The sequence below is a fragment of the Panicum virgatum genome, chromosome 3N (genome assembly GCF_016808335.1).
Source record: "Panicum virgatum strain AP13 chromosome 3N, P.virgatum_v5, whole genome shotgun sequence".
Lineage (NCBI taxonomy): Eukaryota > Viridiplantae > Streptophyta > Magnoliopsida > Poales > Poaceae > Panicum > Panicum virgatum.
The window spans coordinates 34794226-34866314 of NC_053147.1; the positions used below are offsets into that span (position 1 = coordinate 34794226).

At 47.9% G+C, this 72089-nt stretch overlaps 2 protein-coding genes across 2 annotated transcripts; both read left to right on the plus strand.

Annotated features, from left to right (window-relative positions):
* Positions 1–12877: 12877 nt before the first annotated feature.
* LOC120667767 lies at positions 12878–13413 on the plus strand. The gene is made up of 2 exons (XM_039947771.1): positions 12878–12896; positions 12995–13413. Exons 1-2 carry the CDS (start codon positions 12878–12880, stop codon positions 13411–13413), a joined length of 438 nt encoding a protein of 145 aa, XP_039803705.1.
* A 32849-nt stretch (positions 13414–46262) lies between these two features.
* Positions 46263–49125, plus strand: LOC120667768. The gene is made up of 5 exons (XM_039947773.1): positions 46263–46427; positions 47142–47438; positions 47544–47700; positions 48229–48290; positions 48814–49125. Exons 1-5 carry the CDS (start codon positions 46263–46265, stop codon positions 48931–48933), a joined length of 801 nt encoding a protein of 266 aa, XP_039803707.1. The 3' UTR covers positions 48934–49125.
* Positions 49126–72089: the final 22964 nt, after the last annotated feature.

Genomic DNA, 72089 nt, shown 5'->3' on the forward strand with positions numbered 1-72089 from the left:
GTTGACGGTCATTAATGACTAATTTTGACCATCAACTCTTGCACAAAAGGGAACCACAAAGTGGAATAAATGCTAGCATATGGTTTATTTATTAACAAATTCCACATATGGTGCTTGAGAATGTGTGCAGGTGGTTTTGAACGAATTTCGCAGGTTTCAAGTACACTTTGGCCTAACATAAATCGCAGAAATTATCAGAGCACCGATTCAGGCTCAAATGGACCAAGTGTAGCCCAAGAACCCAGTTCAGACCACTCAAGACAGGCCAAGCCCAATTGGGTTAAGACAAGGAGGCCCAGGACAGCCTGCTGGACGAAACTGGGGGCGGTTGGCCCCACCTGGCAGGACGACCGACCAGGCCCATGGGCCCCACCACCTCAGCTTCGACATGTGGCATCTCCCTGCTGGTTGCTTAAGTCGGTTCCAAGTGCTTCAGCCTGTGGCTCCCTCCTATAAATACAAGGGGAGGGGGTAGAGGAATGGACACACACACACACACACATCACACCCTCTCAACTCACGTTTCTCCCTTGGAGCTTGAGGCCTTCATCCTAGATGCTTAGGTAGACAAGGAGGTGTAGAAGAAGAGGAGGAGAGTGAGGAGGAGTCGGGGGAAGTGCCGGGTGTGTCGGCACTCTTCTCCGCTTGTACCTCGACGGATGCTTATTCGGTTGTAAGTGTTCGAGATTTTCTTTGTTTGTTTATTTGGAATTAGAGTTTAGATCGCAAGTTATCATCTCTGCCTTATAGTTGATGTGTATGCTAGTGAGTAGCGTTTGATCTTAGCTTAAGACCCCGGATAGAAAAGGGTAGTCTTGGCCAGGGCTAAGGTTAGTAGGGAAAGGCGTAGACATGGTGTCTAGGCTGGACTATACCACTCAGTTGTCTGATAGTCCCACGGTTTGTAGAGGTAGCCGGCAGGTGGTGACAGCCCTATTCGAGCCTTTTAGTAATCCTCCACATTCGGATATCAGATAGAGCACATATTGGAACTACCGGTTTGCATAAGTCGGTCGATACCTTTAGCTCGAAGTATAACGGCGACGTGATCTCTTCTTCTAGGCATAGATTCTAGATATAGAAAGTCCTCTCTTCTGTCTTCTCCACACCGGCGCGTGTGTCCTTCGATGAGCCTGAACCTGGAATACTCTTGGGTGAAAGCTACAGCGGTATCCGTGCGCTTGCAAATTTTATTCGTGATGTTGCAAAATACCAACAAGCTTTCTGGCGCCGTTGCCGGGGAAACAGTAGCAACATTATCTACGGACTCAGTCGTCCTCGTATCTTTTTTTTCTTTTTCCTTGATTCTACCTCAACCCCCGCTACCCATGAAGCAGCTATCCCTTTTACAGCTCTCTTCACCCAAGAGCGAGTTCTACGAGCCAGCACCCTCTGCTGACCCAATTCTTTCTACTAGCTATGAACTCGACTCAGGCTACATAGCCTTTGTTCAGGAAAATTCCTTTTCAGGAAGGGATTATGAAAATCCCTACCATCATCTGCGCGAGTTCGAGCAAGTATGTTCGTGCAAGAAAATTTCGGGCGTGACACACGAAACTCTTAAATGAAAATTGTTTCCTTTTTCCCTTTCGGGAGAAGCGAAGCAATGGTACATTCGTGTCGTAGGCGGTGTGAATGGAAGTTGGATTGAACTTCGGGACAGGTTCTGTTCTGCATTCTTTTCGCTTTCACGAATATGCGCCTTACGAACGGAAATTTTAACTTTCCGTCATTATGATAAGGAATCAATCGGTATAGCTTGGGCTAGATTTACCTTATTGGTAAAATCAGGCCCAAACTTGTCATTACCCGAGCATTTATTGCTCCAGCATTTTTATGCTGGTCTTGACAAGGAGTCAGCACACCATCTCGATCTTACCTCATGAGGATCTTTCTCTCATCTTACCCCAACCGAAAGTAGGGAAGTCCTCGACAAAATCTTAGACAGAACCTCTTTCGTTTGTATCCACGAGCCAGTCCCCATAGAGCCCGAGATGCGTCAAGCGGAGCCTTCAGAAATCGAATCGAAATCCCCTGAAAGCCAATCAGTAGATTCGATCTATGAGACCGCCCCTGAACATAAATCCGAAACATCGGAGGAAGAAGACCCTCTACCTCTGGAATTTCTCCGAAGTATCGAGCCAGATGTCCTTGAAGATTTCGGCAACACCTCAAGATACTTCTGCTAGAAGCGACCACCAAGCCCTGTCACTCCTACGGATCCCTTAGAGGAGAATTTTCTTCGGGAGACAGTTCAAGAGTTGACAGCATTGATCAGCAACGAATGGCTGCAGGATGGAGAGTCATCCGTATCTCCAATTTATCTAAACTCTCCCTCCACATCATTCCATTGCCGTCTCCAAAATCAAAATATGGACGCTCTCTATAGTCCCACTGTCGGAGCTAATCTCATGTCAGATGAGTTTGCCTTAGCTTTTCTAGGCAATTACAAACTCACTCCGACAGACAGACAGCTCAAGAGACCTTCAGGTTCTCTTACAAGCAGCTACGGGATAATTACTGATGTGCCATTATGGCACAATGATGTTAAAATCTGTTTGAACTTCCATATCTTCGAAGATCTCAACTTCGACTTCTTGATAGGACATCCCCTTAAAGCTCTCTTTTCAGATGTTCCTAAGGACAGATGTTTAAACATCAAGTTAGGGAAGGACACATTCCACATCCCCGTGGATCGACCATTGACATGCTCAGTGCATGATCTCCCTATTCCAGAGAAGATCGAGGAAATAATGGCCACTTCCACCTTCGAGTTTTCCGACTTGGGCCTTGAGGAAATGCCAGAAGAAGTCAGCGATGCAGAAGAAGAATTCGGTGAAACTTCTGAACTGCTCGTGACTGAGAAGCCATCACGACCACCGATTGAGCTAAAGCCTTAACCTTCAGGGCTTAGATACGCCTTTCTGAATAGCGATGTAGAGTCTCCCGTGATCATCAGCGACAAACTCTCAGAAGAGGAGACGAATAAGCTCATCGCTGTTTTAGAGAAGCATCGATCGGTATTAGGCTATACCCTACAAGACCTCAGGGGCATCAGTCCTGCCCTCTGCACCCACCAAATCCCATTGGATCCCGCAATAGCACCTTCTAGGGAACCCCAAAGAAGGTTGAACAATGCTATGAGGGAGGTGGTAAAGAAAGAGGTTCTTAAACTCCTAGATGCCGGAATTATCTATCCTGTTCCGCATAGTGAGTGGGTAAGCCCATTCCAAGTTGTGCCCAAGAAAGGAGGCATGACGGTGGTGGAAAATAGCAAGAACGAGCTAATTCCCCAACGAACCATCACGTGATGGAGGATGTGTATAGATTACAGGAAACTCAACAAGACCACTAAGAAGGATCACTTCCCACTACCTTTCATCGATGAGATGTTAGAGTGGTTGGCGAAGCACTCCTACTTCTGTTTCTTTGATGGTTATTCCGGTTACCATCAAATACCCATCCATCCCGAAGATCAGAGCAAGACCACGTTCACATGCCTCTATGGAACATATGCCTACCGACGAATGTCGTTTGGGTTATGTAACACACCCGTGTCATTCCAAAGATGCATGATGTCCATTTTCTCCGACATGATCGAAGAAATTATGGAAGTTTTCATGGACGACTTCTCGGTCTATGGGACGACCTTCGATCATTGTCTAGAAAATTTAGACATAGTCTTGCAGAGATGCCAAGAGAAGGACCTGATCCTCAACTGGGAGAAATGTCAGTTCAAGGTCTGTGAAGGCATCATTTTAGGACACTTAGTGTCCGAAAGAGGGATAGAGGTGGATAAGGCGAAGATTGAAGTCATTGAACAACTTCCGCATCCCATCAATGTGAAAGGAATCAGAAGCTTCCTTGGCCATGCCGGATTCTATCGAAGGTTCGTTGCAAACTTCTCCCAGATTGCTAGACCCCTCACAAGTCTCCTAGCCAAGGATGCTCCTTTCCAATTCACAGATGAGTGCCATAAAGCCTTTGACACGCTCAAAAAGGCACTCATCTCAGCTCCAATCATTCAACCCCCAGATTGGAAGCTCCCGTTTGAGATCATGTGTGATGATAGTGATTATGCGATGGGGGCCTTACTTGGTCAAACCAAGGATAAGAAGCATCACATGATCGCATACGCAAGCAAGACACTTACTGGAGCTCAGCTCAATTATGCCACAACAGAAAAAGAGCTCCTAGCAGTTGTCTTCTCTATCGACAAGTTTAGATCCTATTTAGTGGGTACCAAGGTCATTGTCTATACAGACCATGCCGCACTCAAGTACCTCTTCACTAAAAAGGATGCTAAACCGAGGTTGATCAGATGGATTCTTCTACTCCAAGAGTTTGATTTGGAACTTAAAGATAAGAAAGGAGTAGAGAATTCAGTGGCGGATCATTTATCGCGTATGACCAATACGAATACCCAAGACCCGCCGATAAATGACTTCCTACGGGATGATATGCTTCTCAAGGTAACAGCTTTGTACCCCTGGTATGCGAAAATCGTAAACTTCATGGTTTCGGGGTATATACCCCCAGGGGAAAGCAAAAAGAAGTTAGTGCACGAGAGCAGACGCCACCTATGGGATGCACCATATCTGTACCGAGTCTGTGCAGATGGATTACTTAGACATTGTGTACCCATGGCAGAAGGACAAAAGATCATAGAGAAATGCCATGCGGCACCATATGGAGGTCACTATGGTGTATTTCGCACTCAAGCGAAAATCTGGCAGAGTGGTTTCTATTGGCCATCTATGTATGAAGATACAAAGAACTTCATCTGCAGATATCCAAACTGCCAGAGGCATGGAGGGATCACAGCTCGTGATTCAATGCCCCTGAACTACAATCTTTGGGTCGAACTTTTTGATGTCTGGGGTATTGATTACATGGGACCTTTTGTAAGATCCCAAGGATGCGAGTATATTCTGGTCGCTGTAGATTACATCTCCAAATGGGTCGAAGACATGCCATGCAGAGCCGCTGATGCAAATCATGCCCGTAAGATGTTCCATGAGATTATCTTTCCAAGGTTTGGCACACCACGGATGGTAATCAGTGATGGAGGGTCACACTTCATTGACTCAGCCTTCCGGAACTTTCTCAAGGAACTAGGGACAAGGCACAACATCGCGACTCCGTATCACCCTCAGACCAGCGGTCAAGCAGAAACATCTAACAAGCAAATCAAGAATATCCTGCAGAAGACCGTGAATGAGATGGGGAGGGGATGCAAGTTGAAATTACCGGATGCACTGTGGGCATACCATACAGCATACAAGACACCCATTGGAATGTCACCCTATCAGCTTGTCTACGGGAAAACTTGCCACTTACCTGTAGAGCTGGAGCACAGAGCGCATTGGGCTATCCGGAAGTGGAACATGGATCTTAAAATAGCCGAAGAATACCGAAAGCGTCAAATCTCAGAATTGGAAGAATAGAGAGACAAAGCTTATCATAGTGCCTCGATTTACAAAGAAAGAACCAAGAGATGGCACAATAAGCGATTGAAGCCTAAGAAGTTCAATCCCGGAGACAAGGTATTGCTCTTTAATTCTAGGGTCAAGTTATTTGGTCATGGGAAACTACGAAGCAAATGGCAAGGAACGTATCACGTCATCGACACATCATCACATGGAGCCATCACGATACAAGATGATGATGGTAACGCCTATAAGGTAAACGGTCAACGACTCAAGCTTTTCCTAGACCATAATAAAGCTTTTGATGAGGAGATAGACGTGATTGACTTAGTCGATCTCGTACTTACATTCAAAAAGAGCCATATAGGCCAAAAGGGTAGGTGGGCCCTTCCTACCTCTCAAACTTATAACCCCACCAGTTGACCCGCACAAGCTGGGGCCCACTGGGCCCCAGCCTTGGCCGGCCGACCTATAGGTCGGCCGAATCTGGGCCAGCCCCAGTGAGGCGCAGCTTCGGGGCACGGCCTGCTTGACCCACCTAGAGTCCAACTCCGCGAGGCGTGACGGCGTTTCGCGATGAGAAAAGGAGTCTCGTACCCTTCTTCTTCTCTTCAGAAACCCTAAACTCCATACCTTGTTTCCATCTATTCCCCAAAATCTCCATTGGTTCCACCAGCATTCCATCACCATCAACCCATGGCCGATAAGGAGATAGTCCCTTACGTTGCGCCAGAATCCCGCCAGGACAATCCACTTAGCCCTATGGAGAAGTACTTCACGGAGGCACTTCAAGAAAAAGCCTTCTCGGTGACAGCAACCTCGCCGGCAACACCTCGAAGCATTCCCAGAAGGAAGGACCCGAGGGGCGCTAGGGGTAGGTCGGCCGATCACCTTGGTCGGCCGACTTCCCCATGAGCCCATTCGGCTCCAGGCTCCTTTGGTGGTTCTCCATCGCCTGGTGGAGCACTTACAGATGAGGTACGGCAAAGCAAACCACGAAACAGGCCCTCCAAAAAGAAATTGGAGGTCTTTGCGGTCAAGTTGTTCCAAGACGAGAATGCACCCGGGCCAAGACTTAAGCCCGACGAAGAATATGTGCACTCGTGGATGACAAAGGAGGGCCGGATAATCAGCCACGACTACCGGCGCAACAAGATATCTCCTGATGAGCTGCCACTCCAACCGCGCCTCACAATCTTTGGAGTGAGGCCACCAGCAAGAGCGGAAGAATATCAAGACAAGTCTGAGATAAGGAAACCTTCCAATGTGCTTACAAAAGCTCATATGGCCGGTATCATATTGGACACATCTCAGGAGAGGTTGAGAGAGGAGGTCAGAGAGATGCAAGGGGACCTCAACCTTTACCTCGAGTTTCTTGAAGAGAGGATGGATCATCTAGCAAAGGCACTAGGGATTCAAAACTTTGAGTAGGGATCTTAGATAAGACCTCTCTCGTTATCATAGGTTTAGTTAGGGCGCTAGTCTTAATCGAGTCGTTTAGGTTTAGGTCAGTCTAGTCGCGCCCCGGTCTTTATTTCATCAAGATTTGTGAACTTTGGCTCCCCGGTGTTAATGCCGGCAGAGCCCCATTATCTTTCATATTTGGTTTGTTTTGTCTGTGATCGAAGAGCAGGTCGAAAACAAGTATGGGGGGAGATCCCATGACGCTACACATCTACGATCACATTCACACATCACGTGCACCTCCCGCTCCGACTCATAAGTTTGCACTACCTCACTTGTTTCCTCCCTTTAGCGTTTCTAAACATGAGCATTTCTTTTCAAATCCTTGAACCTGTTTAAGAAACTTGATAATAAGAGCTCTTGATAGATGTCTTGCATAAATGTTTTTTTATACCACGCTTAAGTTTGTGAACCATATTTTATAGGACCCATGATGCTTAGTTGTTGACTAACGTGACATGTCTGGTTAAAGTTGTTCGTCTCTTTCATGTTGACCAGTCTGGGATTTTTAGTTAAAAAATGAAAACTAAGTTCTTGGTCTTATCTCTTTATCCATCATGCTACCAGAGCCATATAAAAATCCCATGCTATGTCTCTCGGCTACATGATTGAGCTTGATCAAATTTTGTGACCCATCATGGTTCTGCTCTATTTATGAACTTGATTTAAGGTTTTATGTTCAGATGAATCTTGTGCTCCATAAACACTGTCTGACAATGTTATCGAAAAAAAGAGAGAGATAAAAAGAAGGCATGCCAAAGAAGCATGACCCAAAGAGAGAGAGAGAGAGAGAGAGAGAGAGAGAGAGAGAGAGAGAGATAGAAAAGATGGCATGCCAAAGAAGCATGACCCAGCAAATGAAATCAGACATGAAAAGGAGCACATATTTATCTGTGCACTAACCTGATCAGTCGTAAATATGAGTATACACCTGTGGATCCAATCTTTGATCTTGCAACAGATTTGGGCCAAGCAGACGATATTCTACCTCATCCATCGAAACTCCATCTATACCATCATAGCTGGTGAGGTAAAATAAGGATAAATGCTGGTAAGAGGCCACGAGCGACTCTGAGAGACCCATGGAGGAGAGTAAGACCATGAACAATTTTATAATAATATTTTTCAAAATCCCCAAGTCTGGCAACATGATAGGAGGACACTTGAAGCCAAGATCATTCTATTCTTCAACAACTCAAGATATCATGATAGACACATTCAAGTTCACAAGCAAGAGCAAGGTATGAAATAACTTTTGTGCAGGATATTCTATCAGAAAGCTATCGGCTCACCTTAGTCCTGACCTTTACTCGGGACGAGCAAAGGGCCAAGTGTGGGGGATCTTGTTGACGGTCATTAACGATCAATTTTGACCGTCAACTCCTACACAAAAGAGAATCACAAAGTGGAATAAATGCTAGCATAGGGTTTATTTATTAACAAATTCCACATATGGTGCTTGAGAATGTGTGCAGGTGGTTTTGAACGAATTTCGCAGGTTTCAAGTACACTTTGGCCCGACATAAATCGCCGAAATTATCAGAGCACCGATTCATGATCAAATGGACCAAGTGTAGCCCAAGAACCCAGTTCAGACCACTCAAGACAGGCCAAGCCCAACTGGGTTAAGACAAGGAGGCCCAGGACAGCCTGCTGGATGAAGCTGGGGGCGGTTGGCCCACTTGGCAGGCCGACCGACCAGGCCCATGGGCCCCACCGCCTCAGCTTCGATACGTGGCGCCTCCCTGCTGGTTGCTTAAGTCGGTTCCAGGTGCTTCAGCCTGTGGCTCCCTCCTATAAATACAAGGGGAGGGGGTAGAGGAATGGACACACACACACACACATCACACCCTCTCAACTCACCTTTCTCTCTTGGAGCTTGAGACTTCATCCTAGATGCTTAGGTAGACTAGGAGGTGTAGAAAAAGAGGAGGAGAGTGAGGAGGAGTCGGGGGAAGTGCCAGGTCTGTCGGCACTCTTCTCCGCTTGTACCTCGACGGATGCTTATTCGGTTGTAAGTGTTCGAGACTTTCTTTGTTTGTTTATTTGGAATTAGAGTTTAGATCGCAAGTTATCATCTCTGCCTTATATTAGTTGATGTGTATGCTAGCGAGTAGCATTTGATCTTAGCTTAAGACCCCAGATAGAAAAGGGTAGTCTTGGCCAGGGCTAAGGTTAGTAGAGAAAGGCGTAGACGTGGTGTCTAGGCTGGACTATACCACTTAGTTGTCTGATAGTCCCACGGTTTGTAGATGTAGCCGGCAGGTGGTGACAGCCCTATTCGAGCCTTTTAGTAATCCTCCATGTTCGGATATCAGATAGAGCACATATTGGAACTACCGGTTTGCATAAGTCGATCGATACCTTTAGCTCGAAGTATAACGGCGACGTGATCTCTTCTTCTAGGCATAGATTCTAGATATACAAAGTCCTCTCTTCTGTCTTCTCCACACCGGCGCGTGTGTCCTTCGATGAGCCTGAACCTGGAATACTCTTGGGTGAAAGCACAATTATTCTCTTAGCACAATTATTGAGGAACATGAGTATTTCTGAACCATGAATCATTCCGCAAGCGCACAGAATATACCGTTGTAGCATTTTACTCGAGAGTATACCAGGGTGCCATTTATATTTTCGCAGGGAAGGCAGTGGTGTAAAAATTTTATTAAACTAGGGAGAATCGCTACTGAATTAATATCTAGGCCTGAACAAGAGTAAATGATAATATATGGCTAGGTAGCTGTGTGACACAAGATGAGCTGATGGGTAGCAGAGGAATGAAGAGCGAACAAGGGTACTAGAAGCGTAACTCAACTTTAGCAAGCACAAAACATATTAGAGTTGTTTATCCAATTACTTGGTCAAGCTAGACTAAAGATTCATGACACAACGAGGAGAACCATGCATGTCAGATATATATGATTGTCTGGTCATCATGGACATTTAACCACCTCCTACCCCCCCTAACCTAACGTGGAGGATTACGATGGTACAAAACAGGGCAATCACCACCTGCAGGCTACCTCTACATACAGTTGGAATAGGGCGACATTCAAACATAAACCTTAATCCAAACACCACGTTTGCATTAATGATTACTACTCTAGCATTGCGCAAGGACATCACTAGTAGAAATGTGTTGATCTAGGACGATTTCCTCGTGACGTTCACAAAATTCGTCATTAAACATGATACACCAATGACGAATTTTAGGATTCGTCATGGATCACGGGTGATGGAGCCCAGCCATTAAAAAATTATGACGAATTGTAACTTAGCGTCATAAAACAACAATGAATTTCGTCACATATCATATTCGCCATTTAGGTAATGAATTCTGATGGATCTATATCGTCACAGATTACCTCAGGTGGGACAACAACCTTGTGCGGTAAACACCGACAGCTGGTGCGCCAGGTAGGGGACTCGGCGAGTTCATCGGCGAGTTCGATGGCCACTTTCGCTCTCAGCACCATGGCGCTTCCTCAAGGCGCCACCTTCGTCTTCGGCTCATGGGTCTGCGTCGCCAATGGTTTGGGCGGCTTTGACAGCCACCTAACCAACCCCACCACGCTGAAGGCAACCTCATCGGAAAGCTCCAATAAGCTCGCCGGATCGAATGATCGCGGCATCATGCTGCTTCCCGACTCACCAAGGAGATCGAGATGAAACTCGAAGACAACTCGGGTTCCACTCGGACTCAAATTGATCTCAAACCGAATTCTACTCGGATTGAGACACCTCTTGCCCAACCCATCTACGGGTTGCGCAACGCATCATCTACTTACCGACAGAAGATCAAATCCATCAATGAAAATATCTTGGATCAACTACTTTGTGTCGAGAACTCTTCAGTCATCACTAGCCGGGAGGCACCCGTTTTCGATGCATACCCAGATCCAGATGAGTCGTCTCATGACAGCCTGGATTTTGTCACCAATGTGTCGGCAAAGATTCAACCCAAGTCCTGCCAGGATCACACACTCGCAGAACTACTTGACAACCTCCGAGAAGACGCCAGCATTGATGATCTCCCATTCCAACATGGTACTCCCCTCACACCTATGGGAAACTGAGTCTGGGGGAACCAAGCTAGCCGATTACGAATCAGACTTGGAGAGTTACTCTCTAGAACGCCTGGTTTCCGTGATCAACCAGCAAGGAGGAGGCGCTCCCAGCCATCATGACCCCAATGAAACCACGGATCAGATTTTAGAACACAATTTGACTCAAGATGCTCCGCAAGATGAGGATGAGGCTACTCGCACAGCTCACGGGGCAAGAAATCAATGCATAGGAGAACGCAGGGCCCGAGCTGCTGAGCGCGCTCGCCTTCCTCGCAATCTCAACCATGAATTCAACAATGCCGCGGACCCAATCTTCACTACTTCCATCGCCACGATGACAGAAGCAACCCTGCGCCTCATGCAGATGCCACAAAACCCACAGATGGAGCGCATCATACACCTCACACAACATGTTGTCGAGCAACTCGAGGGGCAAAGTCCTTTGTCCTCACTTCATGGCAGCCGATCTAAGGCGACTGCAACAGTAATACCTCAAGCAAGCCGTATCCCGGGAGGCTATCATCGTCAACTGCACCAGCAAAACCAAAGAAACCAAGAGGATCAGGAAGTTGCAAGCAATCATCGCCACAGGGGTGGCCAACAACTAGCAAATCATGCTCCTGGGCCTCAACCGAACCGCAACAACAACCGCGGTCAAAACCCTAAAGAAGTAGCCGATTCCATAATGGATGCACAGAACATCATCAACGCAAGACGCAGAGCACATCGTTCAGAAAACTCCGATCGATTCCCAGCCCTCAGCAGCATTTTCGACAACATCAAGTACCCGAAGGACTTTAAACCCACAAATATCCAGAAGTACGATGGTAAGCAAGACCCTGCTCAATGGTTACATTTATACTCGACCGCTGTTAGTGTTGCAGGAGGAGACACCAACACCAAGGTCCTCTAATTCTCGATGGCCCTTGAGCCCGCACCTCTCACGTGGCTCGAGAGCTTGACACGCGAGTCCATACACTCGTGGGAGGATCTCAAGAAGGTCTTCATTGACAACTTCCAAGGGTCTCTACACCGAGTAGCTACTCGACATGCTCTGTCTATGTGCAAGCAAGAGCAAGGTGGAACCATCATATCCTACGTCAAGTGCTTCTTTGACACAAGAGCCACCATCCCCAACGTCACGGATGATGACATCATCGACTACTTCCAGAGTGACATTACTGTCCAATCTCTCTACCGTGACTTTGGCGTAACTGTCCCAAAATGGTAGTAGAGCTACGCGATATGATGCAGCGTTGGGCAGATGAAGAAGAGCAAGAGCGCAGCCGCTTCCCATGCTGTAACAACGACAACAATGGGAAGCGCCACAATGACCGTGGAGGGCCCAGCAACCAGCGGGATCCAGCATGCAAGTGCAAGCCAGACGATATCGTCGGCACCATGGATCGCACTCCGCGTGGTAAGGAGAATGAAAAGCCGCAGGATCAGTTCGACAAGATCCTCCACAACAAGAGGTGCCCAATCCACCCTAAGAGCAACCACTCGATGTGGGAATGCATAATCATATGAAAGTCCTTCCAGTCTACGCCGCCAGATGCTCCTAAGAAGAAGCAGAACAAGGATGATGAGGACGAGGATGACAAGAAAGACCCCGACGGTTTTCAATAGCAACAAAATGTGGTCAACATCATATTTGGAGGAGATCCCAGTTTTTCCAAGCGGGCTCAGAAGCTATTACTCAGGGAGATTCTCTCAGTTGAGCCTGCAATTCGGAGGCCATTAAAATACAGCGAGGTCCCCATCACCTTCTCCAGGGAGGATCAATGGACCAGCTTCTCTGAACCAGGAAAGTTCCCCCTGGTACTCGACCCAGTCGTCCAAGGGTCCAAACTCACTCGAGTACTTATCGATGGAGGAAGCGGGCTCAACTTGATCTTTGCAAGCACACTGGCGAAGATGGGCCTCAACTACATGAGTTTGCTCACACCAAGCAAAGCTCCCTTCTATGGCATCGTCGCCGGAACTATTCTACACCAATTGGCTCGGTCACTCTCCCAGTCACATTTGGTACAGAACAGAACTTCCAGACGGAGTATATCAAGTTCGAAGTAGCCGATTTCAAATCGTCTTACCATGCTATACTGGGAAGACCGGCGCTCGCCAAGTTCATGGAAGTACCACACTATGTCTACATGCTCCTCAAGATGCCGGGCAACACAGGAGTTCTTTCTCTACGAGGTGACCTCCTCAAGTCCTTTGAGTGTGACAAGGAGGCGATAGACCACGCCTCTCCAATTCAAGTTCCTAGTTCTGTCAGCGAAATACCTGCCGCCGCCAAGGAGCTCTCACTCAACAAGGACTCGATGCCTTCAAAGAAGCCAAGCCAGTCATCAGTAAAACCTACTGGTGATGTGGGTACCAAGACTATCCAACTACAAGAGGGAGATGACTCCAAAACCGCCATCATCGGAACTGGCGTGGGCGACAAATAGGAACTCGAGCTCGTCAACTTCCATAGGGCTAACCGAGACGTATTCACGTGGAAACCTACGGATATGCCAGGGGTGCCCAAGGAGTTGATCGAGCATGCACTGAAAGTCGACCCCAAAGCCACACCAAAGAAGCAACGGCTATGGAGTTTCTCCCCAGACAAGCGAGAAGCCATCAAGAAGGAGCTGGCTAAACTACTCGCAGTAGGGTTCATCAAAGAGGTCTATCATCCTGAATGGTTGGCCAACCCTGTACTCGTCCATAAGAAGAACAACAATGAGTGGAGGATGTGTGTTGACTACACTGACATGAACGAGCATTGCCCAAAGGATCCTTTCGGGCTACCTCGCATTGATCAAGTAATCGACTCCACCGCTGGATGTGTCCTACTATCCTTCTTCGACTGCTATTCAGTCTATCACCAGATCGCCCTGAAAGAAGAAGACCAAATCAAGACGGCATTCATCACCCCTTATGGGGCATATGCTTACAAGACCATGTCTTTTGGGTTGAAGAACGCTGGTGCCACTTACCAGCGCGTGATACAGCTGTGCTTCGCTGATTATCTACATCGCAATGTTGAAGCCTATTGTTGATGACATCGTTGTCAAAACCAAATCCCAGGATCAATTCATAGCTGACCTGGAAGAAACCTTCAACAGCCTCCGAAAGTTTTGCTGGAAACTCAACCCAACCAAGTGTCTTTTGCGTACCCTCTGAAAATCTACTCGGATTCATCGTCAGCCACCAAGGAATCGAGGCTAACCCAGAGAAGATCAATGCCATCATGGCCATGGATGCTCCAGCTACCATAAAGGACGTCTAGAAGCTTACAGGCTGCATGGCAGCCTTGAATCGATTCTTGTCTAGGCTTGGTGAACGGGGGTTACCCTTCTTCAAGCTCCTCAAGCGACAAGACAAATTTGAGTGGACTACAGAAGCCGCGGAAGCACTCGATAACCTCAAGCATCACCTCCAGTCACCGTCAATTCTTACAGCTCCACAACCAGGCGAGGAGCTACTCCTCTACATCGCTGCAACTACTATTGTAGTCAGCACAGTGATAGTAGTCGAACGCCTGGAGGAAGGCCACGCTTACAGCGTCCAGAGACCAGTCTACTTCATCAGTGAAGTACTCTCTGAATCAAAGGTTAGATATCCATCAATTCAGAAAGTTCTGTATGGAATTCTAATCACCTCCAGGATGCTTCGACACTACTTCGACGAGTACAAGATTTTAGTTATTACTGACTTCCCATTAGCGGACATACTCCACAATCAGGATGCCACTGGAAGAATTTCAAAGTGGGCAGTTGAACTGAGAGCTTTCGAAATCAATGTCAAGCCAAGAACAACAATCAAGTCGCAAGCATTAGTCGACTTCTTAGCCGAATGGTGTGAAAATCAAGTCCCAGCACCTCACAACGTCCCAGAGCATTGGGTAATGTACTTTGATAGCTCACTCAAGCTCGAAGGAGGCGGCGTGGGAGTTCTATTCATCACCCCCAAAGGAGAGCAGTTGAAGTATGTGTTCCAGATCCTGTTTAAAGTCTCCAGCAACGAAGTAGAATACGAGGCACTGCTACACGGGCTTCGCCTAGCAGTTTCTCTCGGTGTCAAGCGACTACTCGTCTACGACGACTCTCTACTCGTCATTCAGCAAGTCAATAAAGAGTGGGACATCAAAAAGGACACAATGGATGCATACGTTGAAGAAATCAGAATGCATGAGAACAAGTTCTCGGGATTGAAAATCCACCACGTAGACCGTGGCAACAACATGATAGCCGATGTCCGGTCCAAGCTTGGATTAACTTGAGCAGCTGTTCCACCTGGAGTCTTCATTCATGAACTACATCATCCATCAGTCAAGGTACATAATCAACCAGCTACTGACGCGGAGGCCCCGGCCACAGTTAGAGAAGTGCTGATGATCGAAGAAGACTGGTGGATTCAGTTCATCGATTTCATGAAGGAATTCAAGCTTCCACCACATGTCGATGCCAAGAGTGCCAAAACAGTGCGCATCATCAGACAAAGCAAGGGTTTTGTTCTCGTCGGTGACAACCTATACAAGCGCTCCACCTCTGGCATCCTCACGAAATGTGTTACCCTTGAAGAAGGCAAAGACATCCTCAGGGAAATACACGAAGGAGTTTGCGGCAACCATACCTCATCAAGGACACTAGTCGGCAAGGCCTATAGTTCAGTTTTTTCTAGCCAACTACCATATCGGACGCAGAAGACCTCGTCGGACAAAAGGCTCATGTGCCAGCACACAACTTGATCACAATCCCTCCGTCATGGCCGTTCACCTGTTGGAGTCTGGACATGATCGGACCTTCAACCGTAGCTCCAAGAGAGTTCAATCATGTGTTGGTATCAGTCGACAAGTTTACCAAGTGGATCGAGCACAAACCTATTGTCAAGATCTCATCAGATAGAGCAGTGGATTTCATCTCCGACATCATACATCGGTTCGAATTTCCTCACACTATTATCACAGATCTGGGTTCTAACTTTACATCGCAATCTTTTTGGGATTTCTGCGATAATTCTTGCAAAGAGGTCAAATATGCCTCAGTGGCCCATCCTCGAGCAAATGGTCAAGTGAAACATATCAATGGCTTGGTACTCGATGGCTTGAAAAAGAGACTCTACGATGCCAACTCCAAGAAGGGTGGCAAGTGGATCCAAGAACTACCCCATGTGGTCTGGGGGTTGCGAACGCAGCCTAGTAAAGCGACTGGACAATCTCCTTTGTTCCTCACCTATGGGTCAGAGGCTATACTACCCGCAGATATCATGTGGAAATCTCCAAGAGTAGAAGCCTATCAAGGAGAAGCAGATGAAGCTCGACAACTTGAGTTGGACTCAGTCGAAGAAGCCCGGATCAATGCTTTGACCCAATTGGTTAGATATCTTCAAGGAGTTAGATGCTATCATGATCGCAATGTCCAGCAAAGATCTTTCAATATAGGAGATCTATTTCTACGAAGGATTCAAGATGAAACAGGACTGCACAAGTTAAATTCTAGATGGAAGGGACCTTTCATTGTGTCCAAAGTTACAAGACCTAGATCATACAGAATTACTGATGCCGACGGTAATGAGGTACCTAATTCCTGGAATATCGAGCACTTTCGCAGATTTTATCCTTGATCCAAGTTATATGGTGATGTCAGTTGATCTCTTTAATAAATCAAGGGTTTCTATCAACTTTTCGACTACATTAAAGGTAGTTGTCAATCTGGCAGCATCACATTGGATTATTCCCTAATAGGTTTTTCCAACCAGGGTAATCTCAACAGATTTATACCGACTTGGATAACCTAATCTGGATAGCTTACACAGTTTTTCCATTGGGGTAACCTATCAAGGCTCATCCAAACAGGATAACTATACAAGCCACATCCATGTCCTCAGTATAGGGACACAACCTACTCACCGGCTCGAGAAGGTTTATGGATACCTTTACTAGTTTGTCCAACTTGGGTAACTCGACGGGGTTCATCCTAACAGGTCAACAATATAGGTGACTCCAGCCTTGGGTAAAAAGGCACAACTACTCGCTTGCTCGAGTATGTTTCGGATACTATTAAAATTTGTCCTACTGGGGTAACCCGACGGGGTTCATCCTAACTGGTCAATCTTAATAGTTACTCCAATCTACATGTTAGACATTCTACTCGCTCGCTCGAGTAGAATATGGATATCTCTATACAGTTTTTTCTATCTGGATAATCCGACGGGATTCATCCTAACTAATAAACTACGGAGATTACTCCATGAGAACACTCTACTTGTCTACTCGAGTAGTTTGTGTTTCGACTACTTATCCTACAGTATCAGATCATGCTTCTGAAGACACATCAACATGATAAAAGCAATATGTACAAAGACAAGATTTTACAAAGATCACAAGAGCAGTTACAAGCAGATCACTATGCTATGTTCTTCAAGATCTCCTCAGCAATCACCTCTGTGTCTTTACAATAGCCCTAGAAATTTTCTTCAGAGCAATCAGCTGCTATTCCCTTGGCTATGGGAGCTAAGTTATGTTGAGGCCAATAAGACTTTACAATCCCAAGCATATGTGTAAGATAATTCTTGGAGGTGGCCGTCATGATGTCAAAAAAAATTTTGGGAGCTTCTTCTAAGCGCTCCACCAAAGATTTACTACTCGACGACCCCTCTTCTGAATCTACCATGTCTATGATGACTTGAGCTGCAGCTACTAGTTGAGCTTGGTCACTTGAAGAACCTGATACATGAATCTTTCAGTGAATATGCAACTATTGACAAGATACTGTCAAGAGAAGATTCAATTACTTATAGGCTTTTGCAGTTGTTCTTGGAGCTTGGCTTTTTCTTCCTCAAGGCTCTTGATCTGTTGTTTCATCTTATAAAGCTCTTGCGTATGTTCATGGTTAGCTTCATAAAGCTTGTTCCGTGCAGCAAGAGCTTCATCAAGATGCTTGGCAATCTCAGTATTTTTCTGATTCAAGGTGTTCCAATTATCTACGGTCTGATACAAAGCCTGGGATTTTAGGAAAGACCGATTGGCAACATCCTACAAGTACAACAGATGATGCCTCATATATCATGAACTACTCTATGTCAACAAAGATAGCAGCAGAAATCTTACCTTGGTATATTTGAAGCTCCATTGCATATAATCAGCAAGCTTCTTCACATTTTCTATAGAATGCAGTGGATCATCAAAGAGATCTTTTCCCAACTCCTCCTGGGCAGCTTGTGGAAGAGTTTGAAAGGGTACTACTCGAATGGCAAGATTTCTTGACCCTTCAGCCTCACTACCATCAATTCTAGTAGCAGTGGCTGTTTCCCTAGTAGCCGCAGGTGGAGTAAGCTTAGTTGTTTCGGGAATTGACTCCTTTGATGTTCCAGATGTGCCTACCTCTTGACAAACAGCACCATAGTTCTCGATCAACCCAATTATTGGTGACTCGGGGGGCTGATCGACTAGTGGCCTCTAGGTCGCTTTGCACCCAGTTACAGATGTCTTGGACCAGACTTTTCTCATGCTCAGGAAGATATTGGATCCTAGATGAGCAAAATTCAGAATAAGGAAGCTGAAGCTAATTGGATTTAATAGAGAAAGTAAGATTCTTACTGGCCACTGTCAAGGCAGTATGCTTTCCTCTGCAATAGAGATCCAGGAGCTGCTTTGCGCTTCTTATTGCCACCAGAATGGGTGGCATCTTCTGAAGATGGAGGCATGCAGTACCATGTCTTATAATTCTTCTGAAAAAAGAGGATTTATCAGAATGTCAAAGAGCTTATCTACAAGTACTCAACAATGCTTTTTAACACTTACCCAGGTCTTCTCGGGTGGATTGACTGCCGAGAAAAGTGCTGGTAGCACCAAAGAGTTGTCAAAGTGGTCAAGTACTTTGCAACACCTTCTGACTACCTCAGCACGAGACATCACCTCTGGAGCAAGCCTGGAGGGATCTTTTACACCTTCATATCTGAAGGCAGGATGCTTTCGATGCTGCAGGGGTTGGATCCGATGACTCAAAAAGGAAAAGACCACATGGTCACCAGTAATTCCTTTGTTCTTCAATGTTGCAATGGCATCAAGAAGGCATTTTGCTTGGCCACCACCAGGTCCAGTACTCGACTAGCATGCTTGGACTTGGGGGGCTCCAGTAATTCTTTCTGGAAGTGGAGATTCAAAGTTCCCGACATGAAACCAGAAACTTTTCCACTTGACTCCTTTACTCGCTGGTTTGTAAGATAAGTACTCGTCTCGAGTCACAGGACAGAGTACCAACTCACATCCACCGACGACGGCAGGCTTGGTAGCATTTGGGATGGGTACAAGGATGAAGAAATGTTGGAAATGTTGGAAAAGGTGGAAATGAGGAAGGATGCCAAGGAATGGTTCACAAAAATGGGTGAATATGGAAAGATGCAAGATAGATTGCGGGGTCAAATGATGCAATTGGATTCCCCAGAAGTGAAGAAGAGCATGGAGGAATTTAGAAACAGGCACTGCAAGACCACGTTCCATGAAATCACGGAACACAACGGTTTCAAGAGTACCTTCGAAAGGATAATCTTCACCTTCCCCTGCACGCCATTGAATCACAGCCTGACTCTAGAGAAGCCCCATAGTCTCCAATTCTTGTACAGCTGTTTCAGACATTTTGCTCTTGCGCCAGCCCATGGAGAGATTAGCAACTTCTTCATCATCGACCTTGGACTTGCTCTTCTTGGGAGCGATCTCAGTGTCACGAGTTATGATCTTAAGCTCGGGGGCTACGAGAGGGGCTAGTGAATGAAGAACTAAGAGGGCAAGCGATTGGGAAATTTGGATCCAAAAATGACGGCGGCCAGGAGTTAAAGGGGTAAAACCCTAAAAGTCACCGCATGGGTTTATAAGGTTCCAAATGGCAATTCTGAGAATATTTAGAAGATCAACGGTTGTTCAGTTCTCTGAGCAGTTTTTGGCATGTATTTTTCATCACGAGTTCTGGATTCTTAAATCTAAATTGATAGATTTAAATTCAAGACTCGGGGGCTGCGGAATACATGCATCAGAGATTTATTTTTCATTTTTTTTGGAAAATAATGAAGGAAAAAGACTAAAGTGACCCTTAGTCTGATTCTACGATTCAACCTAAGGCTCGGGGGCTACTCCATATGGAGTACGAGTACTTCGCGCACCATATATGATCAAGACTTTGGGGCATGAGCACCTCACAGCCTCGGAGCAACCACAAGTACTTGGTCAACTACTCGACGTACCCGAAGGAAGGCCTAGAAGCAACCAAAAGGATGTTCTGACTACTTGGAGTACTCGAAGATGCCCTGCCAAGTACTCCTGCAGGACTCGGTTATGAAGAGCTCGGGGGCTTGTCAGACCCAGGGCAGTGGGACTGCTTATAGGCATAGAATGTTCTAGAGTAAGAAATAGCTCATGGATGTACCTTACCTCTCTTGTAACTACCCGAATAGACGTAGGACTAGATGCAGTACAAAGGAAACTACCCGATTGTGTTGTAGTAGGACTCCAACTGTACTCGGCTAGGACTTTCCATGTAACCCTGTCCCCCCGGATATATAAGGGCGGGCAGGGACCCCCTCGAAACACATCAACACCTAAGGAAATACAAGCAACCACACAGGACGTAGGGTATTACGCACCTCGCGGCCCGAACCTATCTAAATCCTTGTGTTCCTTGCACCATCGAGTTCCAGAGTAGTCGATCCCTACTTACAAACCTTACTGCTAAGGGTATCCCTGAGCAGACTTGGCGGTAAACACCGACAACCCATGGGCCCCACCTGTCATGCCAGACCCACCTGCCATGTGGCACCCATATTCAGATGTTCGGGACCACCCAGCCACATGGGCCCGCAATCTTGTGCCACCCATGAGCCCTTTGGGTGCCATGTGGCTGGTGGGTCCCAAACATCTGAAGATGCGTGCCACGTGGCAGGTGGGTCCGGCATGACAGGTGGGGCGGCCACGTGGCTACCTAGGCACTAATAAATTTAAATGGGCAACCAGCCACATGGGCCCGCAACCTTGTGCCACCCGTGGGCCCCACCTGTCATGCCGGACCCACCTGCCATGTGGCACCCATCTTCAGATGTCCGGGACCCACCAGCCACATGGCACCCAAAGGGCCCACCGACCACGTGGCTACCTAGGCAATAATAAATTTAAATGGGGCAAAAATAATAGCACCTAGGAATCGAACCTAGGATGTGGCTACCAACACCACGCTTCTTCACCACTGGACTACGACATCGTCCTGGGCTTGTTGTCCTTTAACAGATTACTTGAATGAAATATGCAGTGCAGGTATACTTCCCGTTTCGCATCTGTGGGGCAGGGTACGTTTTGCATCACGCACGCGGCGGCGGCGGCGATGGCCGGCAGGCACACGCACGCGACTGCGGGTGCGGCGATGGCCGGCACTCACACGGCTGTGGGCACGGCTGCGGTGACGGCCGGCACGCACGCGGCTGCGGCAACGACCGACATGCACATTGCTGCGGCGACAGCGGCCACCAAGCACGCCCGCGGCGGCGTCTTCGAGCAAGCACGCGAAGGGCAAGGCAGCGCCCTTGTGAGATTCTCCTAATTGATGGTTACCTCAATGAAGATAGTTGTCTGAGATTTATGCCTTCATTTATTCCTAGCTTAGCCATTAAACTCTTGCCATGGATAATGGATTGCACATCTGGATTGTTTAAGGGGCTTGGCATGATTATGAGGGTTAGTAATTTGGTTGCTATGAGGAGATGTTGTACTAGCACTACCTTTCTACTCTGATGTGCAACAGAGTAAATCATGCTACCTTTCTACTCTATGTGCAGTGGAGTAAAATCATGTACCTAGGAAAGCATATGAAATCAGCAGCATATATAAAATTGTGCAGTTATTTATTCCTTCTAAAATTGAGTTGCATATACAATTGCTTGAATTTGTAGTGTAATTATTTGATAAATTTGCTCTAAAATTAATATTGTTATGTTCAACACAGATGGATAGAAGATGGATACATGGAAGACAATTCACAACCGAGTATATGGCAGGAGTTGATCAGTTCATAGAATTTGTGGGCCAAAAATTTGGGAAGGGTGTTCAAATATGTAGCCCATGTCGGAGATGCCTGAATCTAAAGTCATGGCCTCAGCAAGAAGTCTATAACATATAAATTTTTTTGGGATTTCATGTACGTACACTTAGTGGATTCATCATGGAGAATCAATGGATGGTGTAGAGTTGAGGTTGTAGAGGATGAGGCTCATGAAACTGGCAATGATGGTTTCGAGATGGATGTGGATGAGCATGATGATGAGGACGATCATGGAGTGCCAGAGTTAATAGGAGTATAGAGCAGTAGAGGCAGATGGAAAAGAACCTAATTTCTTCAAAGTCCATGAAGATGCGAAGTGGTCACTTATTCCTGGATCTAAGCATTCAAGGTTTTCCTTTATGGTGAGGTTGCTCCATATCAAATCATTTTATCGAATTAGCAATAGGGCATTTGATGCATTGTTGAATCTATTGTCAGCCGCTCTTCCAGAATGTGACCTACCAAAATCGTATGACGATGCTAAGAAGTATCTGTGTGAGTTGGGCCTTGGATATAACTCAATACACATGTGTAAGAATAATTGTGTGTTATTTCAGAAGGAATATGCAGAGCTCGATGCATGCCTAAAATGCAAGGAATCTAGATGGGAGGATGCAGGTGGCAACAAACGGGTTCCTCATAAGGTGTTGAGGCATTTTCCTATTATACCAAGGTTTAAGAGGATATTTGCCACCAAAGCTACAGCCAAGAGTACCCAGTGGCACAAGAAACAGCATAGGTAGGTGGATAATGAAATGAGTCATCCAGCAGATGGCGAGGCTTGGAAGCACTTTGACAGGAAGTATCCATCTTTTGTTGCGGAAGCTAGGAACTTGAGGCTTGCCATAGCTACCGATGGGTTCAATCCATTTGGGAAGATTAGCACCACTTATAGCATGTGGCCTGTCCTTGTGAAGCCTTTGAGTTTGCCACCATGGGAATGCGTGGATGAATCAAATTGCTTTGTGTCCTTACTCATCCCAGGTCCAACATCTCCAGGGAAAGATTTTGATCTATTTCTGGAGCCTCTTATAGAGGAGTTGCTTGAACTATGGGGGGTGTCACAACATTGGATGCAAGTAGCGGAAAGGAGTTCAAGCTTCGAGCTGCGGTACTATGCTGCATACATGATTACCCTGCTTTAGGCACATTATCTGGGCGGACGACAAAAGGATATTATGTATGCATTCATTGTGACAAAAAGCCGCTCTCACGGCCACTGAGGAATAAGATTGGTTACTTTGGGCATTGTCGGTACCTCCCATTGAGCCACCAATGGCGAAGAAACTTCCTATTTGATGGGCACCATGAGAAACGGAATGAGCTAGGAAAGTTTAGTGCCGAGGAGGTGCTACAGGAACTAGACAAGGTCAAAGATGTCAGGACAAGGAAAGAGGACGCAAGTAAGAAAAGAAAGTGTGGAGGGAATGAAGAACCCATAATATTTAGTCATTGGAGTAGTCTGTGGAGGCTCCCTTACTGGAAAGACTTACTGGTGCCACATGTTCTTGATGTGATGCACACTGAGAAAAATATTTGTGACAGCATTCTAGGAACATTGCTCGGTATCGAGGGAAAAACAAAGGACACTGTTAATGCAGTCTGCGATACGAAACCAGCGTTATTGGTTGAAGATGAAATACTTCAATGGTGTCCCAGCAAATGAGGTCAGAACTACTTCTCCTATGGAAAACATGACTGATGAAGAATGGACTGCACTAGTTGCCCACTGGTGTAACCCTAAGAATAAGGTATGTTCCAACTTCTCAATTTTTTTTCAACCTGTACTTGGAATCTGATCTAATAAGTGCATGTGTTTGCAGCAAACCTCAGAAATACAAAGAAAACCGGCAGAAAGTGAAGTTCCATCAGACAACAGGTTCTCGCGCCTATGTTCCCCACTTGCAAGCCTATGTAAGTCAATCTCCTTTTATAATCTGCACCCACTTTTTCCTTCAATGTACTTTGTGAAATAATTGTTCTAATGTTCCATAAATATGTACCAGAGGCAGAAGAGAAAGGAGGTTGAGCCTAGCACAGAAGATGAAGAGCTCGATGCAGTGGAGGCATTCAAGTCCTGCCATATATGCTCCAAAACGGGGCTGACTAATGAGGTACAACGCGCTGTTGTTCTCACCGAGGACAGCTCCATGTCAAACACATTTCTAAAGAATGCTGGTCTACAGTCTGGGTGCTCCTCAAGATTAGTGTCATCAACTGAAAGGGATCTTCGGGAACAACTTGAAGCTGAACAACAAGACAAAGCTGCCCTCGAGGAACAACTTGCAACCTTGAAGAAGAAGAGTGAGGTTACAGAGGAAAATCTTGCGAAGGCCCAAAGGCAGTTGGATGAAACCACAAAGACAACAGAAGAGACCCAAAGGCGTTTGGAGCAAACCGAAAAGACAGCACAAGAGAACAATGTTATCCTCCGCCATTTCTTGAGCTTCAATGGTGACTCATCCTAGACTTATGAGTTGTTCCCTTGTCCCAATCTAATGTTAGTCAAGTTCTATGTTGAACTTGTGTCAGTCCATGGTGTGTGTTGAACTTATGTTAGTCCAGTGATCATGTGGTGAATTTATGTCAGTCTATGGTCTGTGTTGAACTTATGTTGGTCTATATTGAACTTATGTCAGTTCAGAGATAATGTGGTGAACTTGTTGAATTTATGTGTGGTGAACTAAGATGTCAAGTTCTATGACCTGCTGTGTGATCTGAGCTGTTGTACTTCTGTGATGAAAGAAGACCAAAAACAGTGACGTTTTTTGGTGATTTTTGTGATGATAAGGATGTTTACCATGATGAAAATGGACATGTTTTGTGATGAAAAAATGCTTAAGTGGCAGCCACGTGGCGCAAAAATGTGATGCCACGTGGCATGATTTGAAATGGTCCACGTGGTAGGGCCAGTGAAGGACACATGGTAGACGCCACATCATCTGCGAGCGTGGCAGATGCCGTCATCCGCTACGTGGCAAAAGCTACGTCATCTACCTGAGTGGCTGACGCCACATCACCAGCCACGTGGCACATGCCACATCATCGGCCAGCGTGTCACCCCAAGCCACATCAGCCGCCAGCATGGTCCACGCCATGTGGCATTTCCTTTAGTGACGAATTCGGCGATGTCCTGTGACGTATATATTTTTGTCACTGAAGATCGTCTGTTTGATGACAAAGGCTGTTTCGTCACTGAAAAGTTCACTTCTATGATGAATTTGTCGATTTCGTCACGGTGGGGAAAACGTGACGGCATTTGCATGACGAATGAGAAACATCTTCAGTGACGTTTTGGTGGCCTACTATGACAAAAATGAATCTTTTTCTTTGTGAGATTCCCTACTAGTGCATCCATCTCTATCAGGAGCCTTAGTCTAGAGCACCCAATTAAGGGAGGTGAAACCGAAATTGTACCAAGATGTACTACTCAGGTTGACATGGAAGATAAACTAACTCAAATATTCATCATGAAAGGATCATAAACATAACCAAGCATATGAATCAAACATGCCAAGTTGAAAAAAATAAACATCTAGTACAAAGTTAAGACATTACATAAAGAGAAGATACAAGACATACCAACTCTCCATGAATAACTCTTGGAACTACAACTCCACACCTGAATTCTACTCCCTAAAGCTTTACAAGTTTGTAATGGCTACATCTTGGTGTGTCTCTATTAGGATCCCCTCCTCTCATATTTATAGAGGGTGTTTACCAGTACTTTGGCCTTGATTCTGCGCGTGTGGCATCTTGAACCGTCATAAGGAAATCACCAGGAAGCTTCCCTTCAAAGGAGAAGGTCAGTGGGGGGGTTACCTTGGTCGGGCGACCAGTGGGCCCAGCCCCTGGTCACCGACCTTGGCCAGTAAGCTTCAAAGAAGTTTCCTTTTATAATGCCACGTGCCAGAGCCTTTGATACATCGGTTTGCTTCACTAGTGGGCCCTCCAATCCATGTGATGACTGTGTGGCGACGCGTGATTGGATGGCACTTTTGCTGCTTGGATCAAAGGGTGTGATTGCCCTTCATTTTTGGCCAGAAACTTGCACTCATAAAATTCTACAAGGACATGTGGAATTCGGTGATTTATTAGCTAAATGAGTGTAACAAATGCTAGCTTATCCATTTATTTTGAACTTATTGACACTCAGAATTGTCATTATTGAGTGCCAACGACTATCACGACGATACAGAGAGTTGGGTTCTCCTTTCAGAAACCCGGTTCGTTTCATTTTTCGTTTTGTTTTTCCGCTATAATTATTTACTCGAAGATCCGACTTGCAAACGGTTTTCACCATAAGATTCGTGATATTTTTATGCACAGTTTGGGATCCATTATGATTATATTTTTTTAATTTTTTTAATTCAAATTTTACGTGAGCATAGAAACATAAGGGTAGGAGTATAGAAATTGTTTCAAGCATAGAAACATAATGACACAAGCATAGAAACATAAGGATATGAGTATAGAACATGTTCGAGCTTAGAACATTTGGGCTGGAGCATAGAAACGTACGGGCATGAGTATAGAAAATGTTTTGAGCATAGAAACCGGTAGTTTGATCATAGAAACTAGTAGTTTGATCATAGAAACTAGTAGCTTAATCATATAAACTGGTAGTTTGATCATAGATTCTGGGAGTTTGGTCATAGAAACCTGAGTATTTTTTTGAAGGGAAATTGTGGGGGAGTAGTTCCCCACAGTGCTTCATTTTTTTATATTTATAAAGGATAAACAAACTATACAGGGATAGATACTTACACAGGTGGTTGAGGAGGGAAGAAAGAAAAAAGAACCACAAAAGCAAAAACTCTATACAATGGAGTCTAGCCATTGAACAATCTGGGGTTGGACAGCCTCCTTCACTCTTAAGAGTTGAAGTTTACCTTGCTTCTTGAACTTGTGGACCCAAAGGGTTGTGCTAGCAGCATTATTATTGAAAATCTTGTCATTTCGTATGTTCCACAATTCCTAAGCAGATACATGGAAAATCTCCATGAAGAAACCATGTGCAGTGTTCCTTCTAGCATATGAGAGCTTCGTATGTATGTCATTATTAGCAGGCCAATGGAATTCAATATTTTGCCAGCATGATTGTGCAAAAGGACAATCAAAGAACAGGAAGACAATGTCTTCTTTTGCCACTGCATTGCACATTGCACAAGAATAACCATCATCAACGTGAAAATTCCTCCTTCTAAGCATGTTTCTTGTATTGAGCCTGTCTACAAGAAGTAACCAGCCAAAGAACTTAATTCTAGGAGTGCATTTTGACTTCCATAGCCATGAAAAGGTCTGCTGAACATTCATATTCTGAAAAACTAGGGCATAAAATTTGGATGAAGAATACTCTCTAGCAGAGTAGGAAAGGAAAGAGGAACAAGCATGTAGACGTCTTTCCATTCCATCCATAATTGGTGTCAAGTCCTCCATTCTTTGTTTGGTTGTGCCCATGGGTAGGCCTAAATAGGTGAAAGGCATACTGCCAATAGCACATCCAAAAGCAGAAGCCAGGACCTGCATTCTGTCAGGATGCACATTGATGGGGACCATGATTGATTTCCCATAGTTAACTACTAGACCTGTTGACAGAGCAAATTTTCTCAGGATTTCCTTTAGGCAAACAAGTTGATTAACATCAGCTTCCATAATCAGAATTGTATCATCAGCATACTGTATGATAGGAAAATCATTTGTGGGTTGTCTGATAGGTAGGTTAAGAAGACCTTGAGTATTTAATATAGAAACTGGTACTTTGATCATAGAAACTGATAGTTTGATCATAGATTCTGGGAGTTTGGTCATAGAAACCTGAGCATTTAATGTAGAAACTGGTAGTTTGATTATAGATTCTGTGAATTTGGTCATAGAAACATGAGCATTTAATATAGAAACTGGTAGTTTGATCATAGAAGCTGGTAGTTTGATGATAAAAACTGATGATTTTCGAGCTTGGAAATAATATGGTCACGAACATAGAAATGCATGAACACGGCATAGAAATATGGAGCCAATATTCTTTTCTTTTCAAATTTAAAATTTGGATGCGACTGTTTCTTGGGGCAAGTTTGGTCGTGCATTGAAACCGATGCATGTAAACCTAGAAACCAATATCTATTTTTTATTTGATTTTTGAGTCCAACTCATTCAACCAGATCGTAGAAACTAATATATTTTTTATTAGTATAGAAATGTATGAACACGAGCATATAAATGCTGAACCGCTATAGTTTTCTTTTCAAATTTGCAATTTGGATATGACTGATTCGTGGGCCAAGTTTGGTCGTGCATAGAAACCTTTGCATCTAAGCATAGAATCATAGAGAGTGAAAAAAGATTTTCAGTTCTATGAGTCTTATGTAGGAGTTTGTAAACATTTACGAATCCATACATAACAACCAGTGGGTATAGATAGCGAAAAAAATGTTCAATTCACATAGGCCTTATACAGGAGCTTGCAAGGATTTACGAATCCATGCATAACAATCGGAGACAATGCACAAAAAGAATTGTAATTTAAAGACGCCTTCACATGATGCAAGGTTGGTGTCGCCCCGTCATTTCCACCTCATCACACCAACCTCGCAAGAGAAGTTACACCCGCCTCCTTCGAGTAGCATAGAAACATTTCTAGAATGGAATAGAAACCAGTAATATTAAGCATGCATTAAATATGCATATGATCATAAGGCAACGGAAGGCATAAAAAATCAGAGAGGGCAACATAGAAACATGTGAAGAAAATCATATTAACAAATATATGATTGCAATTACATATCTATGCAACTGCATATATATTATTGCAAATAGAAACATTCATGCAATGGCATAGAAACATGGTCAACGAATCTAGAAACTAGCATTTCAGGCATAGAAACAACAGAACAAATCATAGAAACATGGCATTCAACACCAGGCAACACGGCAAGGAACAACAGCTAGGCCTACCTCGCAAATCAATATCTATGCTAAAACATAAATGATGACTATCAGATTTGGGCGCTTGTGTTTGGAGGGCCTCGGTAGTTTCAGATTTTACATGGGGTGAAGAAATGGGTCGGAGATCAGGGGAGGGGTTAATTTCTCTTTTTTCCCCCTGATTTACTGCGTGTAGAAAAACAAATCGGAGACCTCCTCCCGCTTCACGTACACCGATGCGCCGGTGTGAGGAGAGAGAGGAGATTTGAAATGGAGAGGAGGGAGGAGGTGGGCCGATGGCTGATATTTGTTGGCTGACTGCACCAGGGCCCTCGCGACAGTATTAGGTTGGGTGTGGCACAGCAACATGAGATGGGGCAGCTGGTATGCTACATGGCGTGTTTTTGGTTCCAGGCTTCCAATAACTATTGAAAGGCTTAGGCTCAATATATAATATTTGTTTTGAATAATATCCATATATAGGAATTCACATATACATATGTGTAGTACACATATGTATATGTGAATTCATATATATATGGACATTATTCTAGACAAATATTATATAATGAATATCTGTATACATATATGTTATTAGAGTTCATATATATACACACATCCATACATAGGTATGTATAGATATATACATATAATTAATTACATAAAAAGCTGAACATATATATACATATTCTTTTTTTGAAACGTATATACATATTCTTAATTACATACAAAGTGCAAGAAGTTTTACACAATATCATCATATTTGCTCCTGTTATCTATGTTCGACATTCCATCATAGTAGTATTTGCCCTTTTCGTTGATGACCTGCTCAACAATAAACCCGCATATGGCTTCTTTTATCGCCAGAATCCTTTCCTCTGGTATGAGCGTATCTTGCATCGCGTAGATCTATGAAAATGTAAAAATATTAATTAGGACTGTTTACAATACTAGTTGAAACGTTGGCAAAGTATTTTACCTACTTCCATCTCCCAAGCTGTAAACTCCTTCTGAGAACCTACTAGAGCATGGATGTTCTCGCAAACATAGTATGCGTACAAATTATTGCCCTGTGCCTGCCTTCGACACTTTAAGAGAAAACAAGTCATAAGGTATCCATATGAATATAGAAAAATTAATGAAACATGCAAAGAAGCATCCAATACGTACCAGAAAGTTTGTCTTCAATTTTAGTTCTTTGTTGAAATCACCTTTTTGCTTTGGAATGAATTTCTTCCAAACCCTGCGTATGATCGAGAATTAATAAATATATTTAATGAATGATTTCAAAGTAATGATGATTGAGGGAGTATGACTAGAATACATTTTCAACATGTCAGTCATGTCTTTGTATAGTTCCGGATCTTTCCTCATTGAGTCCATAACTACCGCTAAGCTCATGCCAGGAATTATGACAACTAGTATCCAGTAATTACTACAAGGTTATAAGGAGGCAGTCCTTGTTGGGTTTAAAAGAATTCAATTATACAGAATTTCAAGAGTTACAGGGCAAAAAAAACACTCACGCAATGTTGTAAGGAAACAATATTCTCCTCTTGCAGTTCTGAAAGGATAAGTACTTGTATAAGTTACTAAATGTTTCTGCAGGCTTGTCATGTATATTCTTGCAATTTACAATCATTGGGTCGATGAAGCTGATGTGGTAGTACCCATTTTTCCTGCAAGATTGAATCTCCGTTCTACATGATGCAAAATAAATCAAGGAATCAATAGGTTCAGGTCATGCAATAATATATGTTACTTATATATACTAACGAATAAAATTTAAAGAACACCACTTATAGAACCCACAAACCGACGATAGAGATGTCAAGGGTGTCTTGATGGTATAGTTGGTACACTTCTTCCCAATTCAACCATATCATGCCCTCTCCACGAAAGAAATCTTCATATGTAAACCTTGTGCCCTACATGAAGTTGCAATTCAGCATCGCATGCATGTAGTAGTCATGTAGCCATTGCATTTGCGTTGGCAGCGCAGGCACGACCTCAGAGAGGACAAGACTCTTGCCCTCCTCATATTTCCACCTAGTCACTTCAGCATACAAAATTTCTTTAGACACTGCAACCTCAGCTATCGTGAGCTTCGATGTTTGCAAATAACGAATTAAGCCTTGTTGTTCTGTCGGTAGCATTACGAGCGGCTCTATTGATTGCTTCTTTTGGGCTCCGAGGTGTGGAACATCGGACCATGACCCTGATGTTCTCTTCTTGAAAGACCTGATAATTGAGCGGTTGTAGTCCGAAGGCGGATCTTGCAGAATGATTTTTTTTCTTATTTGCTTTGCACATTCCAATAAAAAACTTCAAGTCTGATGTTTTACTACTTTATCCTTCTTTTCTGGCTCCTTCCGTTTGAAGTTCTCTTTCACCTTTGCATCAGATATCTTCTTGCATTCTTCATAACTCATGTCCCAGGGTAATGTTGGAGCCTTGTTTTTTTTTGGCTGCTACTTCTTTGAGGCTCCATAACCGATGCTTGCTTCTTTGACAGTTGTTTTTGCCTGTTTTCCGGCGGCGGAGGAAGTGAACCAAGAGACAACTGTGAAGTAGGAGTAGTCGACGGCTGCCTAGGAGATGATGGTGAAGGAGATTGTTCCCGTGCAGCCCGCGGAAATGGTGGACTCATGTTGCGTGCCCTTTGAGAGGGTTACGGAGATGCCAACCTTGATGTCTAATCAGTAGGCTTCAGGATGATGTAGCGCTTATCCCATAGGATGGCCTCTGCTAGTGTCGTGTCCCCATCACCTCCAGGAATATCGAGCTCGAGCATCTCCTAACCCTCGCACACCTCCTCCACGCCAACTCTAGTGTATATAGACGTAATCTCGTACCCATGGTACACATAACCTTGTTGGGTTGGCATAGCGCTAGCGTACACAACCGTGAACATTAAGTTTCTGATGGCACTTTGTAGATCATAAGGTGTCGGCTGGGTGATCTCATCCACTAAACAGTGCTGCTAGACTGTCGATTCAACTACGGGGATTGCCATATCGGCAGGGAGGCCCGTGGAAGCGCAGCTACTTTTCTGCTGAGATAGATCTGCGGTGGCATTAAGCTCTAGAGGCACTACTTGTGATTGTTGTTGCTAGCTCACTGATAAGGCCACTTGGCGTTTAACCTCATCTGCCATTCTTGCGTCATGTGAGAGGAGTTGTTCCTCTAGCCTTCGCAAGTGCTCTCGCTCCACGTTCTTCCTTATTTGCCGACTTCTATACAATTTGATCTACTCCCTGAACCCATACTTCCACAAAACCACGCCTTTGCCTTGTGTGCAGCCTGGATGTTTAGGATTATGAAGGGCACAAGTCAACTCTTACTTTTCTCTATAAGGCTGGAATGTTCCATGGGCAACTGCTTGTATGCCTCGTTTAGTCTCTAGGCTGCTTCCTAAATTTTTTGGCCATACATGCAGGCTCTAGTCACTGGATCCAAGCTTCCGCCATGAGCATAATACCAGTTCCTTGAGCATTCAGGCCAGTTGATGGTTGCAGGTGTGATACCTTTGTCAATCAAATCATGCTCCATCTTTTCCTAATTTTGTTTTGCGAGCTTGTAGACACCTTGCCCTAGAGTGTGATGATATACTATCTTTGAGGCATTTTCCTTGGCCCTTTCCACCAATTGTATCCCAAGCTCTGAACACTTGTATTGCACAAATGCATCCCAGTGGTCCTTTTGCTTTTCAAGCACTATAGTAAAGTCTGGCGTTATCCCTTTCTTGATCTAATTATTCTCAAATTTTTGTTAAATGTTTGTAGCTATTTGGCCATATTGCTCAGTGCCCAGTGCTTAACTAATGCTTCTAATTTGGTAGGAACTATGAAGTGATTCCTTAGCTCGCACCAAACCAGCTCTTTTTCTCTTTCAGGTACGACATCCCTTTGCTCGCTTAGATTCATAGCTTTCCACAACCTAAAGCTATCAGGACAGCGGGGCACAAACAACCGACCTTGGGCCCACTTACCAGTTACCCAGAGAAGTCTGAAGGTGGTTGGCGCCACATGGCGGTCAGCCGAGCACCTTGGTTGACCTACTTGCCAGCTTCCTTATAAATATGAGGCGAGCGGGCAAGAGTTGCCCGAATGTCCAGTTTCCACGTGGTGCTTCCTTATTGGTTTTAGAAGGCGGTTTTGGGTGCCCCCAAGCTTTCTGCTGGCCAAGAAACCCCTAGTTCCCTCCTATAAATATGAGGGGAGCGGGCAAGAGTTGCCAGAATGTCCAGTTTCTCCACATGTCTCACATGTCATTCAAGAATCCATAATCTGGTTAGCCTCCTGGTGCGGAGACACCAGCCTTTTCATGAGAAGGTCCATCTTGGCAGCGAGCATGTCGACACTATCGATCTGGTGAACTCCCTTTCAGGGTTGCTGCCTATCTCCCTTCCAACTCTGGTTGGAAGCAATCTTCTCTACCAGCGCCTTTATTCTTGTGACGTCAAGCAAGAGAAAAGAACCACCTGATGCTGCATCAGTGTGATCCTAAGCTGGTTGATTCAGGCCATGGAAAAACTCTGAATGATCAGCCATTCCTCCATGTCGTGGTGTGGGCATGCTGCTATCTACTCCTAAAATCTTTCCACCATGCTTCCAGGATGGATTTTCCGAAGGGCATTTCTCTTGCCCACCGGAAAGTACTTGGTCAAGAGTGTATTGAAGGAGGCATCCCAAGTAGTGAAGTCTGTTTTGTTGGTGTAGAACCACGTCTTCGCTTTGCCGAGCAAAGAGAATGGGAACAGTCAAAGACGGGTATTATCCATCGAAGAGCCTCTGGGGTTGATGGTACTGCTCACTTCCAGAAAGTTCTATAGATGAGCATTGGCATCCTCTGATGCCTTACCGCAGAATAGACTAGCTTGGACCATGTTAACCAATCCAGACTTAAGCTCAAAACCATCATTGCCTTGGTCATTGTTCAGTCCAGTAGGAATGTGACTGCTAGACGGGGCTGAGTACTGACGAAGTGTCTTGCCAGCCATGGGTGATGTTGCTGAAGTAGATGAACTAGGATTCCATGTAGGCTTTTTCTGAGATGGGATGACTCGGCGTCTCATAATTCTCCCAATTCTTTCTGGATTTGGATTGAAGTTAGATGGTAGATCGAAACCAATCATGCACTGCTCTGGATCCATCAGACGATAGAGAGAGCAATGGTAAGCCCACTAAAATTAGCAACGATAAAATAGTAAATTTTATCATACAATTCTACAATAACTTTAGCCAATTGCTTCCCAGGCAACGGCACCAGAAATGCTTGTTCGTGTCTCTTATGCTCAATATAGATTGGTATTCTGCAAGCGCACAAAATCATCGTTGTAGCACTTCACCACGGAGTATTCCGGGGTGTCATAAAAATCCTTAGGGAAGCACTATGGTTAAAGTGTATCATGAATCATAATGACAAGCTTTACTAATTCCATCAATCGACTAAATTAGCAGGGGTAAGCCAGATAAATAGATAAGATAAATGGCCAGGCAATGACCATTGACATAGGAGACTCTACGCTTTAGAAAGGTAGCAGCTGAGAGGATAACGAGAGAGAAAGGAAACCTAAAACACTTCTAAACTACTGAGCTAGCCATGCTAGAACAGACTTAAGCTTCTTCCTTGATGTCCAGAACTTGGAGCTTACTTTAGCGGCCTCAGAGAAGGACTCAGATAGTGATGAGAAGGAAGTCTGATGTCAGTCGGCAACTGCTGCTATGAAAATACCCGAAAGTGGTCAACTAAGAAGGACGGACAAGGCTGTCACCACTTGCCGACTTCCACTATGGTGTGGTAGGGTGGAACCACACTTTCTAGCTAGTACTAAGACAGACACCATATCTACACGTAGTACTAGGATTTCTCTCGAGGCCTTCAAGAGAAATCCCCTCAATCTAGCGAACTAACTTGAGCTCACTAGTCCGGGCGAGAAAACCCGCAAGACAAGCTCCGACAAACAGGAGAGACAACTTAAACTAAACTAGAGGAATTACTTTCGCAGACAAGTACTTGTACTAGGAAAGATAAATAACTTGCGGAAAGTAAAGCTGACTCAAAGTAAATAAAGAAGATTACTTATATAAATAAAGTCAAAGGAAAAGATACAAGAGCTTATACCGAGCTTCGATGATGACTCCGGATCCCTGAGACAAGCTCGACTCGACTCCAACTCCCAACTGCTAATCTACTCTAGAAATGAAAGAGAGAAGCGTGAACTCATTGGTGTGTGTTTACAAGTAAGGATGGGGCCCTATTTATAGTCGCTTGAGGTTGGTATTTGGCCGGTATCTACAGTTGTAAGCAACCTCTTTCTTGGCTTCAACTCCACGCGAAAGGGCGACTTCAGAGGCTGCAAGGTGGGGCTGGGTGGCCTCCGCTAGGCCGGCCGGCCTTGTGGTGTTGCCGTGTGGCTACTGCCTTCTGGAGGAAGCTCCTGATTCCTCCTGGACATCAGTTTCTTTGGTGCTTGGTCCAAACGGAGATTTCTTAGGCCAGTGTTGACGTGAAACGATCACACACCAAGCCCGAGAGCCCCGTATGCCAAGCTCGGACTACACTTGATTCAAACCAAGGCGTGCCAGTCAATTTGACCTGTAAATTGACAAGGAAATAGCAAACCATCAAATACGAGAGTGTATCGGCTGGATTTCTGAATAACTCTCATGCCACGTATCGAACGACAGCAAATCGGGTATAAAAAGCGTGTATTAAATGTGATCTACAGGAAATCGGCAATGAGCTGCTGATTTCGATATGCAACTAGACGCCTAGATCTAAAGCCGACACGTGCCAAGTAACAATGTGTAAACCCACGAATGTATGGATCTGAACAAAGCTAAGCTTGTAACCGATCTAATCAGCTTCACAAGATTTATCGTGATAGAAAAGGAGCTTACAGCTGATTAAAAAGATTACTAAGCTGGGTAAATTGTGAATAAATCTAAACGAGAAAACAAAGATGCGCCCGAGATCAAAGCATAGATAAATTCGGTAAATTTTGAATAGATCTGAACGAAGCCACAGCGATGCGCCCGGAACCTAAAGCTCAGATTTACTCGGTAAACGAAAACTTACCAGCAAACCAAGTCACTCAAATGTGAGGCCTCCTTGATTAGCTTGAAAGAACTCGTGGAAAAAAGAAAAGGATGGCGAAGTCGCCGACGAAAAAGTAAATTGCAAGTGGTAAAGTTTGTTTGTTTGGATGTGTATCAATCTTTTACAATGGCCTGGTGCTTATATTTATAACCCATGCTAACACAATCCTAGACGATCACGGCAAAGCATGATTCCTATTTTAGTAGACAAAAACACCTCCTTCCAAACCGAGGCCGTCTCGAATCAAATCTGTCTATCAATGCTGAGACACCCAATCGGCACCAAATCGTGACCGATCCTTTTCTCCAGCACACCATCACCATTTTCCAAACTGGCATTTCCTTCCCTTATTACCCTTTTGACGCGTACCAGAAAACAGTGTCAACACATGCCCCCAGTTTCGGAGTGAAATATCTTGTTGGTCCGAAATTATCTCTCAATCATAATTATTTCCTTCAAACGGTTGCCCAGAAAGCACTTCATACCGTTCCTCGTATTCGGCGCAAGCGGCTCATCAATCCGGAATCTTTATCCTAGAGGGAATCACTTTATAAATACATCAGCATACTCCTTCCCTCTCTTCTTTACGGCCTCTGCACCCGAACCATTTCCTCCTCTGCTCAAGAACTCATCTGCTCCGCTGCTTCCGGATCTCCGACCGTACCCTTCTCAGGCACCAAAAGCTCCTCCAAGGTTCTGTCGATGGCTTCCATCTCTGAGATCCCCCAGGTATAGTGACCCACCTTTCTTCTGCGCCGTCATTTCAATCTGCGGTTTGTGATTGTTCTTGATTTCTTTTTCGCTATAATTTCTAGGCCCTTAGGAGCTCAACCACCATCCCTCTCTCCGAACAACCCAGCATGATTTGCCTAGGTCCCATGGGTAATCCTGGTCCCACTAGCATAATCAATCTGGAAACCGGCAAAATTCCCCTTAAGGCCTCAAATATGACCTCAGATTGGTCCCTCGCTTTTAGATCTTGGTCGAGCATCACTCCAGGGTGGAGGAACTGGTTTCGAAGAGTAGTAGGCATTTAATGGGCTGATTGGGAGCAATATGACATCAGTCATTGTCTAAATCTATCTTTATCCAAGATGGTCAAGAATGAGCCGATACTCATATCGGCTTCCTTCTTCTGGTTTGATGCTATCAACGCCTTCCTGTTTGGCCATAGCCCAATGACTCCGACTCTGCTAGATGTCATGATGCTGGCCTAAATATCACTGTCCCTGATCGGTCCTTTGATTTTTTGAACAAAGCTTCCTTCAAAATAGAGACTAGCACCATCGGTGGGTGGAAAGGATATATCACCAAGAATATGAGAACTGGTTCTATATCACTTAGGGAACACACTATCTTCCTCAACATGTGGCTAAAAAAATTCATCTTTTACGGCAAAACAGCGGGCCCAACGAACAACACACTCAAGATGGTCGAAACTCTAGCCAGTGGAAACCCAGTCCCTCTTGGCAAACACCTGCTCGGATCAGTTTATCATCTGCTCCACCAAGTATCGACCAGACTCAGGGCCGATCAACCAATCTCCAATCTCGGAGGCCCCTGGTGGTTCATCCAGTTATGGATGAACGTGTATATGCACAAGACCATGGAATCAAGCTGTCAGAAATGTTCTTCCCATAAGAAGAATTTGATGAGGCAGAAGACCCAATCACCCGCCGATGTACCTCCTTCGGCGATGCAGCTATAATGATTGCCAATGACCCCAATGTCTTTGGCAAAACTGACTTCTTCAAATGCTTTTACAATGGATTTACTGAAGATTCCACCATCTGGTTTGCATACCATGATGATAACAAGTAGTATGAGAATCCATTCAAGTTCAATCTTGATTCCTGGAAGAATGACGAAGAAGCCACGAATGTTATGAGAGAGGCCATATCTCCAAGAATCCTTCCTGCTAACTTCACTTCTAGAAAAAGTGCCATTGGTTACGAGTTCTACTATCCATCAGTAGTAGCCAGACAAGTAGGATTTATCCAAGTACCGCCTTTCCCTTACTTTGCCGATAAAGTCCAGGCCAGGAACCCAATCGGCAATGCTCTTGCATACAATCGACAAAAAAACTTGGAACCCATCTTTGACATGACGGAGCTAGCCGATTGGCAAGTACCACCTCTCACCACCATACCATTCGCACAATGGTGGTCAGAATGGCAAGAACATCTTTTTTGTGGTTCAGTGAGGATCTTCTGCATCATCTTGAATGAAAATTATCAAGGCATTGATGATGAGATACGCACAGAAGTCCTTTTGTTATATTTCCTATCTTACATTCCTTCTTTGTATTCTGACAATTATTTTTAACAGGTTGATGGTAATTCTCCTCCGACAATCAGCAGAAGTGGTTAGCCGATTAAATACTCTCCACCAACCAATTATCTTCTCATCGGCTATGATGCACCATCCCTTGTTGACGTCACTGCTGGTAAGAAGCGCAAGATAATCAGCACCAAAAGAACAGCCCACAAGACTAAAGGCTCCTCCAATCACGTTCTGACCATCGCATCGGCACCAGATGCCGATGCTCCAACAGATGCCATCTCTTCTTCATTGAAAGGTAACAGACAATCTTTACTCTTCTTTCTGATCATGATTTCCATCTTATCGATTATATCATCAACCGGCATTTAAAACATAGCTGTCGAAGACATGGATGAAGAGGATGCTCCAGAGATTACTTCCCAAACATCTCCAACGGTTCAGGTAACTTCCTTGTCTGTTTACCATTCTTCTGACATTATCTGACTTTTGCACCTCTCAATCAGATTCAACGCCTTCCCTCCAAAAGGGCTAGAATAACTTCCTCATCCATTCAGGTAAGGCAGTCACCTCCTCTCCTTGATTCTAGCTTATTTCTAATTTGATTTTATCATTCAGTAGGTGACAATTGGCACGCAAGAACTGCCGATCATTTCTCAAGACGTACCCTTGATTCTGGCATTCCAGCACTGCTACCTGCATCTCAGTCTGTAACAGATGCTGAAATCCTCTTAAAACAAGTAAGACATTCATTTAACTTTCAATAATCGAACATTAATGATCGGTTGACATTTCCATCTTCTTTACCAGGCGCAGGACAGTCCAGACAACAGTATGTTCTCCTTTCAACTTGGAACAATTAGTGTAGAAGATGAGGCCATATCATCAGCAGAATCGGCTCCACTATCAGATGAAACCAAAGCCAAACTCCAGAAAATTCTGCAATTTCTAAACCAAGATATTGGTCAACTGGTCCGAGATGCCGAGCCAATTCGCATCATTCTGAAGTCTCTGAAGGGCAATCTCCCAAAATCACTCGAGGAAGCACTGAACCCTGCTGCATACATCGAGAGTTGACAGATCCCAGCCCTCAAAGCCCAGAAACGCCTCTCTGATCAGCTTCAACAGGAGCAAACAATCAAACAAAGAGATGATCTGAAACGTCTTGTGGAGGCAACCCACGGGAAGATTATCTCTTTAACTCAGTCCAAGGCAGAAATGGAGCAATCCAAGAGAGACTTGGAGGTTAAGAGAGAGCGCCTCACCAAAGAGTTGGAGCAAGTAAACCAAGAAAATTACCGATGTGGATACCAAATTATCCCAACTTCCATCGGCACTTCAACAACTTGAGACAGAGAAGCATGAACAGGCTCGTCAAACATACCAACTCCATAAAAGTCTTAAGACAATACCAGGTTCTACTGAAGCTGACAACAAAGAGATCCAGGAAGCTGATGACATTCGCCTGCGTGCGATATCTGTGATCCAAAATGCTCTTGGATCATTGTAATATGTTCCTTGTTTTGCTATGGTGAAATAAAAACCTTAGCCGATGTATTGTAAACGATGTTAACCATTAACTCCATAACACTTGTCCTCAGCAAATACATTTCTTCTTTTTGTATATCTGAATTATATTGCCCTAAGGTCGATACAAAACTATATCGGCCATCTAGTAACCAATGCCATCAAAACATCATTGGCTTTCTCTTACATTTTTTGCGCTAAAGGCGACATTTATCATGTCGGCTATACCAAACTCAGCCGATGCTTAAATCATCAGCTTTTACATCATCACTCAAGACTCATCTGTAGATCTAATTGTCTGACTTGATGACATCTCATAATCAGCAATCTTCAAAAACTCTGTCTCCCATGCTTGACCAGAAAAACTGCTTATCTTTTCATAGCTCTCTTCACAAGCTTCTGCTGATGCAATACTGAATGACGAATCGGCAGCAACAACTTCAACAACATCGCCAATCCATTGTATAAGACATTGATGCGTAGCAGACGGTATGCAACAGTTGGCATGAATCCAATCTCTCCCCAACAGCAAACTGTATGAACCCTTGCCATTGATAACAAAGAAAGTAGTGGGAAGAGTCTTACTGTCGATAGTCAGATCAACACATAACGCTCCAACAGCTGGAGATACAACTCCCTCAAAATTCTTGAGCATCATATCTGTCTTAGTCAGATCTTCACTGCCCTTTCCAAGCTTACGCAACATGGCATATGGCATTATATTTACCGCCACACCTCCATCTACCAACATCTTTGTGATAGGTTTGCCATCAACAAAAACCTTCAAAAATAAAGCATTGAGGTGTTTGCGCTTTTCATCCTCCGGCTTTTCAAAAGTAGCCGGTATAGGTTCCAAATTTAACTGAGCCACAGCTTCTTCCAATTTTTGCTTTTCATCATCATTATCTAGCGCCATGAACTCACTGGGCAACATGAAAACCATGTTAACAGGAGCAGCCGATGACTCTGGACCGTGCTTATCATCGGCCCTTGGCTTGACACGCCAAACCTCTAACTTGACTCCTCTTCTGGGAGCCTCCTTCCTCTCTTCCTCCAATGCCTCTGTCTGACGTAGCCTCGGAACTCGTCTCTTCTGTGATCTGGTCAAACCCGCTGGACACCATCGAGGCCGATCAATGTTATCATGAACAGGCTCTCTCTCCAGATTCCTACGATGTGGGTATTCATCTGACACCTGAGCATTAGCAGTCTGATCAACACGCTCATCAGCAGAAATCATTCCACCTGCAGGATCACGTAGCATGGTCCTGTCCCCCAGCCGATCATGCACTGAAACCCTGTCCCCCAGCCGATCATGTACAAATATGCGTCTGTCATCGCCCCTCTCTCTGATGATCGGCCCACGAGGCCTCTGGTCGAACCGTGGCTTCTTATATGATCGGTCTTCATGGTAGAACCCGTTGCACTCTGGACAATTATTCACTGTCGGCAGAGTCAAACCTTCTTCCCAACAGTACATAAAGAAAGGAGATCTCCAATGCCCCTCATGACGTCATGCAGCTTCCTCTCTGTATTGTCGCCTCTCTTGATCACGCTGGAACTTGTTTAACAACATCTGAGGCGTGACCTTCTTCTTTGGTGCCACAATTTCTTCTTTCTCTTGTGGCTCCTTTCCCTTAGCTTCATCGGTCGTTATCTGAGCTTTAGGATCAACAGCTCTAGACTCCTTGGTCGATTGTGACGTGAGCACCTTTGTCTGCAACACATTCCTCTTCCCTCCAACATCTATCATATTAGTAGGAAACGGGTGCCCGTCGATCTTCATTAGCTTTTTGGGTGCCTCAATCTTGAGCCTACCCTGCTCTATAGCCGATTGTATCTGCTGACGAAACACTTTGCACTCATTTGTGTCATGAGGCGTTGTGTTGTGCCACTTGCAGTACTTGATGTTCTTAAACTCTTGGTCTGTCGGGATCTTGTGATACGGCTTCAGCTTAATCTAACCCTCTGACAGTAACAAATCGAAGATCTTGTCAGCCTTAGTAATAGCGAACCATACTTCTCGGGTTCCTTGTTTCCAAACGGACATGAGATTGGCTTCTTGTTGTTCTAAACCAACTCAGCCGATCCCACCATCTGGTCATCATCTGAATCGGAGGAATCTGGGCAATCAACAAAGTTAACTTTCTTCTGAAAGTTGCTTCTCTTCTGCTCATATGGTTTGATCTCTCCCATCATCCTATGGGCCATCTGACTGATGCTGTAGAACTCTTGGGAAGCGTACTTCTCCATGATGTGTGGCAAGAGTCCTTGGAAAGCAACTTCTGCAAGCTGCTGATCAGACAGAACTAGACTGAAACATCGGTTCTTGACATCCCTGAACCTCTGAATAAAAGCAGCGACCGATTCATCGTTCCTTTGCCTCAAATTGGTCAAATCGGTCAACTTCATATCTTCTATTCCAGAGTAGAAGAACTGGTGGAACTGCTTCTCCAGATCGGCCCAGAATATTATGGAGTTGGCCAGTAACGTCGTGAACCATGTAAAGGCCGATCCTGAGAGAGACATAGAGAACATACGCCCTTTCAATGCGTCGTTCTGTGCAACTTCTCCACACTATATGATGAATCTATTAATGTGCTCTACTGTGGAGACCTCCCCTTGTCCAGAAAACTTGGTGAAATCTAGAAGCTTGTACTTGTGGGGCAACGGCAGTTGATCATACACAGCTGGATATGGAGTTCTGTACATTAAATTCTGCTGCTTTGGCTTCAAACCAAACTGATCCCTCATCACCTCAGCAATCTTGGATGTCCAGTCAATTTGCTGACCATTGGTTGATGCTGACTGCAATGTTGGTGAGGCTATCGGCAAGGCTGCCGATGTAGCCCGCGCGACTTGCTGAGTGACTTGATTAGATGGTGGCTAGTAAAGGACCATCTCATTGCTCCGATTAGCCTGCATGGACCCTTGATTAACTCGTTGCTGTGCCACAGTAGGTATGTTGGGCACATTCACGTGACGCACAAAACCAGTCAAAGGATCATGGAACACCCAAGTAACTCCATCAGCATGAGGAAGTCTAGTCACCAGGACCTCTGTAGGAGACTTGTTGTATCATCATCGCCAAATTTTGCTACTGAGGTGTCGGCCCAAAAGCCGACACATTGCTTAGGCTTGCTGGCTATGGTGCTGATGCAGCCGTAACCGATGGCTGTGGAGCCGGTGCAGTGTCTTGGGATTGCGTCGGCTGTGGAGTCGACACATTGACTTGCTGATTCATCGGCTGTGAAGCCGATGAGCTTGGCTGCCCTGCTGCAGATGACACCATGTACTCTGGAGGCATGCCAAATCCAGTAGCAGGATTCCATCCAACTGGGAACCCTGTCATGTAGTTTCCGTGTGCATGTGTAGCCATTAGTGTAGAACTGGTATACACAGGAGAAAACTGGGACGACGCTGTGGTACTAATCGGCTGTGTATTTCCAACATCTCCATCTGCCTGAGCTTGAGGGTCAATTGGAAACATTTCAGTAGCCGATCCAATAGGGGTGAAAACCATCTGACTAGCCTGCTAATAGGATGGTCCCACAAAGCCAAGCATTCTCCTATCTTGCAGCATCTTGAGCACAGCATTGTGAACAGAATTAGCCATGATCGGAGCATGACTTACGAAAGCTTGTCCGATCGCCAGATTCATCATATGCACCATCATGTCCTCTTTCTGTGACTCATCATAGGGTGAAAGAGTAGGAAAATTGTACTTCTTAAACACCTCTCCACTCCTATTTGTGTTGTAGGATAAAAGGCACCGCTGTTCAAAAGCTTCAGTGGCTGCCAGGAGTTCTGCTTTCTGCTCTTCCTTTAGCTTGTTCTTGTCGATCGAGATCTGGTTTTCTCCAGAAACCTTATACTTCCCTTCAGACATCATCTTGATGCTTCTAGTCCCACCGGGCGTGCCAAAAGATGTGTTGACGCGAAACGATCACACACCAAGCCCGAGAGCCCCGTACGCCAAGCTCGGACTGCACTTGATTCAAACCAAGTCGTGCCAGTCAATTTGACCTGTAAATTGACAAGGAAATAGCAAACCGTCAAATACGAGAGTGCATCGGTTGGATTTCCGAATAACTCTCACGCCACGTATCAGCAAGGCTCTGCCGATACAGAAAACGACAGCACACCGGGTAAAAAAGCATGTATTTAAAGCGATCTACAGGAAATTGGCAATGAGCTGCCGATTTCAATATGCAACTAGACGCCTAGATCTAAAGCCGACACGTGCCAGGTAACAATGTGCAAAACCACAAATGTATGGATCTGAACAAAGCTAAGCTTGTAACCGATCTAATCAGCTTTACAAGATTTATCGTGATAGACAAGGAGCTTACAGCCGATTAAACAGATTACTAAGCCAGGTAAATTGTGAATAAATTTAAACGAGAAAACAGCGATGCGCCCGAGATCAAAGCTTAGATAAATTCGGTAAATTTTGAATAGATCTGAACGAAGCCACAGCGATGCGCTTGGAAGCTAAAACTCATATTTACTCGGTAAACGAAAACTTACTAGCAAACCAAGTCGCTCGAATGTGAGGCGTCCTTGATCAGCTTGAAAGAACTTGCGGAAAAAAGAAAAGGATGGCGAAGTCGCCGACGAAAAAGTAAATTGCAAGTAGTAAAGTTTATTTATTTGGATGTGTATCAATCTTTTACAATGGCCGGGGGCTTATATTTATACCCCATGCTAACACAATCCTAGCCGATCACGGCAAAGCACGATTCCTATTTTAGTAGACAAAAACACCTCCTTCCAAACCGAGGCCGTCTCGAATCAAATCTGTCTATCAATGCTGAGACACTTAGTCGGCACCAAATCGTGACCATCCTTTTCTCCTGCACACCATCACCATTTTCCAAATTGACATTTCCGTCCCTTATTACTCTTTTGACGCGTGCCAGAAAATGGTGTCAACAGCCGAGCAACCTGGCAGAGGCCGGGCGGCCTGCCTTCGGAGCCTGTTAAAACATAGATTCTATAACACAATCTTGTAACACATCTATCAATGTGTTACGAAGATGCTTCACAGTAACACAAAGTTATGTGTTACAGATGAAGGTTGTAACACATTACACATTCGGATATAAAATGTGTTACTGATAACTATTTTAGTAACACAAATTTAGTGTTAGAGTGAGAATGTTACAAAATGGCAGTATATTGTAACACATAACCGTAACATGTAAAATGTGTCACAAATACATATGCCACAGTAATATAGAACAACTAATATTAAACTAAATGTTACAAAGAAATATATATGTTGTTGTCATTGAGTCAGAATACTTCATCCATGACAAAAACTCGGTTGGTGGAACATGATATTACATTTGAGAAGGACAATCATAGAGAAAACCTCAAGATCACGGCTTCACACTTTAGTGCTGCATGTGATCCCGCCCGATCAGGAATCATTAGACTGGCGGCTAGCTACCTCCTTGTAGAAGTGTCTGAACCAACCATAGGTGGCCCGAGTCGGCGAGGGTGGGGAGTTTTATTTATCGGGATTTGAAACTTGATTGATGATGGAAAGTTTAACACTACACTATAAAAGTCCAAATCTTATATTCTGTTTCCTATTGTCCTATGGATATATAGGGGAATTATTAATAGTTAATCAATACAGTAAAAAATAGTATATATCCTTGAAACTAATATTATGTCATGTCGTTAAATCTATCACTGACATATTAGTGGTTACTACTTTACTAGTGGATAATGGTGAGACATAGCAAATTATGATATTTGTATTCTTAAGGGTATTAGTGAGAGTATGTAGTCCTAAGGTGGTTGGAAACAAATATTGTTTTGTGGTGTTTCATTTTCACCTTAAAATTAGCAATTGGGGTTACTACTATTATTTAAATTGCCAAAATAAGAGTTGCTAGAAGTAGATATGACGAAGGCAATGGTAGAAAAATTTCATTGCTCAAACTAATCATAATTGTCAATGGTAGAAAAATTGACATATCTCTTTATAATTGAATAATTTTTTATTTAAATTTGATGTGATCAATTGTTTCTATAATCAACTGTCCTTGATATTAATTTTGTGATAATTCTTATGGTGCTTGAAAATTTAAGATTTGTTTAAGGGTAGAGATCCTATGGTTAAAAAGTGGACCTGCTACGAACAATCAAAACGTGGGTAGGAACCGATAGTTTCTTAGTCGGGAAACTCTTATATAAAAATAACAACGCTAAGATATTTTGTTTTATTATTTTGATCAGTAAATGTTTGTGATGTCTAATTTAGTAATCGGGACTTTTCTGCCGGTGCCGGTTCTTCGAGGTAGATATGGTGAAAGGAAGAGATGGCGCAGCGCCGTCGTGGCATAACCGGGTCGCAAAGCTAGCTAGGCGCGCGGATCGGGATGGCCGGAAGGGGTGGCACGGCGGAGCGCAGGGCTGTCCGGGCGGGGATGGACGCGGGCATGGCATCGAGGCGTCGAGATGGGCAGCGGCACATCTCGGCGTCGGGAGGCACAGCTCGGCGGCGGCTGGGCGACGCCAGGACAATCCAGGGGCCGATCCAGAAGGTGGGCCGGATGGGCCGCGGCGCACCCTAAGAAATGGCCCAAGATGTATTTTTTTCATCTCAAGCCCAGCACTCTCCCCAATCAATCAGACTCTGTTTCTTCAACCTCCCTCGCGAGACATGTCGCGACCAAGGTTTTTTTCCCGACCAAGGTTTTTTTCCCGACTGGTTAACCCAAACCGCCGGCCACCGGTTCCGGTTTACCGGACCGGTTGGACCGGTAACCGGTGGAAACCGGTTGAATTCAAATCCAAATTCAAATAAATTCAAAAGCTCCCGTGCAACCGATTCCGACCGGTTTACCAGCCGGTTTGACAGGTTTACCGGTCGGTTTTACCGATTTACCGGTCGGTTTGACCGGTTTGAATTCAAATCCAAATTCAAAAGCTCCCGTGCAATCGGTTTACCGGCCGGTTTGACTGGTGGGCCTTAATGGGCCGGCCCATTTTTTTTCTTTTTCTTTTTTGATTTAACTTTAAATCCCCGCAAACTATACTAAATGAACGAATTTTGAGAAAATTTGATATCATTAGATTCATCGCAACTTGAAGTATTTTTTGAATTTTTTTGGATTTTTTATTTTTTGAATTTAAATTTAAATTTTGAATTTTGGCCTGTTGGGTACCGGCCGAAACCGGAACCGGTCCGGACCGGTTTGACCGGGTTCCCACCGGTTTGGTGAACCCCTCGCGACTCGCTAGCGCTAGGGATCTAGGGTTTGCGGTGGGGGCGGACCGTGGACGGCCGGCGGCCGGTGGCACGGCTGCCGGGCACGCTGCTAGCTGCTAGCCTGCTACTGCAAGAGACCAAGAGCCCAGGACCCGGAGCACGCGGGTGGGAGCGGCAGCCGGCGGCCGGCGACATCTCTGCGGTGGGTGTGGGAGGCGCACCGCGCAGGGAGGCTGGCCGGATCCTGGAGGCGGAGGCGGAGTGGTGCTGCGGCCTGCGACTGCGATTCGACGGAGCCACACTCAGAAAGTCACGCTGCCACAGCCACCGAGGCAAAGTCAAGGTAATTAGCTTGCTTCTTGTATAGGTACCCTGCGAGTGCAAGTTCTAGATTGGTAGCCCAATTAATCATGGTAAAATTAAGAATTACTTACTGCAATTTGTACAGAGCCAATTTGTCCAGCAGTGCACAGCTCTGAAGCTGGGGCGGGACGGATCTAGGATGGATGTGAACTCCGACGCAATGGCGCAGAGGAGGCCGCTTGCTGCCTGCCCTGGACAAGCTCGAGCCCCAGCAATCTCTGCTTGCTGCATTCATAGCCCGGGTATCTCTCTTCGATCCGTCTCAGCACCCCCAATATTTTCAATGCTCGCTATAATTGTTTCCTTTTCCAAAGCCACCAGATTCTACTACAACACGGAAGATTCTATCAGCCTTTTAGTGTATTTTTTGGCAATGTAATTGCTGTTATCCCTGTGCAATTATTGTTAGTACTTACTCAGTTTTTTTAGGAACACAGTAGTATCTTTGTGAACACTACTACAGTTCAACTATTTCCAGGAACAAAGGTATAGACTTCCTGAAATACGAAACTGTCTATACTTCGTATAAGCTACTATATCAGACTGAATACAGATTTGCCTAACTTTCTCCAACCTAATTTTTTATTCATGTTTATCCACTAGTGGCATTAACTTGATATGGCCTATACTGTTATACTGAAGCGTTTTTAAGGCCCTTATGTATTCTTTTATGCCAGATATATGAATTGAAAATGCAAATAGGCTTGATTTTTTTTCTAGTATTCCTTCTTGGCTGTGTACACTGATAGGTATTTGGACTTTGTATGCAGTGATCTTGTTTATCAAATGGATGAATAATTTAAAGGTTTACAAAGAGCTTATATGTGTTCAGGTAAATTCTATTTAATTATGTCATTATAAAACCTAGTCTATTCAGATCCTATAGTCTTTTTAGACTTGATATTGGAAATATTAAAGCAATGTGATTTTAATCACCAGAATGAAGAATTATTCGTTATGTGGTTCCAAAGAGTATTTCTCATTATTATCCATGTATTGTTATGATTACATGATAGGAACAACACTTGATGCTGGATAGCCAAAGCACACGTTATATATCATGAATTACAAATAAGAAAAAAGTGCTGTACTCCATCGCTATCTCCGTATGATTTTGATTTAGCAGTAAAATCTTAAAAATAGTTCCTAGACTTAAGTGCCATACAGTGATATAATGTATTTCTTGATCCAAATGTAGTATTATTTTAGTCCTCTATCTATATGTAAGTTGAAATGATCAATGTTACAACTAGCTTTCTCTATGCAGCTTGAAATGATCAATGCTTGAATTCATATATTTTTATGGGCCAACAATGGATCATGAATGGATAACAAAAGTACTGAATCGCATACAGGGCCCCTTTGGCCGGTCTCCAAACGGCACTGAACCTCCACCGGCAGCTCGTGGTTTTGTGAACGGCGAGAGTGAAGAGAGAAAAAAAGACTCCAGTGACCAGCCAGCTATGCTACAGTAGCATTGTTTGGTGGAGCCGGAGCCCATTGGAGCCATGCCAAAGGCACCCATAGCATGTCTAATAGTATAGACATTTTTTTCAAAAATATAGTACAGAGACAGCATGTACCTTCCATTGCTATATATATATTCTCTCTAGAATCGTGTCATACATCATGTGATGAGTAATATTATTGTTTCCTCCCACAATCAATACAACTTCCAATGATTTTTCAAATTTGTGTTTTTTGTGATTTTGCAATGTGTCATGTTCCCAAAAAAAATCATATCAACATTATATACCATATGCAGGTATATAATAATATTTTTTTCAAAAACATGAATGTGTTACAATAGATAAAATATGTGTTACAAACCATGTGTTCTTAATATTCCGAAACATGTTCTCATGATGTGTTACTAACACAATATAGAAGTGTTACTAGAGTTAAAAAAAATATGTTACACAATGAAATCATTGTAACACTTTTTTAGATATAAAAGAACACGTGTTGTGTTCCAATAGGTGATAGCATAGTAACATCAAGAATAGGAACACTAACAAGATGTGTTACAAGGAGACCTAGTAATACATTTATTAACATATAGTAACACAAGTTGATGTTACTACATCCATGTCCTGTAGTAGTGCGTTGGCCCTCCGTTTCACCGATGTTGCAAATCAACTATTGACATTGCTCCAGGGTTGGGTATCATCGTCATTTGCTCATGTTTACGCTAACTTGTGGGTCCTTTGGATCCATGTCCATGCCTTCCGGGTCCATTGATTGAATCAAGTGTCAATCCCTGGCTCAGAGGCATTATGAACATGTCACGTTGCTCCTGTAACAAGGACGTACCCCTGTATGTTGAGGTGTCAAGCTGGCCGGCACGGGTGAGGCCGGTGGCCTGGATTTATCCAAATTTGTCCATTTTTTGCCTGTGGTCTCCTACAAGCACAACTCATCCAAAACTTATGGAACTTATTAGAAATAATCAAAATATGCATGGAACATGGTGCAAAAGCTCATATTATTCCCGAAAAGTTGACGGTCAGAACGGGAAATAATGGCCATCAACACTCCCTATGGCGACTTCCAGTGCAGCTTCCATTCTGTGCACACGTAAGAGCGGCATTAGTGTAGGTAAGAGAATGAAGGAAATTTTAGTGAAAAAGAGGCAAGAAAATAGAAATAGTGTAGTTCAAGGTGGTATAATGAGTAGATAGAGGCGTTTCGGGAGTCCTAAGTCTAGCGACCATGTCTAGGGCTCGTTACTGTGGGCAAGTAGGCTCTGATACTAACTGAAACAAACCGGATTTCCAAAAGGACAACCTGACTCCCTGTATCCTTGTGATTGTCCCTAGATCAATAGCTATAACATACAGAACTAATTTCAATTACATATCACAGACATACTTCTTGATAAAACCATTACACAAGTTTATTTATTACATAATCCCAAGGCTTGTGGTAAGAGTTTCCGGATACAAGCCCCTTGGGCTAAAGGAAACAAACAGATAGTAGAAAACGGTAGCTAAGCTTCTGGGCCACCCTTCTTGACGTTCCTCTTCCACAGGCAAGACTTGCTTGTAGCACGAGACGTCCTTAGTTTCCTTCCTCATCGTCGGGCTTGATCTCCATGTCGGATCCAGCATCTAACAGCTATCCCCAAGGACAGGATAGGTTCACCTCACCATCCGTATGCAGCTTTAAGTGGATGCAACGGTGAGAAAAGTAGCCAAGGATTGAGCTGGGGGTTTTCCTATGCAACCAGCAGTAGTAACACAAGTATATCATCCGAACTTCCAGACTTGGGCCGTTCCGGCACCCCGGACTCCCGGTCTACTCACACCTTTGGACTAAGCCTACCCCACCAAGGCGGTGCGAGAACTCCCACTCCTCGCACCTCAACTGCTATCCAAGTAGGCATATGGACTAGAGGGAGGTAGAAATCAGGTAACACTACTCTAGTTAGTGAAGTTGGATCAAGAGATGTACATGTCTGAGTATGCGGTTATACGTATAGTTTTACACCCTTCAGGGGTTGTACACCTGGTCCCAGTCGCCATTAGGTTAGCTGGCAGCAACTCCGACTAACTCTGAAGCACCAGTCTACTGTCATGAAACTAACGGCTACAACCACCATCCTGCTTTCCCAGGTCTGGGTAGGAGATCGTCCTGGGACTGTGAAGCCTCTCCCTACTGTATCGGGGCTCGTGAGGACCAATAACCCTTCACGCCAATACTGGCCCTCCCTCTGCACTGATCTCTATCCTGTTGCAAGCTTGGTGCCGCGCGTAGCTAGCTCGGGCCGGATCCTTCCTCATAAAGGATAAGTGGTGTGCGCGTCTATCATAGTTCCGTCACCAAGTCCAGCTAACTCGGTCCTTACTTGCCGAAATGAGCATCTTCGTCACAAGTGCATCTCTGCCGCAATGGTCCACGAATGGGACCCACTACAAGTATCGCCTCTCCATGCCTCCTCTAGCCTCTCTTTGATCCTGAAGGATCGCATCCCCGAATGGATCTCTCGTACCCGCCATAGGTACTCACATGACGCGCCCAACACACATCCCCCGCCCCCAATCGAACGATCGGATTAATTCGCTCACTCTCACGGTATAACCCTAATCCCCAACTCCTCAGAGGTGGATCTCCACTCAAGCCAAGACTATCATCATACCATCCTATATACTCACATACACATGCAAGCAGTAATCAAGTATCTCATGTATCTAATCAATGAGATATAGGGTTCAAGGAATTCGGGTGAAACAAAATGGCTATGCAGGTTCATCTTCATCATAATGGTAAAGTAAAGCGAAAGCCTCATCTAGCAAGCAATGCCTAATAGGTTCTCAAAATCGGAGATGGACGTGAACCTGGTAGCTCTTCATGGTCTCCTCGAGTCTCCAGGGCTTCTGGTCGCCCGTGTAACTCCCTTGGGTCTTTAGGGCGTCAAGGAAGTCCTCTGGGGTCTTCTGGTTGTCCGGGGGCATAGGTCAACTTCTTCTCGTAAGGATCTAATCATAAATTCATATAAACATAGGGGCCAAAGTGCAAAAAATACACAAAAACTGCTCAAATAAAAAATCATGACAAAACCTACTCTAATGGGTAGATCATGATTTTAGATGGATTATGAAATTTATTTCATATTTTTTGAAGGTTCAGTTGATTTATTATGATTTTTCAAGGATTAAATCAATTTTTGGAATTAATAAAAGATTCTCGAAAAAGAAAAATCATACGGGGCCACATGTGGTAGCTCCTGGTTGCGCCCGTGTCATGCTGATGTCAACATTACGTCACCCGTGGATTCGGTCTGCTGACGTCAATAGTGGGGGCCATGCTGACATCATCGTTGGCCAAGTCAACTTGATAGTTGACCAGTCAACGATCAAGGTGTGGGGTCTGCGGTCAGATGGGCCCACAGGTTAGCCTCACGAGGTGGCTAACAGGTGGGCCCCATGTGTAAGATGTTTACCGAAAATGAAAAAGAAAAGGATCATTGTACTAGCAGGTTTAAACAGGCTGAAACGATAAATGGGCTGGCTCAAGATTTCGTGAGTTTGGGCCAGATTCGACCCAAGTCCAGCTTTTCCATTCTTTCCTCCTTTCCTTTTTCCTCTCCACTCCTTGCTCTCGCTGATGGCGATGGCCCACCTGTCGGCATCTTCCTTCTCTCACTGACAAGGCTGACCCAGACGTCAGTCCCTCTCTTCCTCTCGCTTACCCTCCGGGTCCACCCGTCAGGTCTCTCTCTCTCTCTCTCTCTCTCTCTCTCTCTCTCTCTCTCTCTGTCGGTGTCCCGACCCGGGGGGTCGGATCCCAACTAGTAAATGCTGCATGTTTCCTCGTCCCAGATGATGATGCAAGAGGTAACACAGTAACGCACGGTTTATCCTAGTTCTGGCCGCGGGGCCGTACGTCCAGCAAAGGAGGTGTGTGAGGGCACTGTATTATCTTGCACCCGGAGTGCTTGTAGTAGGGGATACAAACGAGGCGAGAGAGAGAGAGAAACTCCTAGGTCTCTGCTAGGAGCGGGGTTGAACGTGGCGAATAGGGATACCGGAGCGCGGGTGATGATGGATCTCGTCTGGGAGCGTCTGAGCGTCCACCGAGAGAGATAGTGTGTGTCTGAGCCTCTGAGCGTGAGCGCGAGTAAAGGAAGCCTGCCTCCTCCTTTTATAGTCACAAGGAGGGGCGGCGCACATGAGTGGGTGTGGAAGTCGTCGTTTTCCCCCGAATCACGGGGTACAGTGATCGGATACTGTAGAAAGTACACTGTGGGGCATGATGTTGGGCGTGCATATCGTCCTTGGTCTTGCGGAGGTCGCACCGGCATCCTACCCATCCTTGCAGGCGGCGTGGTCGTCGCTGGTGTATGGTCTTCTATATACGGCGCGGTGGCGTTCGGTGGGCCCTGCGGACTTGGGTCCTGCACGCACCAGCAGTAGCGGTAGCGGGGTGCACGGTCCCGGACCCCCTGGTCGGAGCGCGGTCAGTTGCACTAGAAGGTCCGGGGGACACGTGGAGGCCCCGGACCCCTTGAGGGGGGGAGGTCCGGGACTCCGCGCATGTGTACTGAGCGCCCCTCTCTGAAGGGCACGTGACGTCGCCGGACCCCTTCCTCAGCGGGAGGCGGGTCCGGTTGGTCGGTGTAGGCAGAATAGTAATGGGAGCATTGCAGAGCCTGTCTTGTCTCGCGTCGCAGGTCCAACAGTGCTGCTACAGCATCCGGGATGGCGGAGCGGTGACTGAAGTCGGCGGATGAGACCCCGGTCACATCCACTGTGGGAATGGCGGCCTGACGCCGCCCGTCCTGGGAGCCGTGGAGGAGTGGCTGGCTTTTAATGCCTCCGTACGGCGAGTGGTTGAGCGGTGGGGCCGTTTGTACCTTATGCCGAGAGGTGGCCTCGAGCGAGGCAGAGATGTTTACCCGCTCGAGGGCAGGTGTGCTACCCTCGAGCGAGTCGGAGATGCGGGACGCAGCCGAGGGGTCTCGACGGGGACCCTCAAGCGAGGCGGAGATCATCCCGCGGGTTTGAGGAGGATGCGAATGGGCCGCACGCTGGGCTTCTTTGAGCCCTTTCCTTCAGATTGGAAGGAGGCCGTGGGCCTTCGTGGGCCCAGTCGCCTTAGCATGTGTTTGCGTTTTAAGGCGATCTTAGTACCCCGATTAGGTTGTCCCTAATCGTGGTACCCGACAGTAGCCCCCGAGGCTTTGGTCGAGTCAGGGGATTCGGCCAAAGGGTGATTCGGCGACTGCCCCCCTGACGTGATCAGCCAAGGTCGAGCACCCGCCAGACGCGCCTGAGCGCCAGCCCGGCGGATGTGACAACACACCGGTCGGGGTAGTGCGCCCGCGTGAGTACTTCGAGGCGCGCACCCCTTTGTTTGTTTGTTTGAAGGACAAGACGTGTCCGCGTGCTGAGGGGGGCCAGGGTGACGACGGTGTCTACTGCTTGGCAGCTGGCGCTTCCGTCGCACTGTCCCGCACTCAGGGCCTTGGCCCTGCCTTCCCTGGTTGCCTGGCGGCGCGCCGTTTGAAGGCGGTCGGCCTGGGCCGATGCTGCTCCGCTCAGCGTTCAGGGACTCAGCTCCGCTTTATTTCGTTCGGTCGCGTCTTGGCGAGGTGACCGAAGGCATCTTTCTTTCGTGGAGTGCCGCACCGTCACGGGCGATCTAAGCCTCCACCCTTCGATAGGCTTGAAGCTTGGTGCCCGGCGCAGCTATTAATAGGGGTCGTGGGTGTAACACCCTAATTTAAATTTCAGCATTTATTAATAAATTTAATTGGCTTAATTTAATTTTCTAAGGTTTATTGTGTTTAGCCTTGCATTTAATTTATTTTTGTTTCACAAAGTAACTAAAATTTGACTAAGTGTAAAAATTTTGTTGTTGCATTCATGCTGGTGCATAGTTTTAATTATTTTGAGTGTGGTTTGAATTCAAATTTTGATTTGAATTCAAACTTTGTTTGAAGTAGAAATAGAAAAGAGGAAGGAAAATAGAAAACCTAACCCGGGCCGACCCAGCCTTTCCTCCTAGCCCAGCTCCTTTTCCTCCCCGAGCCCACTCGCGAGCAGCCCACCTCCTCCCCTTCAGCTCCGCTCGGCCTCCCATCCCGCGCGGCGGCCCGACATGGGCTTCAGCCCACGCCCCCGCCTTCACCCGCTCAGCAACGGCCTGCACGCGCCCCGCCCCTGCCACCTGGGCCCGCACGTCAGCCAGCCTTCGCTCACCGCCCGCGCTCGCCGTCCCGCCACTGACCGAGCGGCCCCACCCGTCAGCGCCTCCTCTCCCCTTCCTTCCCGGCTCCGCAGCGGCCGCCCGAGATCACCGGCGAGGTCGCCGGGATCCTTATCCCGCTGCGCCCCGCCGCAATCTCTGCCCGGCCCCTTTAAACGCCCAAGTCGCATCCCCTGGAAACCCTATCCACCCCTCGGCCGCCGCAACCCTAGCTCCGCCACGCCGCGCAGCTCCGCCGAGCAGAGCAGAGCGCCGCGCCGCTGCGACCACGCCCCTCCACCGCACCCCGAGCCTCCACGACCCCCGACATAGCTTCGCGATCGTTGTAACACGTAGAATAGTTTTAGACTAGTTTAGTGTGCTATTTTTATGTATTGATGTACTGTTTCTTAGTTTTTGTTAGTGTTTGTTTGTATGCTTATTATTGTGCACTGTTTTGGCCATGTGTTCGTGAGTAGACGTCGAGCTACCGGAGGAGCCCTAGTACCAGTACCCGGAGCAGCCGTCTTTCGAGCACTTTGAGCAGCAGCAGGAGCAGTACGAGGAAGGCAAGTATAACATGAACAACCCATCATTTTTAAACACAATTACATACTGCATTTTAATACTGTATGCCTATAAGGACATTCCTAGCTACTTTATATCCTTTATATATATCCTTTGGGTTGCATTTGGGTTAGTTGTACTAGGTTGCTGCGCCATAACACACTCTGGTCCTTTTTAATTAATTTGATTAATGGTTTACTTGAACTTAATTCTGAGAGTGGCACTCTGTGTGGCTTGAGTGGCTCACGTCTCGTTAAAAGATGGTTTTTGTAGAAACATGGTTTAGGGGGCCAGCACGGTGCTTAGTGCTTGGTTGGCCACTCTCCATAAGGACCGGTTCATAGAGCGACAACCTGGGACAACAGCGCTACCACAAGGCTAGAATGGGATAGACTTGGCTTACTAATTAGGTCTTTTTGGTTTGGAGTAACTTCCCTGCGGGGCAAGAGTAGTAAGCTTCAATGGTCCCTGCTCCTCCGGCTTGGTCTGTGCTTGGATTGCGCTCCTGTGCTTGTACCCCCGGAGGTGGGCCCCATTGTCGCTGACCTAACTCTCGCGGTTACGCCTTACCAACGAGATTCTTTGTAACGGCCTCGTAGTGAGTCGCTAGTCATCTCACCTAAGGAAGTGTGATGAACCTCTGGCGTAGCTCACGACTTGTGGGTAAAGATGTGCAACCTCTGCAGAGTGTAAAACTGGTATACTAGCCGTGCTCACGGTTATGAGCGGCCCAGATCCTCCTTTTGATTAGTGGGGTTAGCCCCTTCCGACGAGGGGGTGCCTCTCGGGGTTACCTTGGTGGCTTGGTTTTGGTTTGGTTCTCAGTAGTATCATGATTAAATTTGACTAATTACTATGTAACTGGGTTAATGGTAATTCACCAACTTGTAGTAAATAGTTTTAATAAAATTTTGCCAAGATTAAAAGCTAATGCAGTTGAGTCAGCCAACCTTAGAGCCTCATAGTTTGTGTTATACTTGTTGAGTACAAGTTGAGTACTCACTCTTGCCTCTTCTCTACTTTTTCCTCTTGGCTACGCTACTGCTGCTCAGTTCCTGCCGACACAAGGGAGTTCGTCTAGCGCTACCAGGACTACGAGGACTTCTAGGTGTTCGTCTCCCAGTCGACGTCCCTGGGGCGCCCTGCTTCAGCTTCGGAGAGTCTTTATCGTATTTTGTACTTCGCTTCCGCTGTATCAGACATTTATGTCATTAATGTAATAAATAACATTCGTATTTCGATTTATCATGTCTTATTCGTGATATGTGCTGTGATATACTGTTCATTCTGTTGTATATACGTGTGACTTGATCCTGGCACGTATATGATTGCTCGGTTTATGTTCTTTTATAAACCGGGTGTTACAGAGGGGTTCCCTTTCCTCTCCAACCTCCCAGCTCTGTCTTCTAGCACTACCCAAGTCTTAATGTTTTCCTTTGCCTTTCGTGGCCGGCCCCCAGATGGGGTGGCCTGGCTTTTCTAGGCCTTGGCGCCAGAAGAATGCTTGCGAGCGGTGGGGGAAGACCGGAGAGGGCGTGCGCACCATCCCTCAGCTTCAGTGGGACCAGCAGAAGAGCATTGGGCCCGTGGGGTCCTACTTCTGCGATGTCCCCTAGCCTGAAGGGGGATGGAGACGCCTGACCGTGGCGCTGGCGCCAGGTCCGGTGGCTGTTCTTCGCATCGTGCCCCCCCGGCAACAAGGTTGCTCTCGGGGAGACGGTCCGGAGGGTACTGTCCGCCAGCTCGACCCCCCGCGTAGTCTTCGGTGGAGGAGACGCTAGAAGAAGGCTTGCGAGGAGAGCATTCTGCTAGACCCGTGCGACCTGAGGGCTGCTCCTCGCATCCCTAGCAGTCTGGCCGTTGCGTCAGCCAGGGGCTCGGTGCCTTTCTTCGCCACTCGTTCCTCCCCAAGACAGGGAAAATTGCCACGTAGGTGGCAATGTGTTTGTATCTTTCGATGGCTTCGCACCGGTAACCCTTTGTAATCTTTATTTGCATTTGAGCAATGAAGTCCCTTTCTCCTCTATGGGGAGGATGACCGAGGGTATAGGGGTGTACAGAGAGTTACGGCCCTCGAATATGTGTGAAGTCTCCTTCGCGGGGGCGCGTCAGCGCACCCACGGGTGTAGCCCCCGAGGCCTTGGAGGAGAGTTTGTGCTCGTCCAAGGGCTATAAACGTTGTCCCACTGGGTTGCCTCACCGGTGTGGCTGTCCAGCGTCTTTTTCAGCCGGCATCAGCACTCTTTTAGCCGGCCTCAGCATTCTTAGTTCTGGTGCAGCAGCCCGGCGTTCAGCATAACCATCATTAGAGCGCACGTTAACAGCGGAGGGTTTGTTAGACACATGGAGCTTCACAATTGACGGTTGTCGACTTATTCGAGGGTGCGGTTTGAACCATGGTACGCGAGGAGCCTCCGAGCCTAGGCCCGTGTGAAGGCATTCAGGGGGACCCTCGACTTTGATTACGACCCTCGTCATCCTTCCGCAGAGAAGAGGGGTGAAGCGTACCATGCTACCCATGCCTGGGCCACGAGCTATGGCTGCTTCGGTGAGCTGTTAGCGGGTTGTTCAAGCGGACATCCATGCCCCGTTCGATAGGGGTCGGCTCGTGGTCCATGGACACGTCACATAAAGCGCTTGCGAAGGTTTGCTAGGCGGGGCTCGAACCCATTCGATAGGGTCCGAGGGCTCGATGCTCTCCCTTGATGGGATCCCCCTTCTAGGCACCTTCGACTGGCCTTGAACACTGTGTAGGATGTCTCGAACTCCGTGTTCGAGGGTGGCTTGTACGGCACATCCCGGCAGTCCCTGACTCTGGTGATCTGGGGCGTCTGTCGAACCCCCCGAGGGGCCAGGCTTCGAACCCCTGATCAGTAAGGCCTCGAAATGGGATTCCTTCGAGGGTAAAGGGACCCTGGAAGGAATATTCCATCTTGGTTTGAAAGCGACGCAGAGTCGCGAGTCACGCGCACGGGTCTCCCGCTGGTGGTGGGTGACGTGGCCTGATTCGTGCGGTGCGGAGTGGGCGCGCCTTTTCAGGCGACAGCCTCGGGCAGACGAAACGGCGTGGGCGGCGGCTGACGGATGGGATAGCGCAACAGTCGCGCCACGCCCGTCGGTTACCGTGTCGCAGTTATCGCTGCGTGCGCATGTGGGAGACTCCGCGGTCGTGGGGCCCAGCCGTCAGTGATAGCGAAATCTACCGCATTCAATGCGGTAGATTCGGGCTGTGGCTGCGGCTGCACCCGTCACGGTGAATAAAAACGAAGAGAAAAGGGGGTGTTTGGGCTCACCTGGTTGTTTGCCTTCATCTCCCTTTGCCTCCTCTGCCTCCCCTGCATCCTGAGCCCGCAGCCAAGAGCGAAAGGAGGAGGAAGAAGGAGAGAGAGAGAGAGAGAGAGAGAGAGAGAGAGCACCTTAGCCACCCCGAAAACTTCACTTCCGCACCCCCTCCCCCTTGACTCGCAGAGATCTCGGACATCCAAGAACCATTGCCGTGGGGGAAGTCCTCCGCCACTGTGGCGGTTCTGGAGCAGCTGGTCACCGACCGACTGCTGTCGCGGATCACCGACTCGGGGGCGCCAGCGTGGATTTCCCGGCACCCGGACGAGACCGAGCCGAAGCCCCCGCAAGGCTACGTCGTGAGCTTCGTGCGCCTCCACGAGCGAGGCTTCGGCGTCCCCGTCAGCAGGTTTATGCGGGCGTTGTGCGACTATTACGAAGCGGAGCTGCACAACTTCAGCCCCAACGCCATCTCGCAGGCGGCGGTCTTCATCGCCGTCTGCGAGGGGTACCTTGGAATAGAGGTGCACTGGTGTAACACCCGGTTTATAAAAGGATATAAACCGAGCAATCATATACGTGCCAGGATCAAGTCACACGTATATACAACAGAATGAACAGTATATCACAGCACATATCACGATTAAGACATAATAAAGCGAATACGAATGTATTTATTACATAAATGACAAAATGTCTGATACAGCGGAAGCGAAGTACAAATACGAATAAAACTCTCCGAAGCTGAGCAGGGCGCCACAGGGACGTCGACTGGGAGACGAACACCTAGAAGTCCTCGTAGTCCTGGAAGCGCTGAGCGAACTCCCTCGCGTCGGCAGGAACTGAGCAGCAGTAGCGTATCCAAGAGGAAAAAGTAGAGAAGAGGCAAGGGTGAGTACACAACTTGTACTCAACAAGTATAACACAAACTATGAGGCTCTAAGGTTGGCTGACTCAACTGCATTAGCTTTAAGTGTTGGCAAAATTTTATTAAAGCTATTACTACGAGTTGATGAATTACCATTAACCCAGTTACATAATAATTAATCAGAATTAATTCAGAAACTACTGAGTACCAAACCAAACCAAACCAAGCCACCCCGAGAGGCACCTCCCTCGTCGGAAGGAGATAACCCCACTAATCAAAAGGAGGATCTGGGCCGCTCATGACCGTGAGCACGGCTAGTATACCAGTTTTACACTCTGCAGAGGTTGCACATCTTTACCCACAAGTCGTGAGCTACGCTAGAGGTTCATCACACTTCCTTAGGTGAGATGACTAGCGACTCACTACGAGGCCGTTACAAAGAATCTCGTTGGTAAGGCGTAACCGCGAGAGTTAGGTCAGCGACGATGGGGCCCACCTCCAGGGGTACCAGCTCCAGAGCGCAATCCTAGCACAGACCAAGCCGCAGGAGCAGGGACCATTGAAGCTTACTACCCTTGCCCCGCAGGTAAGTTACTCCAAACCAAAAAGACCTAATTAGTAAGCCAAGTCTATCCCATTCTAGCCTTGTGGTAGCGCTGTTGTCCCAGGTTGTCGCTCTATGAACCGGTCCTTATGGAGAGTGGCCAACCAAGCACTAAGCACTGTGCTGACCCCCTAAACCATGTTTCTACAAAAACCATCTTTTAACGAGACGTGAGCCACTCATCACAACACAGAGGGCCACTCTCAGAATTAAGTTCAAGTAAACTATTAATCAAATTAATTAAAAGGACCAAAATGTGTTATAGCGCAGCAACCTAGCACAACTAACCAAAATGCAACCCAAAGGTATATATATAAAGGATATAAAGTGGCTAGGACAGTCCTTATAGGCATACAATATTAAATGCAGTATGAAATTGTATTTAAAGTGATAGGTGGTGTTCATGTTATACTTGCCTTCCTCGTACTGCTCCTGCTGCTGCTCAAAGTGCTCGGAAGACGGCTGCTCCTGGTACTGGTACTGGGGCTCCTCTGGTAGCTCAACGTCTACTCACGAACACATGGCCAAAAACAAGGCACGACAGTAAACATACATGCAAACACTAGCAAAAACTAAGAAACAGTACAACAATACATAAAAACAGCACACTAAACTAGTCTAAAACTATTCTATGCATTACAACGATCGTGTGGATATAAAGAACGCCTAAAACGGAGCTAAAACGCATAATCTAGGCTAAAAACAAGTTCTAGGGGCTTATCTGCGATAAAAACTAAGTTCCAGGGGGTTTTCTGCAAAAACCGAGGGCCTAAACATAATTAACCGTTAACTCCAGGGTCTAACTCATAAAAGAACAAGTGCTGGACGGTGGGTACTATTTTGGGAAAGCTCAGGGGCTTAAGTGAATAAAACAGGGCCAAACCGTAATTAGTTTTCTATACGGCTGGACCGCGGGTTAAATCTAAGAAAGCTAGGGGGGTCTTTAGAAAAAACGCCAGGCCGAACCGGTATCTTCGGTTCAGGGCCGTTAGATCTCGATCTGGCGGCTCGAGTTAGCTGGGCTCTAGATCTAATCTAGGCCGTTGATTGTTGATCGGGTGGCCAGGGCAGGCTTGGCGTGAGGGGCGGCGGCGCAACACCTCCGGCGTGTGATTCCGCGGCGGCGGCTCACCGGAGACGCCCAATCCGGCGCTCTGGGGGTCAAATCGGCCCGAACTTGGGTCCGAAGTGGCCCACGCGGAACGTGTAGTCCACCTGGGCACTTAGGTGGGCACGGGGAAGGTCTGAGCGGTGAGAGCGATGGCGGCGGCGGCTCTGCGCGGTGGCGCTCGCCGGCGTGCGCGTGTTCTGGCGCCTAGGGTGCGCCTTGGCTACGGGAAATAACGCAGAAGCAAGAGGGGGTTGGGGCGCAACTCACCGAGGGGTCGAGGCGGTTGGACTTGCAGCGTAGAGGCCTGGCGACTTCGACCGGTGGCGGTGATGGGGCGGCGTTCGCGGAGGAGAGTGCTGCGGGGCTCCTCCGGGACCTTGGGTGGCACGGGTCGATGCGCGGCGTCGCTGCGAAACTGTAGCCGGGGTCAGGGAGGTCCAGGGATCACTGAAGACGACGAATTGCCGCGGAGCAGGGACTCACCGTCGAACGAACCGGGAGCAATTCCGGCGAGGTGGGGCCTGGGTTCCGGGGTAAGGAACTTGGGGAGTTCCCTGGGGCTACGGCGAGGCTCTTGCGAGGGTTTTCCGGAGCTCCGGTGCGGCGGAGGGGTGAGGACGCGGCGGCGCAGGGGACTCGGCGCGGCGGAGCAGAGCGGGGTGGTGGCTAGGGTTTGTGGGGAGGCGGCTGTAGATGGGAGGAGGAAGAGAGGCTCGGGCTCCTTTTTATAGGGCGGCGGGCTGCCTTGGCGTGCGCGCCCGAATAGGAAGGCCGGCGAGATCGCCGGGCCAGGGATCGCGCCTGGCCGTTGCGCGTCCGGGAGAGGCGGGGGGGACGGAGCTGGCGGGTGGGCCAGGAATGTCAGCGGGAGCGGGCGCTTGCGGAGGCTGCGGAGGCAGGCGCCTATGTGTGGGTCCGCGCTGTCGGCGAGGGGAGGAGGGGCGCGTGCGACGCGGGCTGAGCTGAGGCGCTGCGCTCTGGGCCGGACTGAGCGGGGAAGAGGGAGTGGGCCGCGCGGGGGATAGCGCTGGGCTGAGGGGGAGAGCTAGCTGGGCCGGGGTGGGCCGGCCGGGTTGGGTTGTTTTGGGTTTTTCTTTCTATTTCGTTTCCTATTCAAACTAACTCAACCAAAACTATTTGAATTCAAAATTTAATTTGAATTCAACTCTAACACTCAAACAAGTAAAGAAAAAGCTCCAGCATGAATGCAACATTAAAAGTAAACCTATGATGAAATTTTTAATTACTTGAGGAACAAAATTAGATTAAATGCAATACTAACACAATAAACCTTAGAAAATTAAATAAAGCCCATTGAATTTATTAATAAATGCTGAAATTTAAATTAGGGTGTTACAACTGGGATCTCTGGATCCACCTGTTCCGCGGCGAACTCTTCGTCGAGAGCGGGCGGGGCCAACCGAGGCGGTTCGCGCGCGCCGGCGGCCTGACGTTTCACGTGCGTCACTCCCGGAGGAACCTCCACATTCACAGCAAGATGACGACAAACAACGCCGGGTGGAGCCGAGGGTGGTTCTATCTTCGGAACTACAGCGGCGCACTCCCGGCGTTCACCAACATGGTGCTCCGGGAGCGACCACCGAAGTGGGATTGGGGGATGTCGCCCCCGGCACAACAAGACAAGCTCGAAGTCCTCACCGACGCGCTGGCGCATCTGGCGAGGAAGGGGTTGACGGCAGTGGCCGTTATCACAAATTTCCACCGGCAGAGGGTGATCCCTCTCGTGGAAAGGGTCCTGCCGATCTTCCAGCTCACCCCCGGGAGCCAGGTGGAGGGCTCGAGGACATCGTTCAAGCTGCTCTCCCGCACCACCACCGCCCGGAGGGCAAAGTATGCGGTGGCAGAGTTCCCCCAAAATCCCGAGGATCTTTGGAGGATCAAGATGCACCCCGAGATGGGGTACATTTCTCTGGTAAGTTTTAATTTCGAGCCCGCTGTGTGTTGTGTAGCCCCCTTTTCCTGACTCCATCTCGGACGTGCTTTGCAGGGGTTGAGGTGCGGCACCTCGAAGCCCCCGGTCCCGGAACAACGCCTGATCAACCGTCTCCACGTGGAGAAGATGAAAAGGCGGAAGGACGAGGCAGAGGCGAAGGTTGTGAGGAAGAGAAAAAGGAAAGTGAATCACGACAAGGCGTGCAAGCTTGCTCGCGCGGAGGGGAAGACGCGGCCCGCCACGCCCGTGTCCTCGGAGGAGGACGAGGAGGAGGCCTCGGGAGCCGAGGACCACGCTCTGAGGGGCGATGATGCGGCGGAGGTTGCGAGTCCCCCACCATTCTACCTGTGGGACGATGACGAGGGGGAGCCGGCGGCGCCGGAGGAGACAAGGGTCGTGGCGGAGCCATCGGCGGGCCTATCCCTCGAGGGTGCGGAGCGGGAGCCGTCACCTCCGGCAGCCGGTGAGGAGACGCCCCAGTCCCATGTGCTTATCCGTGGCGGCGAGGCTGCGGCGGGCGCGGAGCCATCCGTGCTGGTAGCCTCGAGTCACCAGGCCGACACAAGGGGGGCGCCCTCGGGGCAGTCTTCGAGGGGCGGCACGGTGCCGCGGGCCCGAAGAAGCGCCACGAGGAAGTGAAGCATGAACGCTCGATCCGGGTAAGTAAACTTGGGTTTCGTTTTTGTTGTGTGTTTGGTGGATTTCTCGATCCTGTTGTCCCTAACTCGTGTTCCTTGATTCCCAGCCCCGGGGCCATCCCCAACGATGCGGTGCAGCTCGCCCCGGCTAAGGCCCTCAAGACCGGGGCACGCAGCACGCCACACACGGCGCCGCAGCCTCTGCCTGCCGTGGACCTCGAGGCGGAGGCGGCGAAGCTGTGGGCGGCCGTGGCCCGAGGGGCCCAGGCAGCCCAGCAAGCTCGGGCACAGGAGGAGGGTGACGCCGGCCAGAGCAGTGCCGAAACAGCCGCTCAGGCTGCCGACACCGAGGAGACCGGTCGGGGCGGCGTGGATGACGCCGTCCTGGCAGTCACTGAAGTCGAGACCGGTCAAGGCGGTGCGGTTAGCGCCACCCGACCGGACACAGGAGGAGAGACCGGCGGGGGCGCGCAGGAGCGCCCCACCGACCAAGCAGAGGAGACCCTCATCCTCGAGCCCCCGAGGGCCGAGGGCGAGGGCATCGCAGAGGAAGAGACGGTGCAAGGGGCGCCAGGGGTGGAAAGAGCCCCCGTCTTGGAGCCCACTGAGGCCCGGGACAAGGGCACCGTCGCGGTGGTGCCCGCGCCAACAGCGCAAGGGAGCGCGGCGGTGGTGGTGGAGCTGCCGGACAGCAGTGAAGAATACGGGGACTCGACGGACATCGACCCCGCTACTGCGGCAAGCGCCGCCGCGCACATTGCCGAGTTCGCATCGGCCAGCGCGGGTGTGCTCGAGGTGGGGACGTCCGAGGGGCCCCATCACGGGGCGATCGTCCCGTCTGGGCCCCCCTCAGAGTTTCTCCGCAAGGAGCAAAAGGAGGAGGAGGCCTGGAACGCGCAGATGAGTGTTGGTCACGAGATCTTGCAAGCCCTCGACCGCGCCTTCCAGCTCCATCAGAATGCGGATTACCAGGTCAGCCAGGTAAATATTTCCCTCGAAAATTGCTCGGATTCGGTTTAACTTTAACGTGTCTTCACCCACGCCCTTCCTCTTGCAGCGGCTGAGGGACATCTCACGCGAGAAGAGCGCCGAGATGACCCGGATGTACTCCCAGATGAGCCAGCTTGGGCAGCACAATGCCGAGCTAGTGCTCAAGAATATCGAAGCCAACACCAAAATGGCGGATCTGGGGGCGCGTCAGCAGGCGCTGGAAGAGGTTCTAGCGCGGGTTGCCGGTGAGCGGGACGTCCAGAGGGCGGCTATGGAGCAGAAGGCCCGGGAGGACGAGGCGCAAGCTGCCAAGCTGCAACGCCTCCGGACGGTGCTCGAGGAGAAGACTCGGGAAGCCGAGGCGCAGAGCGCCGAGCTACAGCGCCTCGGGGCATCGCTCGAGCAGCAAAAGACCGAGCTTCTCCACAAGGAGGTGGTCGTAGCTGCGCTCACCGGGACCCTCCGGGAAATGGGCGAGGCCCTCGAGGGGAAAGAGATGGCCCTCCAGAATGTGGGGGCCGCTCTTAGGGAGAAGGAAGCCTCCTTGTCCTCGCTCGAAGAGGCCGCTCGGACCCAGAAGGAGGAGGGGCAGAAAAGTATCACGGGTGAGTACCTTCGTGTTTTCGTTGATTTGTTTCCTTTCATAGCTTACATTGATTTCCTTTGCCCAAAGCTGAGGCAGAAGGTGGCGGACGAGTCCGCGGCGAAAGAAGCGGTCCACACCGCACTCATGGCGGCGCAAATGGATTTTGCTGAGCTGGAGCAAACCGCCGTGAGCGTGTGTCAAGAGCTCGAGGGGGAGGGTGCCGTCTCGGGCAATTCGGTGATCAGCCGCCTGCGCGCGCTAGGTGGTCGGATCGCCGAACATGCCAAGAGCACCTTCTGCCTCGGTGTCCTGCGGGCTCTCGCCGTGGCCTCGACACACTACCTCATGGATCTCCAGAGGGTGTCGTCGGCGTACGTCGTTCCCAATGATGCTGATGCGGACGCCGCGTCGGCCATCATGGACGAAGCCAATGCAGCCGCGGAGGAGTTCGCCACCATCCTCGCCGAGAAGCTCGAGGCAGACATCCCTCCCATCGCCGAATTCGATGCCACTGAAGACCCGCAAGGGGGGATGGTAGCCTGAAGGAAAACTGGGTCCCGAAGCCCATGTAAATAGATTAGTGATTATTGTAGTCACACTTTGTAATCGTACCTTATGAATATAAGAGATTTTTGTTGAATCGACTGTGTGGCCCATCGAGGCCTTGTGTGTTCGAACCTTTGTTTTCTTTACTCTATTTTCGTGTTTCCGTATGCGACTTAGATAAACGTCTGCGAGGAAATTTTGCGTTCATAAGCAACGTAGGCGTAGGGTGGTGAGGGGGGTGCCGTATCCTGGAGGCGTAGGCGGCCCCACGACTCGGCCGGCCCCGTACCGTAGTTGCTTACGCCTCGCGTCCGTTTTTTCCAAGGATACGAGATGCTTAGGGGCGAGACGGGAATATTTCGAAAAAACATTGGTGATTTTTGGGGACGTTCGGGGGTTCCCCCCGTAGTAGCCCCCGAGGGAGGCTTGGCTTTGCCGAGGGAAAAGCCAAGCATACCTCAATGTTCGTGCGCATCCGAGCCCTCGAGGGTCCAGAAGGTTCCCAAAAATAAACAAGCAAAGCGTACTTCTTTATTATTTCAGGAAATTGAAAATGCGGACACAAACAAAGTACGAAAAGTTCGAAATTCTAAGGATAGAAGCGACGTAGCTGTTGTATGTTCCAAGCGTTGGTGAGGACTTCGCCTTTGTCGTTCGCCAGCTTGTACGTGCCGGGTTTTAACACCTCGGCAATTATGTACGGTCCTTCCCATGGTGGTGAGAGATTGTGGCGGCCCCTGTTGTCCTGTCGAAGCCTCGGCACCAAGTCCCCTTCGTTGAGGTCTTGGCGCTGGACCCTCTACGCTTGATACCTTCGTAAGGACTGCTGGTAGTGCGCAGAGCGGAGGAGCGCCACGTCTCGAGCCTCGTCCACTTGGTCCAGCGAGTCTTTGCGAGCTCGCTGGTTTTGTTACTCTTGGTATGCCTTGAGCCTTGGCGATCCATACTCCAAGTCAGTGGGGAGTATGGCCTCGGCGCCATAGACGAGGAAGAACGGGGAAAAGCCCGTGGCTCTGCTTGGGGTCGTCCTCAGGCTCCAGATGACCAAGGGTAGCTCCGTGAGCCATCTCCGGCCAAATTTGTTCAGCTTGTTGAAGATCCTTGGCTTCAGTCCTTGGAGGATCATGCCATTGGCACGCTCCACTTGCCCGTTCGTCTGTGGGTGTGCCATAGCCGACCAGTCCACGCGTATGTGGAAACTATCGCAGAAAGCAAAGAACTTCTTGCCTGTGAACTGGGTGCTGTTGTCGGTGATGATTGAGTTCGGGACCCCGAACCTGAAGACGATGTCGTTGAAGAATAGAACTGCTTGCTCGGATTTGATCTTGCCGATGGGTCGAGCCTCGATCCACTTGGAGAATTTGTCAACCGCCACCAGCAATTGTGTGAAGCCCCCAGGCGCCTTCTGCAGCGGACCGACGAGGTCCAGTCCCCACACGGCGAACGGCCACGTGATGGGGATGGTCTGCAGAGCATGGGCCAGGAGGTGTATCTTTCGGGCGTAGAACTAGCAACCCTCGTAGGTCCGCACGACGTCAATGGCGTCGGCGACCGTGGTGGGCCAATAGAAACCTTGCCGAAATGCGTTACCCACGAGGGTGCGCGGCGCAGCGTGATGGCCGCAGATGCCGGCGTGGATGTCGCGGATTAGCTCCTTATCCTCGGGAACGGGGATGCATCGCTGTATGACTTAGCCCTCCTGGCAAGGCGCCGTGCCTGCGCACGGTTCGAGGGTAGGGTCCCTCGAATCATCCAGTCGAGATACTGGACGCGCCAATCATGCGAAGTGGGGGCCTCGTCAACTTCCATTGCCTCAGCCTCGTCCGCGGAGGTAGTCCTGAAGTCAGTGTCCATGGGCTCGACCTCGTCTGCCGGGGGGTTCCCACCGGAGGGCCCAGCGGACGAGGGGCCTGGCTCCGTCGGATCCTTGAACTCGACGGAGGGTTTGGTGATGTCGCGAGCGAAGATGTTCGGGGGGACAGTGGTTCGCCCTGACGTAAACTTGGCTAATTCGTCGGTGTCCTCGTTGTACTTGCGCGGGACATGATTGAGCTCTAGGCCATCGAATTTGTCTTCGAGGTGGCGCACTGCATTGTAGTATGCCTCCATCTTTGGGTCGTGGCAGCTAGATTCCTTCATCACTTGGTCGACGACGAGTTGAGAGTCGCCGCGCGCGTCGAGGCGTTTGACGCCGAGCTCGATGGCTATGCGGAGGCCGCTGAGGAGGGCCTCGTACTCCGCCATGTTGTTCGAAGCAGGGAAATGCAAGCGTATCACATACCGCATGTGTTCTCCGAGGGATGAGATGAAGAGGAGGCCAGCACCGGCGCCAGTTTTCATCACCGACCCGTCGAAGTACATAGTCCAGCATTCGCCCTGGATTTGTGGTGGGGGTAGCTGAATGTTCGTCCATTCAGCCACGAAGTTGGCCAAAATTTGGGACTTGATCGCTTTGCGGGGAGCGTAGGTAAGAGTTTCTCCCATCAGCTCCACGAACCATTTGGCAATCCTACCCTCGGCTTATCGGTTGCGGACTATCTCTCCCAAAGGGAAAGACGAGACCACGGTGACGGGGTGGGCCTCGAAGTAGTGGCGTAACTTGCGCCGAGCCAAAACCACTGCGTAGAGCAGCTTCTGAATCTGCGGATAGCGTTTCTTAGTTTCAGACAACACCTCGCTGATGTAGTACACCGGCCGTTGGACGGGCAGAGCATGGCCCTCCTCTTGTCTTTCGACCACGATCACCGCGCTGACCACTTGGGTCATTGCAGCTACGTACAAATAGAGGGGCTCGCCGTCCGTGGGTGGCGTGAGAATGGGGGCGTGAGTGAGCGACGCCTTCAGCCTTTCGAGGGCTTCTTGGGCTTCGGGGGTCCACGTGAAGTGTTCGGTTTTCCTCAAGAGTCAATACAGAGGTAAGCCTTTCTCGCCGAGACGCGAGATGAACCGGCTAAGGGACGCTAGGCATCCCATGACCCTATGTACCCCCTTTAGGTCTCGGATCGGTCCCATCCGAGTGATGGCCGAGACTTTGTCAGGGTTGGGTTCGATGCCCCGCTGGGAGACAATGAAGCCCAAGAGCATGCCTCGAAGCACCCCGAACACGCACTTCTCGGGGTTGAGTGTTACCCCCTTGGCCCGTAGGCAATCGAATGCGACCCTGAGATCGGCAACCAGGTCGTCCGCCTTCCTGGTTTTCACAACGATGTCGTCGACATATGCCTCTACGCTGCGCCCGAGATGGTCTCTGAAAACGTGGAGCATACACCGCTGGTATGTGGCTCCGGCGTTTCTGAGGCCAAAGGGCATCGTAACGTAGCAGTACATGCTGAAAGGTGTGATAAAAGTAGTCATGAGCTGGTCGGACTCTATCATCTTGATTTGGTGGTAACCGGAGTAAGCATCAAGAAAGGATAGAAGTTCGCATCCCGCAGTAGAATCTACAATCTGATCAATTAGTGGCAAAGGAAAGGGAACCTTCGGACATGTCTTATTTAAACTAGTGTAATCTACACACATCCTCTAGTTTCACTCTTTTTCTTTACTAATACGGGATTAGCTAGCCATTCGGGATGGAATACCTCCTTGATGAATCCGGCCGCCAGAAGTTTCTGCAACTCCTCGCTGATCGCCCGGCGCTTGAGCTCGTCGAAGCGTCGCAGGCGCTGCTTCACCGGCTTGGAGTTGGGTCGAACATCAAGGGAGTGCTCGGCGACCTCCCTCGGTATGCTAGGCATATCCGAGGGGCTCCACGCGAAGCTGTCAGCGTTGGCGCGGAGAAAATCGACGAGCACCACTTCCTATTTGTCGTCAAGGGTGGCGCTGATCTGCAACGCCTTGTCGTTGGGGTGGCTCGGGTCAAGGGGCACCTTCTTGATACCCTCGGCGGGTTCGCAGCTCCCGGCGTGTCGGTGCGTGGAGTCCAAGGCCTCACTTGCCATTTTGTCGAGGGTGGCTGCGAGGGCTTCGTCCTCTGCTTGAGCCTCCGCACGCTCAACGCACTCGACGTCGCACTCGTAGGCGTGCTCGAATGAAAAGCCAATGGTGATGATGCCCTTTGGACCCGGCATCTTGAGCTTGAGGTAGGTGTAGTTGGTGACGGCCATGAACTTGGCGTAGAAAGGACGACCAAGGATGGCATGATAGGATCCTCGAAACCCCACCACCTCAAAAGTGAGTACCTCCTTGCGGAAGTTAGCTGCCGTACCGAAGCAGACAGGTAGGTCAATCTGGCCGAGGGGTTGGACGCGCTTCCCCGGCGCAACGCCATGGAATGGCGACCTGCTGGGGCGAAGCTTGTCCAGTCCGATCCCCATGAGCTCCAAGGTGTGGGCATACATGATGTTGAGGCTGCTGCCTCCGTCCATGAGCACCTTGGAGAAGCGGGTGTTGCCGATGATGGGATCGACAACGAGCGGATACCATCCCGGATGCGGGACGTAGTCGGGGTGGTCCTCGCGGCCAAAGGAAATGGTGTCCTTCGACCAGTTGAGGTAGGATGGCGTGGCTTTGGTGACGGAGAAGACCTCCCGGCGCTCACGGTTGCGTTGCCGAGATGTCATGTTTGTCGTTGCTCCTCCAAAAATGAAGAAGGCGTTCTCCACTGGGGGGACCCATCATCTCCACCTTTGTCGCCCGCATCCTTCTTCTTATCTTCATCGCGATGCGCAACTCGGTTGTAGTATTTCTTGAGCATCTCGCACTGCTCAAGAGTGTGGTTGACCGGGCCCTTGTGGTAAGGGCACGGCTTCTTAACCATGTCGTCGAACTGGCCACCACCGCCTCGAGGGGGGCCTCGAGGTCCTTTGCGGTCCGGGGCGGCAGCGAAGGCCTCCTCGGAGTCCTCTACCTGCCCCGACCCGCGCTGGTTCGGTGGGACCGGCTTCTTTCCCTTCCTCCCCCGCTTCTGTTTCTTGGCGGGGGCGCTAGGTTTGACGTTGCTGCCCTCCGCGGGCGCATCCTCCTTGCGCTTGCTCGACTTGTCGTCGAAGATGGCACCAACGGCATCCTCGCCGGCGGCGTAGTTGGTGGCAGCGTCGAACAGCTCATTGGTGTTGTGTTGGCGCTCCTTAAGTACCCGTTTTATCCCTTGTTTATCCTTGATAATGGCATGAATTCAATATCAAAATCACTAACCGTCCTAACCCCGGCCTAATTATTGGTCATTTTCACATATGCACATATATTTTGGAGGAACTTCGTTTTTGCAGGTTTTTGGCCTATTTTGGAGCATGAAATGACGAGGCCCGTGATCGAGCGCTAACACGGAGAAAGACGAAGGCCAAAGCCCAAAGGAAGGATCAAAGCCCATGTTGATTCGAAGCACATTCATGCACATCCATCCTCCAAGAGAGCCCAAAGGACCGAGCCCACGAAGATGAGATCAAGATACTTCAGGATTAAGCAAAGCAAATGAAGATTTAAGGAAGGATTCCCTATCCTATCCTTTCCTCGAAGATATCTCCAAGATAACAACATCCAAAGGGGTGCAATCGTGAAGGACAGAAACTCTAGAAGATGCGAGGAGTCTACACGCCAAAGATGAGACCGAGGCGAGCCCGAAAAGGGGTAGGTCGGCCGGCCATGGCCCATGGGGCCGGCCAGCCCAGCCCTTTTCTGAGGCGGTTTGCCTTCCCCTTCGACCGGCGGCTTCCTCGGCATATAAATAGCTTGCACCTTATTCAACTCGAAGCATCCATCCAACCAGAACTCGACGAAAACCTAGGGCCAAGACCGGAGGGAGACGACGGCCGCCGCAAGTCTTCGAAGTTGTTTAGGAGATGGCTTAGGCCATCC

Bases quoted from the DNA above. Each gene is read 5' to 3' on its own strand.
- LOC120667768 (XM_039947773.1), top strand. From the start codon at position 46,263: ATGGCCGGAAGGGGTGGCACGGCGGAGCGCAGGGCTGTCCGGGCGGGG. The intron at 46,428-47,141 runs GTGGGCCGGATG...CTAGGGATCTAG, and splicing joins TCCAGGGGCCGATCCAGAAG to GGTTTGCGGTGGGGGCGGAC. The intron at 47,439-47,543 runs GTAATTAGCTTG...CAATTTGTACAG, and splicing joins GCCACCGAGGCAAAGTCAAG to AGCCAATTTGTCCAGCAGTG.